A 72,089-nucleotide genomic window follows, 5' to 3' on the forward strand; every position below is an offset into this window, starting at 1 on the left:
GTATGCAACTTTCTGTACATCGGCTTCTGGGGGGCGTGGTCTATAGGCCATCATCGGAGACCAGTGACTTTGATGAATAACAGCAAATGAACATTCATTGAATCAGTGAAGACTCTACTCGAGTTTTAACTCTCTTTTCAGTTCTTTAGTTAGGAAACAAATGAACGTACTTGGATTGCTAACTTATTTTGGTAATATATCTTGCCTGCAAATTAGCTAATTGTGGATTTCTATTGCTCAGTACCACAAGAGGGGTAATTGTCATTTGGAAAATTAAATGTTCATTTTTCCATTTTGTTAAGTGAAAAGTTAAGAATTTCTCCTAATTTTGCCACCAGTATTTACATTTTAAACAATAAGAATGATTGGTTTCATAATAAATAATAACAATAGTAATCTTTTTGAATTGACACTATTTTTTATACAACTACTTGTTTCCTTTGCTAATGCTTGCCCTACATATTTAAAAAAAATATACCACCAATCAAAGCAAACACTTTAATTGACCTGTACGCTTTTTTGGGAAATAATGAGCAGATTCTGGTTTCAGTTTTTTAATGAATGAGTTGTTGCTGGTGGCATGTCAACATGTAATAATAGGGTATGGTAGAAATACTATATCTTCTGCGTTTCACTCCCAGATCGCCACTCCCTCTGCATCAGGACTTACTAAAAAGATGAAAATCATTTTCTAGAAGACCAAGGGCCTGATTCAAAAATCGTGTTTCATTGCGAAGCTCCTGTTGAAAAGCGCTTTGTGAATCAGGCCCATGCTTGTCCTAGAGCAGCACCACCATGCTGACCTGATATCCTTGCGTCTCCTTTCCTTCAGTGGACACAGCCACCCATCTATCTCCATGGGGACCACATTATTGGCTCATTTGGAACAGCACAAGTTAATGTTCCGATTCGCCATTCACAGTGGCATTAGTGACAGTGGAAATCCTTTTGCACTGTGTTTGTACTGGTTCTATTGCTCAAAGAGGAGGGGCAGTGTTATAGCAAGGTTGTGCTCGTGTTTTTTGTACTATGGCAATGTTTCCCCTAATGCTAATTGAACTTACACCAGTGCAACGTGTGCATATTAGCACCCCATTTGTGTATGTGATAAATGCATTGGTGCTAGCTGAGATGCATAGAAAAAAAGGACCTTGGGTGATTAGAGAGAAAAAGACAGAAACACATCTGTCTCTGAAATATTATCCCTGCATTTGTTTCAAGCATTTAGCAACACTGGACTCCTAACTTCTCTTGCAGCTATAAGTGGACAACGCTGTTAGCCTGATGCTTCCCACTGGCACCTAGGTGAAGAGTGCCCGAAAGACAACAGTAGTCTTTTGTGAGAAGAGGAGCACCCGTAGTCTGCTATCTACCCCAGGTGGCTTGATTGCTTGGTGGACAAAGGCACAACCTAATTTGACCACTAAGGAGACAAAGAGAAAAAGCATAAAGGTGACTCTACCAGCTTTGACTGAAATTTCCTCCTGCAGCACATTATTTTCTCTTGTGATGCAGCATTGTCATCAATGGTAACTCACTATTAGCCGCAAGGGGTGTGCTGTTTAATTAATACATTTATTTATTTATTTATTTATTTATTTACTTATTTATTTATTTATCATGCTAGTGTATTTGCGGGAAGTTTCTGACTGCACAATTACACGAGGTTGCAAGCTGCCCATGTTTTTTCTGACTACACTGTTAGCAACGTGTTGTGTCTTGCACTCTTCGTGTACAGGATAACATTTTCCACCGATTGGCATTGTGGCTAAAAATCATTACACACACACACACGTGGTTGAAATTCCCCAAATTATAATTTTTAGAGAATCAAAACTCCATATGCAAAGTTCATTGCGAGCAAAAGTACATTTAGCAGAGAATATGTGCATACTCACATTTTTTAGCTTTATTTACTATTAAAGTATATTTAGCGAAAAATAAAGCAGGCACATGCATATTTGCAACCCATTTGCGCATTTCCATCCCACCAAAAAAAATGTAAATAAAGTCAATCAAAAATAAACTGGTGAGTTCTTATTCATTTAATTATTAATTACATGTGTTTCAATATGAACACAATGCGATGATCAAAGAGCAGACCAAATGGTGCATTTATTAAGCATCATTCGCAGGGAAGTCATCAGAGAAGAAGAAGAGGTGTGAGTGGTACACATTATGCTGCCCTCGGGGCATGCCATGCCCCTTTCTCTGGTCCTAACTGGAAATGATTGGCTTGGGAGAAACTATTACAGCAAGTAGATTTGTGCGGGTATATTTCTTTCCACCAATTTTCTTGGTTTCACAGTCATAAGCTAGAGGAGTTTGATTTTTAGTTGCACCTGTTTGTAAAGGTTAAAACAAGCCAAATGTATTGTGCTATGACTCACATATGTGTACGTAAATGCATGAAAAAACATAATGCGTGGGCATCTAATGATGCCTGCGAAAAACATTCTACTTCATGAAGTTTGCCAAGTTGTGCAGTAAAGTTCAGAAAATGTGGACAGATTAAGTTCTGCATCTTCACAACGCTCGAATTACCACCAGCTCTGACGTGGGAGCGGGGGAGAGATAAAGAGATATCTCTTATATTTCACAACATTAAAATGCAGCAAGTGTAGTAAAGCAAATCCTGACTCTGACTCCTATCATAGCAGTATAAAGTCAGGAAACAAATCGTTTGAGCATGTAAAGATGACCATGCAACCTTAACTCTTTCTCAAGAATTCTGTGGGTCAGACCTTAAACATGGTCTCCTCGGTAATCGCTTGCTATATGACACTTCTCACTAGTAAACTCAATGCCTCACCCACTCACTCATTCACTCTTTAAATGTGTTGCCTATAAATGTGTAACATTTAGAACAGTGCCACAATCTGTACACGTGCTACAGTTTGTCCTATGGTAATATTAGACATCATCCATACTGTGATTACTGAATGACGTAATGGTATTCATATTTTGTCATCTCTAGGGATACATATCTTCTTGCTGCATACTTGCCAGATACACCTAATGTTAAAGGAAGACGAGCCGACCCAAAACAATTCCATTGTGGTTTTTCTACCTCGGTAGTCCAAAGTTGTGCTTCTGATGGCTTGGTTGTCATGCATGTCTTCTTCCTTCAGTTGTTGGTCCAGGGCTGCAGAGGCTGTGGGTTTGATTCATGGAAATGTGCACAGCAATCCCGTAAGGGACGTGCGCCGATAAGGACACTGTGCAGGCAATAACCCCGGGAAATCTGCGTGCGAACCTCGGTAAAACATGCATGCACCTCGATACACTGCTTATGCGCACCCTAATTTACATCGGAACCCTGATTGAGTATACGCACAGCGAAATCCGACATGCAACCCCACCAGCACGCTGCAAATGTAGTTACACCTGCCTTGAGGTGGCGGATCATATGAAGTACTTGATTGGTCATTGCCTAGCCGAGATGTTGCGCGATCGAATCTATGAATACGTCTCGTGCTGCTCAATTGTGGGCGTGCGAGGACTGCCTCCAGGCTGTCCCTCGGAGTGCCAACTTTTTCGCAATTTCTTCCACATTTTTTGACCATGCTCTGCTTGGAGTCTTGCGCAAGGCCTTCAACGGCTCGCACAGACATGCAGAGCCAGCGCAAACTCCACACAAGTCCTGGAAAAGTACAGCGCATTCTATTCCATGAATCGACAATGGACAAATTTGCGTGCAGTTCTGCACACAAGTACCTATTTTCCACAAAGATAATTCCATGAATCAGGCCGTATGTCTCCTCCTCTTAATGGTTGACCTGAATGAATATTACAGATGCTTCGGGTGGTACAGTGGTGATGCCCTACTCCTTCAGGTATTCACCTTTTCTGTGTCAACACTTAGAACAACAGTCACACATCTTTAGGGAAACACGCCCAGATCCACAGTCATCAGGGGCTGTGCAAACAGTGGCCCCACATTGATGGTGACACTTTCAGCCTGTGACTCACACTGCATCTTGGATGTACTTTCACTGTTGTGCAAATGTTGACCTCCTCCTCTGCAGAGAAGACTTACCTCTTTCTAGTAGGGTTTTTCCTGGTTAATGGTAGCAATGTGTTGCTAAACCTCATTGACATCCTTGGTCATCCTACTAGTGCTGGAAGGGACCACTGTCGACATTTCCAAGCACCAGATAAAATGCTTAAGCAAAGGTTCCCATCTTTCTTTAGATTTCCAAGACTGAAACAAGCGTGGAAATGTAAAATGGTATTTGCAGTGATGAGACGTGTCCCTTTTGCTCGCTAACTGCCTGTTACTTACGCCCAGTCGTTAACTGCCTGTAACCAGCGCCTAGACGACCCAGTGTTAAGTGCGCTCGACAAATGTAAAATAGAAACAAGGAATAAATAGATGTTCAAGAACCATCACTGAAAATATGCATTCTGCACCACTGTGGTTTAGGTAAATCACAGTTCTTTACCCAGGTGGTGTAGGTCAAATAGGTATACGTGAGTTAGGAATACGCTCAATACTAACATTTGCCTTGAGTGCCTGGATTCAGGTGCCTTGCTTACTCCCCCGCTACACAAAAGCCCACCTGTGAATTATGGGTCTTACAATAAATCAATGCCACTTTTCTTTTTTTTTTCTGCAAAAAATGTTTTATTTATTGTGCAGTTTACAAAACGAAACCTAGCACAAACAAACCCAATCATTACACACCTACTAAAATGCCATTTAACAACATTGTAAAATAAATAGATAATCCAAAATTCACCAATTCATCCATAATTCAGGTTTCAATACCTATTATTCTTACCAATCTATAATGTACAGTAGAATAAAATTGCCTAATCGCACTTAACATTTTAAATACTATTACATTGGTTCTAAGTAGAAATTGGTTAAGTGTTTTTCGTAACGCCCCTGTGGAATATTCATGCAAGCGCTCTCATAGCTTTGCCCCGGAAATAACACCTAACTTCATTGAATATGTTTCATCGCTAGGGCTTTCAGGCTAGAGCACCACATGATGATACGCATTAATGTGTCCTCTTCCATGTCCCAGAACCTACATCTCCTACTGACGTCATGTTGCTTGAGTTCTTCTATCAGGCGAGATCGGCATATTCAGTGTGGGGTAGATGCTGAAGGAAAGTGGACATAAGACACTGAGTGCAGTTGCCCCCCACCCCCCCCAATTTTTATTTGTATTTTTTTGGGGGATGACTTTTTACCTCTCAATGATGTGATGTCATTGCCGATGCCATGTGACTCAAGGGGGATCATTTTTTTTACATTATATGGCAGTGTAAATGCAAGGCGTGTTGTGTTTACTCTTTCATTTTGTAACAGATTTAAAGACACAGCACACTCCAGAACAGGACTCTTTCCACTGGTCCGGGATGTGGCGCACAATAAATATGCTTTTAAGTTCATTAATTTTGGATTCTGCTTTGAGAAGGCAGCCAACTCGTCTCACACCCCCCTTGACGAACACCCCGTGTCGCAAAGGTCCATGAACCAGGCCGTTGTGTAATAATGAAATATGTATTTATTTTCAAATTCAAATGTAAGTCAAACAGATTCAATATATGGCAGCAATCACCAGTGTGGTGATAATTTCATAGCAAAAGGATATGATACACTTAATGTAACTTTCCAACATCAAATACATCAATGCAAATCTGAATGTAAGTAAGATCACTTTTTGGTCATACTTTTTGGATAGCACCACTGTTATGCATTCCCCCTGCAACACTCCCCAAATCCTTGTTAACCAAGTTTTGTGTGGGTGGAGTGGAGTAGCAAGCAGTCAGATATAAGAGGCAAAAATAAGATGGGAAATCCGACCTACCACCCCTGAATGGGAGGCCAAAGCGAACTGAAAACCCTTGAAAAATTAGCAAAATAGTACTGGGAATTCACTGGATAGTTAGAGGTCAGTTTATATGTGCGGTCGAATGAATAAGACAGAAATTTGGGTGGCTGGGCCATTGAAGCAAGAAATCATACAGGCTACAAGGCAAGGTACTAAACAACATGAAGACAGGTGAGAAAATTGACATTGGGAAGGAAAGCATTGCAGCAGAATCACACGAGGCAGAATTGCAATTTCTTATTTTTCACGGGTTTAAAACAAGCAAACAGCTTAGAAAATGAGCTAAACAGTCAAAATCGGAAATGTTTTTTTCTGATGAGGTACAAAGGCACATAACAGGTATGAGACTGAAGTGAAAGGGTGACTTTTGATGGGGGACAGTATGGGATTCTTTATAGGAAAGGAAAATCAGATTTTAGAATGGAAACAATTTCACAGGGAAACTCGGTTTTGTTAGCAAAATGATTTGTTCTATTGAACTTGTATTTTAGTGGCTAATTTATTAAAGATAGATACTGCATGCAAGGAGGTTAATTTGCAACGTTAATCTATTCATGCTGCGTTCATCCATATGGGAAATTAATTCATTTATTCAAAATAGTACTAAGGACTTACAGAAAGGACTGAAATGATTTGAAAAGAATTATGCTAACACATGAAGACTAACACAGATTCTTCTAAGTACAGGATACACAAAGGTTTCTGACAATTTGGGAAGTTACTAGTGTTCTTATTGGATTTCTTATAGGATTGGACAGAATCCAAGGTAACAGAGCTGGGTATGCAATTTATTGTACTGAGAAGGGTGGAACTTACAAAATGCACTTGAGTTGGGTAGATTGGGCAGCTAACTGGGTCTCTGGACAGCGGGACAAGGATCTGGTCACTGTGCAGTAGCTGGGCTCTCTTTTAAGGGAACAGCGGGGCAACCGGGGTCTGGTCTCTGTGGACAGCGGGATGCATCAGGTCGGCGAAGACAGGTCTAGTGACTGGATTTGCCCAAAAGGATCTGCAGCCTTTCTTCCTTTCTCCCTGGATTATTGGGATTTTTGTAGGGCTTAGTTCTGGATAGGCGGTTCTGCCTGGATAGGAAGTTCTGGATAGGTGGTTCAGCTACCTCTGGTTCTGGCTCTTGAGTCTTGCAGGGTGAATTCTGAATGTTGAATCGCTGAAGGTCCGGATTTTTGAATGTCCTCAATCTCCCTATGCCTCCTTCTTATATAGGCAGGATGACATCGGAGGATGTTTTTCTATGTGGGCGGAAGTAACCTGGACATACCCCTAGGAGGGGATAGGTCCGGCTGTTCCTATCGCCACCTCCCTCCAAGCTGGTTGGACTGAAGGAAGTGACATCAATTTAAATGTGTGTGTTTTATGACATGTTTTGTTTCACCACAGTTACTTTTACCAAAATAAGTTATGGAAGAAAAACCCTTATATTCACATGTGGTCAGGTGGGAACATTATTTCATATGTGGTGGGAATGCCACAAAATAAAGGTGTATTGGTCCGAGGTTCTCAGCTGGATAAACAAAATAGTCGGAGTGGCACTCAGCTTGAACCCAATTCAAATGCTGTTGTGAGTCCCAATGGGGGACAGGGAAGATGATTGATTCCTGAGAATGTGGGAGGCTATGCTGAAGGTAGAAAAATTGGCAGTAGTCCAGAAGTGGAAGAGTTCTGCCATAGCCACTAAGGCAGAATGGATAAGCTAGTTGTGGGATATTTTCTTAATGGAGAAGCTTATGGATTTTGTCAGGAACTCAATCTCCAGCTTCCATTTGGACCAGGGTCTATTTCTGTTAAAATGGGGAAGCAAAAGCCAGTGGTATCGTTTGGTGTGGTAGACCTGCATGTGATAATTTAGGGGAAAGGCTCAGAGATCTCTTTGCTTGGTGACTGTATGCCCCCACCACAGGATGAAAGTCGAGAGTAGTGTAGTTTGAGGTGAGCCGGTCCAGGGCTTGACATGGTGGTATTGAGATTTGTTCATCCTCTGTTGGGTAGAGTTAACTCCATTGTCCAAGGGGTAAATGGCCATGAAGTGGGCTGAGCTTGGATAATCATAATGCAGTGTTTTTGTTTAAGGTTTAAGGAGTAGGAGGGGTGAAGGTGGGTAATAGGCAGGCTGACAATTTTCCTTTTCATAGTGAATGTTGAGAGGCTTGAATTCACACTTTGATGTAACATTTAATAAAAATGAAAGTTTTTTTTTTAAGTCTGTATAATTTCCCTTTATATTTGTACGGATCCTGTAGAATATTTGCTCTTAAAATCTGACCAAGTTAAGGCTGTTAAGATTGTGATTTTGCAACTACTACACTTTGACCTTCAAAGATAGAAACAATAATACTATGTGCAATGTAAGGGTGTATTGATGGGTGCTTAAAGGGTTTCATCGTGTGCACATTCCTTTACGGACTTCATTAAAGAACATCACAAAATGGGTACATCGATAACACAGACAAATGTACATTGATGATATCATAGGCACCTGGCCAGATGAAATACGTTAATTACAATGCTTAGTCCATACTCTGAATACTATCCATGCAAGAATTGAATTCTCTTTAGAAATTGATTGTGCAACAAAGCTTTACTAAACACATATTTCTAAAACAAACAAATTGGAATAATATGTTACATTATATATGTTTCTACCTCAAACCTCTCATAACAAATGTAGCTTCTTCACAAATGCTGAGGTTGCAAAGATTCGTTTTTGAAGATCAACAATTGTCCAAATTCAGCCTTCAAATTAAGTCAAAATGTATTGAAAGAGGACATTCAGAACGGTTGCTGGAAAATTAATTGGCTACAGTACTGTGCAACAGAACCTGGAGCGTCCAAGTACTGAATGGGATTACCACACTAAACGATTTCAGGCCCAAATAACCAGACAGACTCAAAGAATATGACCAAATACTAATTTATTATCAGTTCAATAAAGTAGGGAAACCTGGTGAACAAACAGACTGCAGCTCACACACTCTCAATGCATTTCAGTTACACAAACGTTTTTATACCTCAATATACGTCAGCTATGACATCACCCTATGTGGCTAATAGTAAAAACCTACTTGGTGGAGGAATTGGTTAAGGGAAACGTATACTTATAGTTTGTATATGTGTTAGTATCATCATTGGATGCCTCTTATCTGGTAAGTAGGCCTTGACCAACCTCTATATAAAATACAGATAATAGCATAACAACAGCAGTGGATAGGCTTCTGCAACCATTAAATAGACCCTCATTATTGATTGGCACTCTCCTAGCAACCTTGGACATTTCGCCTGTTAGCAGAACATAAGCTAAGAAACTCAGGTGAAAGGAAAAAACGTCAGACAACTGTCATCCTTAGCTAATTAGCCTACAATCTGTCATCACTTAGGCCCTAAGTCAAGGCTTCTTCTTTGTAGTTGACCTTGCTGACTGTTCTTTTCCTCTGAACTTTAAAGTGAGTGATTGTGCATTGCTATCTTCATCTGGAGCCTTATGAGTAGGCCTTGTTTTCTAGTCCTGAATCAGGTGTGAGGAGACCATGATTTCGTCCATGTTGCCCACCCATTTAATATTATTTGATTCAAATATATTGGATGCTATTACTCTCCTTGGCCTCTGGTGACTTGGTTGCTCTATTCTGCATGTGCTTTCTGCATCTTTAGTTGAACAATACTTGGCAGGTGAAATTGTTCACTGTTTTAATTAATCTAAGAAAAGTATGTCCTGCATATGTAACTTGTTATGTTACTTGGCAATTATATAGCGCCTTATGTATCATTGGTATGTCCTCAAAGGTACATATCCTCTTCAACTCCTTACGTTACTACATAACGATGACATCCATTTTCTCAACATGGCTGCTTTACCCATGTTCTATTTCCTGCTTTAGCAAGTGCCTACATTTTCTTATCTACCTTGCGTTTTTGTGTATATACATCTACTACATCTCTTGTTACATATCTTCTTAGTGTATATGAATTCCTTCAGATTCGCGTACATGTTTACTTTGTCACTTCGCTCACATCTTCATTCTTTAGATATTCATATGTTGGTTTCAGTGTGTCCTTGTGTCTTCTCATCATCATGACATCACTTCACATCTGTCAGACTTTACTTATAGTTCTTCAGTGTCCAGTGGTGTCTGCAGGATCATTTATACCACATCAGTTTGGGGATACATTTGATACGGTTGTCTGAGCGCATAACCTCTCTCATACCTCTGATGTGGTATTGGGATGATACCAGGTGTGAAACACAGTGTTTTCTTGTTCTTCCAGAATGAAAGAGGAGAGGGGTGGGCTTTATAAATGACATGTACATCTGCCTCTATACAGTACAGACCAACCAACTTTTGGAACTATTACTATTGCATCCCAAGAGAGAATGTAATGCTCACCTGTGATTCTGGGTATTGCAGGGTGCTGTGGTAATCCCCACCACTCCCCAAATCAATCCCAAATATTTTTCTGTATGATATGATATGATAGGTCCTTTACTACATACCTGTACACAAGTGTTTCTAGGCGTCACAAGACAAGGGAGGGAAGACCGAGGGAGGACAATACAAACGCTCTGACTAGGCCTTGTGTCATTCAGGTCGTGCAAGTGCAACAACGCAGTGATGTTGGATGGGAGAAGTGCCAGGGAGAGGGGCAGGGAAGTGCAAACCTGGCAGCATTGCTTTGAGTAAGTTCAGCCAGGGCAGCACGGCTCTGGGTAAGTGCATGGAGGCAGAGGATAGTAGGGTTACAGTTACAACTCCTGAGTGTGTGCTAGTCCTGGAGGCAGTGCAGTGGAGACTGATCATGGAGAAGCCTGGTACCCCATGAGATTCTGAGGGTAGCTAAGCAACTAGTCAGCAGATCAGACAGGTAGGTCATCAGGGGAGAGAGAGAGAAAGCAGAGAAGAAAAGGAATGGCTCAAGAGGGGTAGGTGTGGGAGGTGCAGGGTTTGCCAGTCTCCATCCTCCCCTTCTGTACTGTATGATTAACTATAGCACCCTACAAGAGAAGGTATGTGTCTGTGAGTCAGATATACTGCTTTCCCCTAACTGATTCCCATGAAGATCCTCCCTTACTTCCCCTGATGTGCATACCTTAGTGGGAGTTTGAGGATTCTTGAAGCTTTCTTGGACCAATAACGCCACTGAGCCCTACAACGTAGTCTGGCTAGCATTGCCCTCTACTGGCACATGGAGCTGGCAAAGTCTTTGTGAATGTGGATTTATGTATTTGGTCATGTTGGCTGGATTACTGTTTTCCTTTACAGGACACAGTCTGAATGGAATGTGTTTCGATTAATGGAATCAGGAAAGTCTATGGATCTTGATGATGATAACACAGGTCTATGGGTTGTGGTTTCTTCCATGATGGTTGCAGGGTCCTTACTTTGAAATCAGGTACGTCTGTTGTTCAGGGTTTGTTCCATGATGGAAGCAGAGGTTCTTACCATGGAATCAGTTAGGCCCATGTCGTGGGTCGGCCCAAAGGCAGATTAGCAGGGACTCACTGGTTCCTGAAGAAAGGCCAAAAAGGAACTGGAAAGTCCATGTCACTGTTCATGAGTGGTGCAGTGTTACCAACTAGAAATGCTAAGCATGTGCTTATTGGTGGGTGGGCATTATATAAAATGCTGGAAAACCAGTCCCTCGGGCTCCTAATCCCATGCGATCTCCAGGTCTCACAGGATTTCATGGCAAACTGGATTTTCTCTTTTCCTGTTGGGTTTGTATTGCTGGAGCGTGCACTGCTATGGTCCAGGTCCCTGATGTCCCAGCTTTGGTGGTGAACATTATTTTCTCTTTTACTGCTAGGCTTGTTGTGCTAGAGCGTGCTTTGAGCATACATGCTCTCCAATGCGCCCCCCTCCAACTCTTTACTGCTATTGTCCTAATATGAATGGTATGGTGTTTTGGTGCACTTGTGTGGTCATTGGTGCCTCTGTTGTGGGAGTTAAGGCCCTACTTTACACTTGGTGCCAATGCCTTGACAGAGCTCATTTACAAAAGTCGTTCTCTCTGTCCTGGTTCTTATACGTGTTCTTGATACATCGCTTAAAGCTGATTTAAAGTGTGTACCCTAGTAGTGGGCTCCCAAGAGCAGTCAGTCACCCTGTACCCTTTCCAGTACATTATGTAGTAGAGTACTCCCCTAACATAGTTTGAGTCATGTAAGGCATGCACCTCATATTCAAGTTATTTGTCTGCTAGTTCTGGCAGGGGCACCTCTTCTGAGTGGCACATGTGCAGATGTGCTGGTTGTTTTAGGGACATGGGAATGATAGGCTTTATACTGTAAAGAGAGGTCTAGTCATACTGCAGCAGCGCCAATCTAGGCCCTTATCATGTATGGGTCTAAATACCTTGAGAAGAAGTTACAAGTGTCTTTAAGGGGAAAGTTTCTTCAAGCTATCCACACTCTGTTCCTCATCTGATAACTGGGAATCGCTCTTCAGGACTGGTCTGCAAATCCTGATAAGTATTCCTGGCATTTTGAAGATTTTCTTTAGTTTGGACCCCTCTCTGTGGTGGTGTGTAAGGTCAGAACTTCAGCAATAGGATTGGCTACGGCTTGATCGCAAATGGAGGTATGTTGGTATCAGCTATGTAACAGTAAATGAGGACTATTGCCTATGAATGTGTGAGGGATTATGTTATAGCAATACACAAAGGCCCACAAGATTTGCAACCATTCTAGTTCGGTTTGAGATAAAAATGCACCATAATTACTGGTATAACTAGCTCAGTCTTCCCGTTGGCTTGTGGGTGATAGCTCACATAAATATATATAGCCTAAAGTCAATTTGGGCAGCTGAGCAACAAAGAGGCCAGAAGCGGGAGAGAACTTGACTGCCTTTCTCGGAAATAATCTTTGATGGGAAACCATGCAGTTGTACAATTTGATTTAGAAAGGTCTGCATGCAAATAGTAATGTTAGGCAGCCCTTTCAGTGGAGTGAAATTAGTCATTTTGGACAGATGGTCTACCACTACCAAGGTAATGTTATATCTGTTAAAGGGAGTAATTGTATAATAAAATCCATAGACAGTGTGTACCATGGCGACAGTGGAACTGGGAGAGGTTACAAGAGCCCTTGGGGCTTTTGATGTTGGTTTTTGCATTGCACACCGATGTAAAAAATTAACACATAGGGCCTCATTACGGGTCTGGCGGTAACCCTGCCGATGATACCGGCGGGTTGCCTCCAGACCTGTAAAAAATGACCGGCTCCTGACTTCCCGGTACAACCGGCTTTTCCAAGTCTGGTGGCTAGGAAGTCAGGCACCGGTAATTTTGTTAGTCCCCATTACCATGGAGTACCATAGGACTCCATGGGAATGGGGAGACAGGAGCACAGGCACCGATGACAACAGTGCCGGTGGTCCTGTGACAACTCTGTAAGCAGGTGCCGTCCCACCCGACAGGTCTAACCTTGTAGGGGGGACAGCACCCGCCTGAAAATTTGTACTGTGCCGGTCCGGAAACAATGGTGCTGGTAAGCCTACCAGCACCAATGTTTCCGGACCGGCACTATTGTAATGAGGCCCGCTGGGCCTCATTATAGGTCCGTTGGTAACCCTGCCGGTGATACCGGACGGTTGCTGACAGACCCGTAGAAAATTATCGGTGCCTGACTTCCCGGTGCCGCCGTGCTATTCCAAGTCTGGTGGCCGGGAAGTCAAGCACCGTTAATTATGTTAGTCCCCATTCCCATAGACACAAGAGCACCAGCAATGTTAACAACAGTGAGATCTCTGCGAGTGGGTGCCGTCCCACCTGACAGGCCTGACCCTGGTGGCAGGGTGGCACCTGCCCGCAGAATTGTAGTGTGCCGGTCCGGAAACATCAGTGCCGATAGGCTTACTCCCACTGCTGTTTCTGGACCGGCACTATTGTAATGAGGCCCATTGTGTATGAAGTCCTTGGTCAAAGTGGGCCATCAATACTCTTGTTGAACCCATCTTTTTTTGCAGCAGCAGTGTTCCCAGTGACTTGTTGTAGTTCAACATAATCCAACTCTGGAGTGCAGCTCTGTTTTTTTATTCAAGATCTTAGTCCTTCAGGTGTGAAATGGTGGCTGATTTTGTTGTCTAAAACCAATAAAGCACCTTGTGTACTTCCCTCTATGCCACCCACTACTTTGTTCATCGGCTTCATGTGAGGTGGTATTGGGGTGGCATGCAGTTGTTCCTCTTCTTCCTTACTCCGATCAATCCTGGAAAGTGCATCAGCTTTTCCTTTAAAGATTCATGGGTGATAGGTGATGATAACATCTAAATCTGAGGAAAATAATATACTACGCAGTTGGTGTACTGAAAGAGTTTGTGCTGATTTCAAAAACTCTAGGTTCATATGGTCAGTGAAAACCGTGATAGTGTTTTGGCCCCTATTCGGTGGTGTCTCCAATGCTTGAACATTGCCTTGATGGCCAAAAACTCTATATTTGTGTTGGGATAATTGAGCTCTGGGGGAGTTCATTTCCTGGACTAGGAAGCTACAAGTGTGGGTTTCATTCTCAGGATGATTTTGTTGTGAAAACATGGCTCCAATTGCAACATAGGACACATTTGTTTCTACTACAAACGATTGCTCTGGGTTAGGGTGCATCAGAACGGGGACAGAATTGAAGTGAGATTTCTGAGTGGTAAGACTTGTTCTGATTCTGGACTCCAAATATTTTGTTGTTATGAAGGAAGGAAGAGATTGGGTGAACCATTTTGGAGAATCTCGAAGTCAAGCACCTATAAAAATATCTGGAGCTCAGGAGGCTCTGTCCTGTTATAACCAAGGTTAGACACGGCTACTGTAGTATGGTTTCCACTTTCTGGTTGCCCGTGTAAATTCCTTTCAGTCCCCAGTGAAATAGACAAATACAATTCTCCTTAGGAAAATGTGTGTCTTCAACAAGATAATTAAACATGTTGATGTAGGCCGCAGATCTGGGGCTCCTTGCTACAGTGACAACAGCTCGTGATCCGATGTTTGGACTTCGGTTTTGTGGTCAAACACTTTTTTGAGTTACCCCCTGATAGCCCCAGAAATCCCTTATTATGAGGTTTTCTCTTCCAGTTGGCTTCATTCCCTCTAGTTGGGACATCACAAGGCAACACCCTGGTCTGTACAGGAAGTAAAACTTACATTTATTCATGAAAATTGCATATTTTTAGGGATCACACAAAAACAATTCTGGCAGAGCTAACCAGATGGGGGAAGATGCAAAACATGAATTGGGGCTGCAGGCTGACTATCCAGCTGGGGAGCACCCAAGAAGGGCTTCTTGAAGGCATCACAAGCTCTCCTGGCAATGATGTTTATGTTGCCTGAACCTCGATTACTATTGCACCAAGCCGTTGGTTCTTTCCCTGGTTACCCTAACTCCCTCTGCAACACATTAATTTCTGACCTTGCTGCATGCACCTCAGTCTTGAGTTCCCCTAAGAACCTATCTAATAGGTCCAAGTCTGATTGGTGCATGGTGACCAAGCAAGAAGATTTTAAGGACTTGCTGTTCTGTGTCTTGTTGGCCACTGGACATCCCCACCACTACCGGACTGATCCTCAATGTGCTGCTGTATGCCTCAAAGGGAGTTCCGCCTGATAGGTGTAGGGTTGTGCCATTCTCCTGCTCCCCTCTGAAGAACTCTGTAACTTCCTGCTGATGTGCATACCTTAGTGGGAGTTGGAGGATGCTTGAACCTTGCGAAGACCAGTTAGTACACTGAGTCCGATAATGTAGTCTGGATATAATTGGCTTCTTCTGGCACATGGAGCTGGTAAACTCTTTTTGAAGTGATTTATGTCATTGGTATTGGTGGCTTGATTCTGCTGCCCTTCTTTTGTTTGCCTTTACAGGTCACAATTTGAAAGGAATCCAGAGATTCTATATGATAATAGTGATCCGATGAAGGATATTTTGGAATCAGGTAAGTCTGTGGTTTGTGGTTTATTCCATGATGGTAACATAGTCCTTATCTTGGAATCAGGTTAGTTCATGTTCTGTGGTTTGTCCTGTGATGGTAGCAGAGGTCCTGACCTTGAAATCAGGTAGTTTGGCGGTTTCTGCTTCAACCAAAAGGCAGAATAGCAGGAAATCCTGGATTCTTGAAGAGGGGGGTTGCAGTGGAACATGTAAGTCCAGAGAGCTGATTCCGTGCAGTGCAGCATTACTATCTGGGAACGCTAAGCACGTGATCATTGTTTATATAGCGCTGCCGGCTAGGTGACACCCAAGGTTCCTAATCCCACAAAATCACCAAGTTTTGCTGGATTACCAGCTCTCTCCATCAACACTAATAATTCTGACCCAAACACTCTAGTTGAGACCTTCAACAATACCATGTACAAGGACTTGGACACCATCACCCCAGTCAAACTACGTAAAAGCAAACAAAAGTCCCACCTCAATACGTGGTTCACACCTCACCTCAAAGAACTACGGATTTAAAAAAGGAAGCTCCAGGCCATCTGGAGACACTCACCAATGGTTGAGAACAAAACATTACTTTCTAACCTTGCCAATAAATATAAGAAAGAAATAATCCAAACGAAAAGGAATACATTCAATGATAGAATCATTAAGACCAACTCCAATTCACCATCCTTCGGGAAATGGAAAATCCTATTGCACCTACAGATAATGTCCAGAAAGACAAACAATGGTGTAATTGCATCCAAAATGCCTTATCAAACAAAATAGTGACTCTGCAGACAAAAATAGCGAACAATAAAGCATCCCTGCGCTCCACAGAGACGCACACTACCCCATTGGCAGATACACCAAGTATCAACAAACCTTTCAGGTTCACTAATATTTCCATATTGGAAACAGAAGCGGTTATATTATCCCTGAAACCGTCCAACTGCCAGGGTGATAGTTGCCCTGCACAAATAATCAAGGACGCAGCTAGAGACCTAGCATCCTTTATCTCCAAGCTAATTAATGCTTCCTTTAATTCTATTACTGTCCCTATGAACCTTAAAGAGTCCTGGGTGCTACCACTCCTTAAGAAACAGACTCTAGATCCGGCTATCCCCACCAACTATAGACCCATTACCATGGTCCCATTCCTCCTCAAAGTCATCGATAGAGTAGCCTACCTCCAATTCCAAAATTACTTGGAGGCGAACCAACTACTAGGTTCTCGTCAATCTGGATTCAGCGCACAACATGGCACTGAAACAGCTTTAATTTTCCTCAATACACAAATCGACGAGTTGAAGGATAAAGGTAAAACAGCTATGCTTCTTCTCCTTGACCTATCGGCAGCCTTTGACCTGGTGGACCATGCAGTGTTATGCAAACACCTAGCGTCAGCTGCCCATTTCTCGAGTGAAGCTATAGCCTGGGTACAATCCTTCCTAGCTAATCATACGATGAGAGTATTCTCCCCCTCAGCCTCTGCAGACCCAATACAAATTACCTGTGATGTCCCACAAGGCTCATGTGTCTCATCGGCAATGTATAACATTTTTACTAAGCCACGCTTTGACAAACTTGACAGGCTGGGTGTCACATATACAAACCATGCTGACGACACCCAGATCCGCATACCCCTTTCGGGCAACTTTGTCAAAGACACGGCTCTGGTAAATAAGTTATACCTCATCATTCAGGCATGGATGGCCTCACACAGCCTCTGCCTAAATAACTGAGATCCTGATTTTGGGCTCTGACTCCAACCTCAAGAAAGTCAGCCCCAGCTACACTGCCTTTAACATTGATGCAGATGTTATCAAAGTAGTAACTGAGGTAAAAAACATTAGGTTTTTACCTTGACTCCACATTATTTCTCAAAAAACAAGTCAGTTCCATGGCTTCTTCTACAGCTTATACCTGTAAACTGATTAGGGCCTGCAGACCCTATTTATCCAAAACTAACTGTATTACGCTAGCCAATGCACTAATAATGTCCAAACTTGTTTATTGTAATGCCATATATGCAGACACTAACAAAAATATCATAAACAAAATGCAAATACTGCAAAATAATGCCCTAAGAGCAGCTCTGAACATACCCCTTAGAGAGCATATTTCTAATATCAGGAAAGACCACCACTGGCTTAAAATTAGCAATAGAATACTCCTTAAAATGGTATCCCTTCCCTTCAAATGACTCAACAATGCTGTGCCTCCCTATATCTCTGCCAGACTGACCAGAAGAACCTCTACTCACCACACTAGGGCCTACAACCATCTTTGCCTAGAAATTCCAAGATTTAGACTGTCTAAAGCTGGAGGAGCTAGCTTCCCAGTCAAAGCTGCTCTTGCCTGGAATGCACTACCCACTGCCTTGAGAAAGGATCAGCCCTACTCTAGATTTAGACGCAAACGTCTGATCTGGCTCCGTACTAAGGATACCTCATTAACCTCCACCTTCCACTGAACACCACCCTTGATTCTATGTTTATAATAATCTGTTATATAATTACCCTGTATTCTAGACTATCTACCTTCTTTCTCTTTCTATGTATATTTGTATATGTATATACATGTAATGTATGTATTGTAGTAACCATTTGCTGTAACTAAGCTTTAAATATTCTTGTAACTGTTGCGCCCTGCTACCTGAGGGTTTGGTGCACATTATTAAATAAACAAACAACCAACCAAACAAACAAAGAACTGGATTTCCTCTTTTCTTGCTGGGTTTGTTGTGCTGGAGCTTGTGGTGATGGTCTGCACTTTCCAATGGGCCTCCCTCCAACTCTGCACTGTTATGGTCCAGGGCCCTGATGTCCTGGCTTTGGTGGCAAACTGGATTTCCTCATTTCCTGCTGGTTTTGTTATGAAGGAGTGTGCAGTGAGAGTCAGCACATTGCTATAGGCTTCCCTCCAACCCTGCACTGCTGTAGCTCAGTGCCCTGAAGTTCCAGTCCCATGGGGGTCCCCTAATGTGTGTGTTGTGGCGGTTGTGCATGCTTCTGTGGCCATTGGTGCATGTTTTGTGTGAAGTTAAGGCTCTTCTGTTCTCTCAGGTTGCCCATATCATGACAGAGAACCACCTTAATTAGATTTAATTTCCAAATATGCATATCAAAGTAATTAAATACTTAACATGTCTCTACACAGTTGGAACATTATTAAAGCCAACAGCAATGTATCAAGATGGTTTCCTTGACAACGTATATTTTCACTTATTTGAGAAGTTGTAATCTTCATGATTACTGGTCCATGCAGACAATTGTGTCAAGGACAACTAAACCCCTGTTTACACATGGAGAAGGGCACATATCCCTGTCTGCATTCACAGAATTGCAGCACTGCCATTAAAGAAGATGCTGTCAACTATCACCACAGGTATAAACAAATCAAGTTAAAGGTTTTTGTGATCCATATGACCAGTAATGTGACATATCACATTAGTCGTTCTTAATGTATGGCTATTAGGTCTTGATTTATGTGGCTTTTCCACAAATGTGTTTGAGTATTGTAGAGACATGTCTTCAACTTTGGATTGGAGTTCACAAGCGCATCAGTCCCATTGAAGGGACTGTTCTCTTTTTCCCACTCTGTGGGACCCGTCATTGGTACAGTTCTCCTTTAGATTTTGAATTTAATTCACATTTGTGTCATTATTTTACAGTGATTTTCTCATTTTTCTTCTTTTTTTAGTTTTTGTTTTTCATTTATCACGGCATCGTTATCTGACTTTGAAGTTCACATTTACTGATATGTGTTCTGCCCTTTTCTTAGCCTCACATTTTCAATATGCGATGAGTAATTGTATTTTTTTTTAAATATTTTTATATTTAACCATACATATAGGTATTTGTGGGTTTATTACTTTCCTGGCTAGATTCATTTTTTTAACATATATTTTGTATAATTTATGTTGGCAATATACCATTTTTTGTAGTAATTGCTTACACAGTCTTTTTTACTGTTTTCATGTCCAACATATCCTTTTGACGCTCTATATAGTTAATAGTCTTGTGTCTATATTCACTGTCCCATAGTCTTTTTTTCTTACTGTTCTCAATCTTTTTTCCGTCTTTTACATAGTCTTTTTTCATATCCATTGACCACGTGACATCATCTAAATTGGAGTTTGGGTTAGTGCTCAGCATTTTCCACTTGTGCATGCTTTTGGAAACTCTGCCAGTCATCTTCGTTGAGCATTATAGAAGCAGGGAGTTGATTTCTATCCAAATAAATGTATTTCTGCATGCTGATTTCTGCTGGTGTTCTTTTTTCATGACATGCTAACGGGTAGTTATTCAGACATTTTTTTTCTGTTTTCTTTAAGGTTCATTGCTCCTTAAGCCGTTTACATGACCGAAACATGTTGAGCATTATTGGAATTGCCGTTAATTTGAATCACATCATTTATGGATCCACAGTTGATCATTATAAACAGCATTTAAATGTTTGAATTTTAAAAAGTATTTGAATTGTAGTGAATGCGTTTGGGCTAGAGTGAGTGCCCCACCTCCCTGGGTCCTAGTTTGGAGCCAGCTATTATCATCTCTCTCCCCCATGGACAGCCATTGGATTTCATCTGTTTTTGATAGGGAGGTCCACACAGGTGACGTGTGGACCCTTTTGCTTTGAGATTTCTCCTACCATGTGCGGGGTACCTGGATGTTCTCCTTTATCACGTTTGCTTTAATCTTTATATCCTCTCTAAATTGATTCAGGACGCTAATATCCCTTTGGAGATGATACACAGTTCCACATTTACATTTCTATTGTCCACCAGCAGTTGGCTCATTGGGGCATTGTCATGATGCCATAAAAACCTGGATGACAGGCACAATGTCTACAGCTGAATCAGGGCAAACAGAATGTATCTTCCTAGGTTAAAACAGAATTACTTATAGCAGCCCCTCATTGTAAGCCATCCCTTTCCTCCTTTCCAACAGCTGGCCCAGCATTCTTCCAGTGTGGAAGCTCTGCATTCTATTGGAAACATTCATGTCCCTTTCTCCTCTGCATCCAAAATAAAAAGTATTATTTTTTGTTTCAACTCAAGCAACTCCAACTCATTCTTCAATTTGGTTCCATGTCATTTCATTGCGGGATGTTTTTTCCGCAGGGTTATTTACTGCAATTTTTTTGTAACGAAAAAAACCATCAAATTTTTATGGGTGGGTGGCTGGGCCGGGGGGGTTCCCCCCCCCCCCTACCCACCCATTTTCTAAAAAATTCGATGGGTTATTTCTCAAAATAATTTCCGGTAAAAAAACCAGCGAAAAAACCTCCCGCGATGAAAGGACGTTGTACAACCCAAATAACCTAGAGCTGTTAGGGAAAGGGGTTCACAGAAATACCATTCTTAATAACTTAACTTTGTATGCAAGTCTCTTAAAGTCCTCACTACCCCAACACCATACATCGCAAAATGTAGACATCATAGTGATGTGTGGCCTTTCAGAAGTGTAATCACATCTCTACATCCAACACCTCTCATTACTGGATATATATCCACAACAGTATCTTCCCTAATGTACTGTATTTAATAATCTAATGCCTTTAGGGCACCACTCATTTGTACATTTAAAATCATTCTGACTTCCCACTCACCAGATTTCTTAGATCTGTCAACACCAAACTCCTGGTCACCCCCAAGTTTAAATGCTCCACATGTGGGGGTGAAGGCAATTATCTGCCTTGTGCCCTGGACACCCTTCCTCTTAACATTAGGCTAGAACCCAACACTTGCCCCTTGAATCGCTTCAAAAAAACAATTTCTTTCATTGTCAATGATCAGGATCTGGCTAGCACCTCTGTCTTTGGCCAGCACCAAGAAGGAATGTACTTCATGGTGTGTACTATATCAATGATTAGACTCACTCATTCACTCATCTCTGTAACGCTCACCTGATTCCCGTAGAGGCGCCGGTCTTGACTGGGCGTATACCGTATCTTCAAAGGTGATGTGTAACACACGGCTGGCTCTTTGGGCTGGACCTCTGTGCACTGTATGTTTGACTCGAAGGGTAAGATGTCTGCAGATAGAAAATATGGGATTAATGAACTGGGTTATTGAATGTCTCTCTCTTCTTCCCTTTCTCTTCTCCTGTAGAATCCCGAAGGTTAACGCTCTCATCTTAGGAAAGTGAACGCCGTGCTCTCCATCTGCCTCAGGGCAGGGTGCTGTAACCAGTTTCTTCACTGGATAAGGGGAGCAGGCCTCTTGACTTCAGAGGACTGCTGTCCGTCGTTTACTGCACGAACGGTAAGTTTCGAGTAATGTCTTTAAAGTCTTTAGTAATGATGTCTCTTGTTTTGCAGGGTTCCGGCGATGGTGGATGACGGGCTGAAGTGAGTTGAAGATGGAGCCCGTGTGATGAATAGAAGCGCCTGGAAGCACGTAAGAAGGCGCTTGTTGCCTGCTTCACGATGCGCTCTAACTGTCTTTTTATTTTGCAGGTACAAGTTCGGAGCGGCTGCAGAGTGCTGGAATACCCACTGGGTTAGATGTGGAAAGGAGTAATGGCACGTGAGTATTAAAGTTCCCCAATGTCTTTAAACGCACTTGTTTTGTCTTTCAGATGCGGGATGCAGCGCCGAAGGCCTCCGGAGCGTGCGAAGAGTTGGTAAGCTTTTGTCTTTCAGATGCCGGAATGCAGTGTGAAGACCTCCGGAGCGCACGAAGAGTAGGTAAGCCTTTGTCTTTCAGAATGCAGCGCGAGGCGTTGGTGACAGCCGATGGCCCAGGTAAGTGAAGAGCTGTCACTGAAGACCGTAATGCTAACCTGTTCTTTCTTGTCTTTATAGGTGTTGCTGAAGACTGGATTCAGGATGGTAAGCCTTTTTCCTTAGGCCCAGGATCAGAAGACACGATGAGCGTTCTGCTGCAGAGGATGCAGAATAACGCAAAGCAAGATTCATCCATCGGGTGTGGTTTAAATAGCCTCCTGTAGTGCTTAGGTGTCTCCTTCCACAGCCACGCCTACGTAAGAAAAGAGTTCCTGCTTTCCAGAAGAGTTCCAGTGTTCTGAACCTAGGGAGTGGCTCCTGCCCCACCCAACAGGAAAAGTAGTTCCAAACAGAAGAGGATTAGAGGCTCAACTGGCAGGCAAGTAAGCAGCATGGTCTGCTGCAGGTAAGTCCACCCAAGCATTATGAGCCCGGCGCTTCCAGCGCTGGGACTGGGCATATTTATGAGCCTGGTGCCACTGGCGCCAGGACTGGGTCCAAAAGGTCCCAATTGGGACTGGTTGGCACTCGGAACCTGGGTTATGAATCTGCTTCCAAGGGAGTTGGGAAAACCCTGACCTTTTGGAAGCAGAGATCATGACAGTACCCCCCCTCAAGGCCCCTCCCAAACCGGGCTTCTCCGGGGGTTTTGGCTTGTCAGGAAATGTTCGGTGAAATCTTTTGATTAGGCGAGGAGCGTGGACATATTCAGCAGGTTCAAAGGATCTCTCTTGGGGGCCGTAGCCTTTCCAGTCAATTAGGTAAAATAGTTTAGATTTGGAGATCTTGGAGTCCAGAATGCTTTTGACTTCATACTCGAGTTCCCCATCAACTAGGATAGGTTTTGGAGATTTAGTTAGTCGGGTTTGAGGTTGCACGGGTTTTAATAGAGAGACGTGGAAGACTGGATGTATCTTCATGTGCGGGGGCAAGTCCAACTTGACCGCTACTGGGTTTACTATGGTAGTGATGGAATAGGGACCAAGGTATCTTGGGTTGAATGTGCGTGGCCCTTTTAGAGGTAGATATTTGGTGGATAACCAGACTTGATCCCCTACTCGATATTGAGGGGCTTCCTTCCGATGTTGATCTGCTCCTTTCTTGTATTGTTCTTTAGCCCTTTGAAGGTGAGAAACAGCTTTCTTAAAGCCTTGGGTGATTGTAGAATGCAAGTAGTCTACTGCTGGTGTTTCAAGATCTTGGAGGGGATCCAACTCCGAGGTTCGAGGGTGACTGCCGTACAAAAGAAAAAACAGGGTTTTCCCAGTTCCCGAATGGACAGAGTTATTGTAGGCATATTCGGCTATCCAAAGGATGTCTTTCCAAGTTTTTTCAGTTTGTTGCAGCATGCAGCGTAAATACTGTTCCAGAGTTTGATTGGTCCTCTCGGTTTGTCCGTCGGTCTGAGGGTGGTGACTGGTCGATAGTCTCACATCAATTTGAGCCGACCGACAGCAACTTCGCCAAAAATGAGAAATAAATTGACTACCTCGATCCGAAATTAGAACCGAAGGAAAACCGTGCAGTCGGACGATGTTTTCGAGAAATTCTCGGGCCAGAGTTGCTGCTGTTGGCAAGCCTTTGAGCGGAATGAAATGTGCCATCTTGGAGAATAAGTCCACGATTACTAGAATCGTATTGTATCCGGAGCATGGAGGTAGATCGGTGATGAAGTCCATAGAAAGCGTATGCCAAGGGCGAGGTGGGATGTCAATAGGGCGTAAGAGGCCTGCTGGTCTTTCCTTTTGACTCTTGTTTTGGGCGCATACTCCACAGGACATTATAAAGTCTCTGATATCTTTTTTCCAAGACGGCCACCAGAAGTAGCGCTTGATCTTTTCTGAGGTCATGGCTATACCGGGATGTCCTTCCATTAAAGAATCGTGATAACAAGAGATTACTTCTTTCTGTAAATCTGTGCTGGGTAGGTATAATCGTTCTTGGAAATACAATAAGTTGTCCTTTACTGCAAAGTCCTTTCCTTGCAGATGCCAATTCTGTATGTCTGCTGGAGTTACAAGTTGCCTGGCTTTATCCTTAGCTTCCTCTATGGATTGTGTGGCGATTACACCCAGAATTCTTTGTTCGGGAATGATTGGTACAGGTTTAGGGTTGATCAAGTGTTCTTCCAATCCCATCCGAGAAAGGGCATCAGCTTTACCGTTTTTTGTACCAGGTCGATAGGTAATTATGAAGTCAAACTCGGCAAAGAATAATGCCCAACGGAGTTGTCTAGAGGATTGGGCTTTTGCGGTTTTCAAATATTGCAGGTTTCGGTGATCCGTAATCACAGTAACGGTGTGTCGGGCCCCCAGCAGATAATGCCGCCAAGCCTTAAAGGCAGACTTGATAGCCAGAAGTTCCTTGTCAGTAATCGTGTAATTGATTTCAGGAGGCAAGAATTTGCGGGACCAAAATGCCACGGGATGCAACTGATTGGTTACCGGGTCCTTTTGTGATAGAACTGCCCCCATGGCAAGGCTTGAAGCATCAGTTTCCACGATGTAGGGGAGTTCGGGGCGAGGGTGTTTTAAGATTGGTGCAGAGATAAATTTAGTCTTCAAATCCTGGAAAGCTTGTTCCGCCTCGGTAGACCATTCAAAACGTTTGTTTTTCTTTAACAAGGCAGTGATGGGCTGGACTATTCGAGAGAATTCGGGGATAAACCTGCGGTAAAAGTTAGCGAAGCCTAACATGCTTTGCACACCTTTTACGGAGGATGGTGATGGCCATTTGAGAACTGCATCGACCTTCTTTGAATCCATACGCACTCCGCCAGGTGATAATATGAATCCCAAGAATTCAACTTCAGTCACGTTGAAAACACATTTTTCCAATTTAGCGAAAAGTTTGTGTTGACGCAATCTTTCGAGGACCATTTTCACGTGTTTCCGATGTTCAGATTCCGATGAAGAATAAACGAGGATGTCGTCAATGTAAACAACAACACACACATCTATGAGCTCTCTGAGGACATCGTTCATAAAATATTGAAAGGCGGCCGGGACATTGCAAAGTCCGAAGGGCATGACCTGATATTCAAATAGCCCATACTTGGTGCGGAAGGCCGTCTTCCATTCATCGCCCTCTTTTACTCGTACCAAGTGGTAAGCTCCTCTAAAATCCAGCTTTGTATATATGCATGCTTTTCTGACTTGGTCCAGGAGTTCAGGGATCAAAGGTAACGGATATCTATTCTTAACGGTGATCTGGTTCAGGGAGCAATAATCTATACAAGTTCTAAGGTCTCCTTCCTTTTTTGGAACGAAAAACAAAGCTGAAGAAGCAGGGGACTTGGAAGGACGAATAAACCCATTTGCCAGGTATTGATCCAGGTATTGTCGAAGGTGAAGGTTCTCAGGCTCGGTGAGGGCATAAATTCTACTACAAGGAGGAGTAGATCCAGGTATCAGGTCTATCTGGCAGTCATAAGACCTATGAGGAGGTAGAGAGTTAGCCTGATCCTTCCGGAAAACATCTTGGTATTTTAGGTATTCGGGAGGTAACTGGGGATTCTCTGAAGAAATTGCTGCCAGTGCAACACCAGGTGGAGGGTGACAAGTAGAGACACATTCTGGAAACTGGACCGTTCTTGCTCGCCAATCGATCAGAGGATTGTGTTTCTCTAACCAAGGTATTCCTAGAATAATCTGAAACTGAGGGGCCTTGATCACATCGAACACGATCTTCTCATGGTGTCCATCTTGACTTATTAGCGTCACTTCTTGAGTGGTATGCGTTACTGGCCCGGAGGCTATCTCCGTACCATCCACCGTAGTAATGACTTCCTTTACAGCCTTGGGACAAAGAGTTAGATTCATCCTCAAAACCATTTCATGATCCACATAATTGCCGATGGCACCGCTGTCGACGTAAGCTTCAATTGCATGTAATCGATCCGGATTATCAGGGCTAATGAGGACCATAGGTATCACGAAATGCGAGGTCACGGAACTGGTTTTCACGCTCGGCAAGAGGACCTCTATTCTTGTCGGGCGAGGTCGTTTCCCTGCTCAGAGTTTGTAACTTTGGTAACTGCAGCCCCTACTGCCTTCTTAGCAGGTTTCACCGGACAGTCTCGAAGAAAGTGCCCTGAGTTTCCGCAATAGAGGCATAATTGCAACTGTTTTCTCCTTTGTCGCTCCTTTTGTGTTAGAGGACCTTTCAGACCCCCTATTTGCATGGGTTCCCCAGAGTCTACTCCTTTGGAAGGAGTTGGCGGTTTGGAAAATACTCGAGCATCAAACTTGGAACGATCGGCCTTCCTGTTCTGCAGTCTGTGATCTATTTGAACGACTAAGTCTATATAGTCCGAACAATCTTGTGGGGGATTCACTGCTTGGGCTAACACATCTTTGAGCTCTCCACGTAGACCTCTATAAAACAGTGTAATCCTTTTGTCCTCAGGCCATTGAGTTTCCACTATCAGTCTGTTGAAAGACGCAATTTAAGCCAAAAGGTCTTGATTACCTTGTCGCAACGAAAGAAGCTCATTGTCCAAGGCCTGCCCCTGTGAATGTCTTGCGAACAGTTTTTCCATACTGAGCTGAAAAGCTTGAAAATCATGGAGGACCGGATCATCTTGATTTACTAGAGGGATCGACCAGTCTGCCGCATTGCCACTAAGGTACGAAAGCACGAAAGCTACTTTAGCTTGATCAGTTGGAAAGGCTGCTGGCCGGCATAAGAAATGCAACCGGCACTGATTGATAAATACTGCAAACCTCTTTGGGTCACCAGAAAATCGTTCGGGCGGAGCCAGAGGTACATTCCCAGGTAGGTTGATCTGCACTGGATTCATAGAGGATGTAGAAGGAAGATTTCCCCCAGATGCGGGTAACGGGGTCTGTCCGGCTTGTGACTGTAGCAATTGTCTAGCGAGATCATCTGTTCGCTCCTTGGAAATAATCAGTTCCCTTCTTAGAGCGTTCGTTTCCTGACGGGCTGCATGCACTTCTGCCCTTAGTTCCCCAAGTAACTGGGCTAGTTGGTCGGTATCCGAGGTTTCCATAGCGCCTGGACGGGAGTTTTGTGGTAGGCTTTGCGTACTGTAACGCTCACCTGATTCCCGTAGAGGCGCCGGTCTTGACTGGGCGTATACCGTATCTTCAAAGGTGATGTGTAACACACGGCTGGCTCTTTGGGCTGGAACTCTGTGCACTGTATGTTTGACTCAAAGGGTAAGATGTCTGCAGATAGAAAATATGGGATTAATGAACTGGGTTATTGAATGTCTCTTTCTTCTTCCCTTTCTCTTCTCCTGTAGAACCCCGAAGGTTAACGCTCTCACCTTAGGTAAGTGAACGCTGTGCTCTCCATCTGCCTCAGGGCAGGGTGCTGTAACCAGTTTCTTCACTGGATAAGGGGAGCAGGCCTCTTGACTTCAGAGGACTGCTGTCCGTCGTTTACTGCACAAACGGTAAGTTTCGAGTAATTCTAATGTCTTTAAAGTCTTTAGTAATGATGTCTCTTGTTTTGCAGGGTTCCGGCGATGGTGGATGACGGGCTGAAGTGAGTTGAAGATGGAGCCCGTGTGATGAATAGAAGCGCCTGGAAGCACGTAAGTAAGCGCTTGTTGCCTGCTTCACGATGCGCTCTAACTGTCTTTTTATTTTGCAGGTACAAGTTCGGAGCGGCTGCAGGGTGCCGGAATACCCACTGGGTTAGATGTGGAAAGGAGTAATGGCACGTGAGTATTAAAGTTCCCCAATGTCTTTAAACGCACTTGTTTTGTCTTTCAGATGCGGGATGCAGCACCGAAGGCCTCCGGAGCGTGCGAAGAGTTGGTAAGCTTTTGTCTTTCAGATGCCGGAATGCAGTGTGAAGACCTCCGGAGCGCACGAAGAGTAGGTAAGCCTTTGTCTTTCAGAATGCAGCGCGAGGCGTTGGTGACAGCCGATGGCCCAGGTAAGTGAAGAGCTGTCACTGAAGACCGTAATGCTAACCTGTTCTTTCTTGTCTTTATAGGTGTTGCTGAAGACTGGATTCAGGATGGTAAGCCTTTTTCCTTAGGCCCAGGATCAGAAGACACGATGAGCGTTCTGCTGCAGAGGATGCAGAATAACGCAAAGCAAGATTCATCCATCGGGTGTGGTTTAAATAGCCTCCTGTAGTGCTTAGGTGTCTCCTTCCACAGCCACGCCTAGGTAAGAAAAGAGTTCCTGCTTTCCAGAAGAGTTCCAGTGTTCTGAACCTAGGGAGTGGCTCCTGCCCCACCCATCAGGAAAAGTAGTTCCAAACAGAAGAGGATTAGAGGCTCAACTGGTAGGCAAGTAAGCAGCATGGTCTGCTGCAGGTAAGTCCACCCAAGCATTATGAGCCCGGCGCTTCCAGCGCTGGGACTGGGCATATTTATGAGCCTGGTGCCACTGGAGCCAGGACTGGGTCCAAAAGGTCCCAATTGGGACTGGTTGGCACTCGGAACCTGGGTTATGAATCTGCTTCCAAGGGAGTTGGGAAAACCCTGACCTTTTGGAAGCAGAGATCATGACAATCTCTCTCTCCGCTCATACACCACTAAACCTCCAACTACAGGTAAATTGTGGGGAGCCTGGTGTGAGATGGTGTAGCTTTAGCAAGCAAAATCTACTTTTTGCCAATTCCTCTTTTCTTGGAAGTGACATGCATTAGTGAAATCATTTTAGTGCACCTGTTCAGAGCATGGATGCATGTAAGGTAACACTGTATTCCTCATGGCAGAGAATGTACAGAATCAGCGAATATCTTTCCAATATAATTTTGCTCAGAGATTTATTGATTTTGTCATTTTTATAATGAGGTTGTAAGTGTGAACTGATACTTTATTGGTAACACGTTGTGTGTGGGAAACGGAGAAAGAGAGCATGACTAAAAAAGGTTCCTCAAATTTTGTAAAATGTTCCAAAAATAGAACATTAAAAGACCATGTTAGCTTGATGCACTGCCCTGTAGTGACGTTTGTAAAGAGAATAGTAACCCAAAACCCAAACGGTAAAAATACTCAAAAAGACCAAATAATTACTGCACCTCTTTGCAAGGGAAAACAAGGTTTTTTACATGCAAATGTTCTCAGATAGTCCTGTAGACACAGAGCTCATCAGGCCCAAAGACGTTACATGCTATATAGCAGAAAATGCATATTTCCATACATAGGTTACCAAGTCATCCCACCACCCTCATTAGCTAACACCTGTAGAACATGCTAATATTCCCCATAGTCCGTGGACAGATTGGCCAAACCTTATTTAAACCCATTGCCCTAAACATGTGGCCCACTTCATTGCCACTATTAAATCCAGGTATGGGTTTGGCTCATAAATGTACTGACACATTGATAAATCGTGACTGTCACATGATGTGCACCACTCCGTTTCAAACTCATTCAAAGTAAAGTGGCACAAGGCCAACTCTGCTTTGAAAAGAACATAGCCCTTTCCATTATACCAGATGCTGCAGAGCACACAAAATGCACCCCGACCTTGTACTACATGTATTGGCATCACCCCTGCTCCTCCTCTCCCAAATAATGGAATGTTACAGACATTGCTCCTCCCCTTATTGCCTTTATAACCGAGGTGCCCTGTAATGACATGACCAGGGCACCACTGCCGAGTCTGAATTTCAGGGATTGATTTGCTTTGGTTGTGTGTCTACTTGTAACTGAAATGGGAGGACCACCCCTGCAGTGAGGACAGCAGTGCTCTAAATCGTTGCCAGGCATATTGGCATCACAAAGCCCCATGGCCTATTCTCATGAATTTGTCCTTGACAGGACACATCTCTACCTGTCCTCCTTAACATCCTGTTCCCACCAAGTTGGGTCTCGCAGCTGGATAAAATTTGCTTTTATCTGTGCACTGCAGGTGCCTTTGACCTCTGCTTCTCTCATGTGGAACAGAAAAGGGATTTAGCTTGGGGCTGAGCAAAACAGAGCCACAGCTCCAAAACAAGGCCTACATTCTATTCTCTTCATTGTGAACTAGGTGTTAAAATTCTATGAGGTGGCACTCCTGCCACGTTAACTCGCTGGCCTTTTTCCTTGCACCTCACTAAAGATCATAGCATTGTATACAATTGCTAAACACATGGCCTACACACTGCCTCATCTATACCTCAGCAACTGCAACATTGATACATTTATTGCTCCTTTTGTGTTGCTATATGTGGATATGTAATATGTGTCAAAACTAACTACAAGTGATACATGCGCCTTCTGCGATGCCAAACACGCTCTGCTCACACTATTGTACACAAGAATAGGTTTTTCTCAGCCTGCACCTTTTTGTCTGAGACGCTGTAAGTGCATCCTAACACATTAAACTTTGAAAATAGAAATGTTATCTGACACAATTATTGAAAACAATAAGTGATCCTGTCAATGTATCTTCCCTCCACATTTTAGGTTAGACATAACCTGGATTTAAGTCATATTGTGTATGGGGATGACTGGTGTAGGGTGTGTGAAAAGTTTGTGCTGTATTTTATAGGATTCTTGTTTTGATGTCAGATCAATGGTGTGTCCTGAGAACAATCCCACCACCCAGAACATTCACAGCCAAATGCTCAATACCTTGGTGTGCATAATTGTTTTCATTTTAAAGGTTTGCTTTTCCACCACCATCATTCCCCGCAAAATGTTAGTGGCTTATAAATATTGAGTACAAATGACTGACCTCTTATGTTGCTAGACACTTGTAAAGTATTATGGGACGCTATCAATGTAATATTGTATGTATTGAATGTATGTAATGATGAGAGCATGGTGATTCGAAAAGAAACATTTAAAGAGGTCCAAACAGTCACCAGGGCACCCCTGCACTTGTGTCTCTTACAGAACAAATTGTATAATGTAGAATGACCAGGTTGTTGATAGCAACATGTGAAACACAAGGCAGAGACATTGCAGATGAACAATAGAAGGATAGGAGAGGAGCGGGTTCAAATTGATATGATATGATATGATATTATAGGGCATTTATAACGCGCCTATACACAAGTGTTTCAAGGCGCAACGAGGCAAGGGAGGGGGAACAGAGGGAAGACAAACAATGATCCTACTAGGGCATGTGTCATTCAGATTGTGCAAGTGCATGGGAAGGGGAAGGAGGAGAAGTGGGGAGGGGAGAGGAGGGGTCAGTGCAATACATGGGATGAGAAAATAAATAAACAATATGTAAAAGTACAGCCAACAGGTGAGAAGTGCAAGGGTAAGTGCAGACGTCAGGTGTTAAGTGCTGTGGATGGGACTGTAGGGATACAGAAAACAGTCCCCTAGTGTGGGGGTTGCCAGGAAGGCAGTGCAGGAGTGTGACTGCTGGGGGAGGGGACCTGGACCCGAGATCAGAGGGTTGCCAGGTAACCAGTGCAGTTTTAGTGTCAGCCAGGAAGTCAGCAAGGGAGAGGAGGAGAAAAAGAAGATGCAAAGAAAAAGATTTTGAGGTGCTTCCGGAACCGAAGATGATTCTCCTCAAGTTTCATGGGGGCAGCGAGGCTGTTCCAGAGGGAGGCCCCAGCCGAAGAAAGAGATCTACCACCAGCTAGTTGCTTGGAGAAGCGACTGACCCTGAGGGAATTTGAGGCAAATGAGATAAGAGCTTGAGAAGGATGGTACTTAGGAAGAGAGAGTTGAAGATATTGAGGCCCCAGAAGGCCTTGTGGACGATGCAGAGGGTTTTGAACTTAATCCTCACAGTCACTGGGAGCCAGTGCAGAGATTTCAGTCCTGGAGAGTTGTGACCCCTAGGCTTGAGGCCAAGGACAAGTCTCACAGTCCTGTTCTGGATAAGTTGCAGGGGACGGAGAGTAGAAGCAGGGAGATTTAGGAAGAGGATGTTGAAATAGTCCAGCCTAGAGAGAACCAGAGCTCTGGAGACAGTGAGCTTCTGGGGGAAGGAGAGGAATGGAAGAATACCTCTAAGGAGGTGCAGTTTGAGGGAGAATGAATAATTTGCCTGTATCGAGTGAGAGCAGCTTCCCTGTGAATGGCACTTTGGGACAGCCTTGAATGCAAGGATATTGGTGGTGTTTTTAATGACAGTGGGGGACGTTCCAATAATGGCAGAATGGAAGCAAGAGGGTGCACAGCTTGCATGAGGTATGGAAATATTGAGATTAGTGCAAGAAATGATTGTGCTGGGTCGGGTGTTGATAGAGTTAGCCAGGTGAGTGTGGGGGAATTGACAGTGTAAAGATTTGAAAAATCGTAGGAAAAAGTTGTAGAGAGACACGTTATGCATGAAGAGCCATGAGGCATGGAGGTGGTTAGGAGAGGTGGGAGAAAAGAAGTAATGATAGGATAAAACAAGGAAGGCTGAGGTGGGTGCAGTACTGAAATTGAGAATTGAGTCAGGGGGAGAAAACATGAAGAGGGGAAAACCAAAGATGAAGCTTGAGCAGTAGGTGAGTCAGATGGGCATTTTTAGTGGATGGTAGGTGCTAAAATGGTGGATCTTTCAGTGGGGGCAGGAGGCACGGGTGCCGAATTGGTGAGCCAAGCAATCGGTTTGCCTTGAACACAGGCTTCGATTGTTAGATTTAGCCTGAGTTTAGAGCAGCCTGATTGGCTCATGCACCCGCCAAAGGTGCTAATATATGTTAACGTTTGGAGAAAAGGGGAAGTGCAGACCTTAGTGAGTTGGGGAGTGTGTAAATATCTTTCAGATATGTACAAGTTAATGCTTGTGTTGGTAGCATTAGAGGTGAGTGGATTTTTGGATCTTCAAATCACTTCCAAGAGTGGCCCAAGGCAATACATAGGTGACCTGGTGTGGAATTTTCACCAGAATATTTCTTCTACACTATGTCACACCTTTATACACTTGTGTACAGGCGCGTTATGAATGCCACATCATATCATATATTCAAGAGCATAATTAATTGTTATCCCAAAAATAATATCCATCTTCCAGGACCTCCTCAGTCCTGACCAAATTCATTTGGTTTCTGAATTCACTTACTCTTGGGTGTAGGCCTCCTGGCAAAAATATTGGAATAAGAGATGAGAGAAGCATGTCTTCTCTATGTTAACAATATAGCAAATATCTGACAGCGTAAGCATATAGTGACTTCCTGCTGAAGCCAGGAAAACAATTGCTCAGCAGATATAAGCTCGTGTGCCTAAACATTCCTTTATACTATTCTGGATATTGTGTTATTATGTTAAATACTTATCCTCAGTCATCAGCTGTACTCCTCATCTTCATACCAGAGTCAAGCTGGTATGGCCATAATACTGCACGTGGGAGCCAATCAAGGGGCACAGAAGCCCAGATGTATGTGCTGGTGAAATCCCAAATGATGTGCTACCTAACTGATAACGCAGCAGCAGGGTTCTCCACCAGAGTCTTGCTCCAATAACTTGGCTTCCCCATGCACCCCACATCCACATGCTCACCATACTCCTGGCCATCACCCATCCACAACACCCACATTGTGTTTAGTTATATACAATTTTCCTTTTTCTTCTTTGTCTTCCTGGTACAATTCGGCTACTCTGCTGTCAGAACATTGTCAAAGATGGAAATGGAAAAGAGTTATCTTTTTTAGCCCCATTTTCATCTTTTGAGGCCGCCATCATTTGGGCATTCATTTTTATTTACAAAATAACACTAGCTCTTAAGCGTGTTTTCATTAAATTGTTTGTCATTAGAATTGTATCACTTGCCACAGTATGTGCTTCCGAGCCATGTCCTTTCTTAGTGTTGTAATTATTTACAATTTCGTGACAAAATGGTGTTCATATTTTTTTGACTTCGCAATAAGGGGTGGCTGAGTGGGCAGGCCAGAGATTTTAAATTGTGAGATTGCACGCATATTACCTCAGCAATCACGTTCACCCCCGTGAGTTATTTATAGAGCTAACCAAAGTTAATCATTAATGCATTGATGCATCTGAATTCGATCAATGAGAACCATGGCAGGCCTAGAAAATATTGACCTCAATACGTAGTCTCTTATAGCTAGCTCCCAGTGGCTTTCTTAACGTCCATGCTTTTGACGTTATTCCAGGTGCCACCAGCCCCCAAATCCCACTTGTCCACCCAGCCACCCATACCCAAACTTGCAACTCCGGGAATAGGGCAGGATGGGATAGAGCTGAGCGCAGGACGGCATTGAGCAGAACAAGAAATGTTTGCCAAAGACATGTGACCTCTCACATTCATGTGTCACACTCTAGTCACATGTTCAGCACAATCTCCAAGCAGGGCCTCTGTCCTGCTTCCCTTCTACTCAACTTTGGGGTACGATAATGAGCGCGAGGGTGCAGAGGACAGTGATTAATCTGTCCCGAAAACTCCGAAGCAGACCCAGGGCAAGACGCCGGTGGAGGAACCCCCTGGGGCCTGGAAGGAGATTTAACCCATTGCACACTAATGCTTTGTTTTGATCCGCTCCAATCCATCTACACACCAATTATAAAGGGGGGAACGAAGACCAGGCGCGCACGCAATCATGCAGCCTACAGCCTTGACGTCTTTTTAATACACATTGTAGCGTAGTTTATTTGACCAAATCTGCGACTATAAACAGCCAGAAGGATCTGGTTTATTTTTATTGATGTGAGGCTGTTGGTCTTAAAGCTGTCGGGGAGTATTTGGGTGAGGCTCAACACGCCTTCCTCCGTGACTTGCAAGTTCCATCGGATCACCTCGTGGCCGCCTCATTTGCATTCTCGCTGCAGCAAATCAAGTCTGCGTCAGCCAGAAGCCAGGCTGCTGGCTGGGCTGTGCATCGTCGATGAAAGTGTCTACAATTATCGATACTGAGTTTAATGGAGAACTTTTATATAAACACAGGATCTGAAGTCGGTGTCAGTTTCAGCATACAGACCGCTGAAATGCCAGAGACTGACTTAACATATACAAAATGCAGGATTTTAAATCAGATGAAGGCCGACATCGGCCATGCCTAAAAATTAACTCTGAATATGCTAATGGGACACGTCCAGCTTGGTTTCAATGTTTACTCTTTGATTTCTCTTTTATCCAGAAAAGTGACCTGCATGACTAGGCAACACCTGTGTCTGCCCTTCTACCACTTACTCGGCTATAAGAATTCTGATTGTGAGCTCCAAGCCACGTGTAAACTTGCATAATTTGAGTCAATATCAAGTAGCACCTGCCTTTTTCTGCATGTGAATGGCGCCTGCCTCGTCTACTCATTGCCTCTCTGCTGAAGAATGCTCTGTAAATGCAGCTTCATTCTGCCCATAACTGGAGCCTTCTGGCAAGAATTGTTTTGGTAGGTCATACCATCTCGGCAAGTTCTATGGAGATTGACGCTGGGCAGATTTGCACCCACCTTCTATGCTGCACATTTTTGTTGAGGGGATCGTTAGAATCCACTCCATTGCTGAAAGCGTTGGGTGATTGGTCCAGCCCCTAACCTTCCTCCAACTCGATGATGTCTTCCAATGGCAATGCCACCAGCAAGATGATGTGCAGCGGCTGCACCAAGATGTTGGGTCTAAAGAAAGTAAACATACCACATGCTAATGGCATGGGTCTTCGAAAATAGGATGAACACAACACCCTGTCCCCCCCATGCAGTATATGTTATTTTGTTATGTTACAGGGGTTTACATGGAATTACCAAATCTGACCATTTACATTTGGTCGTTTGGTCATTTTGACCTAATTATAGGTCTTACTTTTGACTGTATTTCTTTTTGACCTTATTACTTGAACATGAGGAGAGGGGGTTGCAGGGTTGTCACCTGCTCCTCTGTTAAAGTATCTGCGGCCTTGCACGGTTGCTGGGGTGGCCCCGCATCCTTAACGATGGAGGTGGGGGACACAATTTGCTCGGGTAAAAATGGGGGCCCGAGCAATTTTAATGCGGGCAATCTGCCTGCGAACAAAACGTTCGCTGGCAGCTCGTATACATCCATTTACACCATGTCCTGCTGACATTTGCATGGTTGCCAGACACTCTTATAAATCGGATATAGGGTGGAGTTGCTTTCATTAGTGCAGGAAGAACAAATGCAAGACACCTTTGCTTTTGGGTTGATGAAGCAGACCGGAAGGACCCTGTCATCTGCTTGCAAGGATGTTTCTAGGATTTTATTTCTCAAAGGCATAGAGGAATGTGTGTCTAGGGAGAAGCCTTGTGTGCCCGAGGTGCTGAGGTGCATTGCCCAGGAATGGGACTTTGAAGTTGATTCTTGAGGTCTAGCACACTGTTGTTTGATTGCTGTTGTGCAGACTTTTCAATTGCCTTGTGTGAGTGACTTAATTGTTTGCCCTATAATATGTTTGAGCCTGAGCTTGTGAATATGTATTACTGCAGGGAGTAAAGGGAAGATCCCAGTTTGCAACATGGAGCAGGCATCCAGTGTGGCCATGATAGGGACTCTGTGGGGGCAGCTTTTGAGAAACCCTCAATAGTGTTGCCTTTTGGAAGAGTACTTGTGAGGATATATCTTGAGGTACCTTGGTGTGAGCTTGAATCTCTGGATGTGGACAGAATGCTGCATCTAGTCTTTGATGAGCGCGTGGGAGCTCGGGGAGGGGTAGAAGGCATAGGGAACAGCAATGTGTTCCAAGTAGACAGTCAGTGAGCAGAATTGTCAGAAAATGTATAGAGTCCAGATTACAGAAATGGCAGTAACGCAGGGGAGTTGCTACTAACGACATGGTCAGGGTGCGATTTCTAGGAGCCAGTCAGGCTGATTACACTGGGTATTCAGGAGCAAAAACATAATATGGCACTAGTTGCATTGTGCAGTAGGTGCTCAAATTAAAGTGGGACACCCGCCTACAAAAACCAGAGAGGCTTCAAATACCGTTTGTTATATGAATTATATCATAATCCTAGATTTCAGAATGCTTCTTTTATCAGGGTGCTTATTTCTAATTATTGTCATAAGAAGAAACATAATTTTGAAAGTTTTGAAATCAGTAAAAGTACTGTTGTTTCTTATTTGCCATTAAAGTTATTTAAAGGTAACAAACATTATTCAAATTGGTTTCATAAGGCTCAAACAGAGAGAGTTGTTTAAAATGCAGGCACAATGTTTGCCATTGCGAGTAAACTCGGCAAGATGGGGAAAACATGCAAGCCTACTAATAAGTGTTTGTGCAATGACATAAGTTATGATGGTTTCGTGCACTTTTGCATTGACGTGACCTTATTGTACAGTAATTACGGAAACGTTTTGAAACTGATTTTTAAACAGTGGGGCATACGATCCTTTAAGGTACTGCATTGATCTCCATTTAGAGATTGGTTGTGGCAACAGATTGGCTCTTGGCAAACATTGTGGACTCAGTTGACCAAGGGCTTCCCAGAGCTGCTATGTGAGAGGTGTACGCCTACATGCTTGAAAGCAGGTGTGTCAAACGTTGCAGGCTATGTTATGCAGTTCATGAAACATGCACGTCTACCCTATATGTAACTATTTCACTGGAGTGGAGCCTCAAGTATATAACCGATTGAGCTGCCTGAGCGAGTTCAATGCACCATAATATAAGTCTGTGTTTCGTTTAAATAAATACACGGATAAATAGATAGATAGATAAATAAATAAATAAATACATAAATAAATAAATAAATAAATAAATAAATAAATAAATACAAACTGTGGAATACTGTTCACCATGACTTCATGTCGGCAGAAATGCTCAATTGGTGTGACAAAAAAGGAGCATAAATAATAAAATGTGCTCAGTGTTCTCTACTGCAAAGATAATGGCGGTGAAGATCGATTCTTGTTCTTAGATGATTGAGGCGCTTGCTATGGTTCGACCCTGGTTCTAAGGGTCGAACCATAACAAGCACCTCAATCAACTAAGAGAGTAGTAGGACAGTGCTCTGACTTCAGTTCCCCAATACTGTGGGGTTTGACACGCATCTGAACACGTGTCTGTTTGAAAACATTGTGCTTGTGTGTGTCGTGGCAAAGGCATGCGTGTGCAGGCACTTCAGGCCTGTTGAATGTTGGGTGACAGGTAGTGTATTGGAGATGAATTGGGCCAACATACTGGTGAGATGTGTTGGTGAGAGCGTAATTTTAGCTGACGAAAAAGAGCAATATGTATAAATGGTATTCTCTAGTAAAGCATCGATTTTACCTAATGCAAATATTTTTATGTGCGTTGAGGTTCAAAGGAATATTGCTAAGTCTGCACAGAAGTTGAAAGGGAAAATAAAAGTGCGAGAGGGGGGCAGGTTAACAATGAATTTGTCATAGAGGCCAAGTTAAGCAGTTCGAGGCACAATGCATAAAAGTAGAGGGTCCCAGTGGTGCAATTGTATGTGCTATATGGGATCCTTTTGAACTTTTACCCTGAAATACATCTCTCCTACCTCTGGCTAGCATGCAACATCCCCAGAGTTTTGATGAGGAGATGCATGCAGGCTAAAACCTGGCAGCAGCTCGGAGCTGGAGTGGGTCTTTTTGCTCAGAGCTGTGGGGGCAGAGGAGAACAATGAAGTCCAGACCACATACTGCTATTGAAGATGCGGACCCCCACTGGACCTATAGTAGGAATCCAGCAAGCAATCGTTTTCCACAGACTGTGTGGTCACTACCAAACAGATCTAATTGAAGGCCTCATTAACCCTAAAATAATTATACTTTTCAATAAACAAACTTTACATTTGTAGCACACAAGCACCAGGAAAATCCACCTTGAATACACTGCTTAGACTTCTCACCTCGTCAAAACACCCCAACGTCCACCCCCACTCACACACACAAACAACACACAGATGCATACACAAAACACACACACACACACGCATATACTCACCAGAGATCCCTCACAGCACACACACAGCCATGGAAATAATTGTAGACAGCACATGCAGGTACATGAAACACCCACCCCATACCTAACATATGTACACCATGGACATCACCCATTTGACATATGCACAACACATCAAATAAAAGAAAATGCACATTAAACACACACATCATGGAACATGACTAAACCAATACAATAAAACATGTAATATGCACAACATAGATGCACCTGATACACATGCCATGCACAAAAACATAAACCCTCACCCTAGATATAGACACATAAATAATGAATGCATATCCTAATGGAATTTGCACCATGTACACCACACACAACAAACCATACATTCACCAAAAGGGTTTGGTAAATGATTGGGAGTAACCAGCAAATGATGGCCTTTACAGGTTATTTGATTAGAAAACGCTGCATAGGATGTGGTAAATCAATACCTACAATATGGTGTGAGCACTTTGCCATCTCGTGTTATATTTATGTTTATTTTATTTGATTGTTCTTTTATAACACACCTAATACCATATCTGAGTTTGGTTTCTAAGCACTAAGGGATTCGAACCTCTGTTGCTCTGTGTGGTCTTCCTTCTAAGACCAGCGTTGGCCCTGTGCTATCCTCTGTTAACTAGTACCAGGACTGGAATACTTTGGTGCTTGAATGTCAGGCTTTTCTATATGTTGGAAATATATGGTCTTATAATGGAAACATCATCCATAATATGAAGACACAAATTATCTGCCAGTGTGTCTCATTCTCCTTCCTCACTCCATAGTTATGCTGCTCTACAAGTATAACACAAAGTTTAAGACACGGCCATGTAATTGTACTGTGTGCCTTCTAAATATTGAACACGTTTGAGAAACATCCCACAGACCTCGCCAAGGTCCTTGCTTCACTCGTGCCTGCCTAGGCTCGGGCTGGCAAGCTGTTACCACCAATGTACGGCCCCCGACACGGTGGTGATAGCTACATTATAATCAGTAACATGGATTTGAGTGTATACACTATTTTTAAAAACGTGAGTAAAATACACGAACATTTTAAAACAAGAAAACGTGTCCAACTAAACATTTCCCGCCAGAAAAGGGCTTTTATTGCAGTGATTCCAAATGAGTACTCCCACCCCCCAAATCCAGATGTTCGAACAGAGGCTGTTGTAGGATCCCTGATAACTGTATCTCTGAAATCTGCCCTTTCATCACCTTTCAAACCATTCACACCACTCACAAACAACTTCTCTTGGGAAAACAACTTGAACACACACAATTCCCTTTTGCCCCCTCTGGATTTAAAACCAAATATTTCTTGCACTCAAAGGCAAATCAAAAGAGACAATGGGCCTCATTACGAGTCCAGCGCTAGCTGTGCCGGTAAACCCGGCAGGCTGCCGCCAGACAGTAGGGATTTACCGGCTCCGGACTTGCCGGAATTACCGGGGCATTACAGCCCCAGTGATCCAGTAAATCTGGAGCCAGCATTCTGTACATCCCCATTCCCGGACTCCACGGGAATGGTGAAGTGGAAAGACTGGCACCATGTTATAATGGTGCCAGTGTTTCCGCTTCCATCTATGGCCGTGTGGCGTTATACCCGCCAGGTCAGTTCTGTGAAGCACCACACATCCACAGAACTCGTAGTTAGCCAGTCCGGAAAATGGTGCCGGCATGGTTTTACTGGCACCATTATATCCGGACCAGCTAACTTGCAATGAGGCCCAACGTACTAATAGAGCAGACTACAGCATTATGGAAATTACCAATGTAGTCCTCTAAATCAGGCAGAGGTATGTAGAAACTGCACGTTTTCAGGGGACCACTGGCTGGGAGGCACTGGCTGATGAATGTGTCCACTTGAGGTTTGTGTATATGCTTCACAGCAAACAGAGTGAGTGACCAAGCATAGCAAAGGAGCCCCAAACAAGCAAGAGAGCATCCTTTTGTTCTCCCCGAGATTTATTTTGTAATTAATGGTATTTTGCAGACAATGTTTTGTGAAAAAGTGTGCATAAAGCCATACAATGTGCAGTTGGTTCTGTAAGGTAATCCATGAAAAATCCATTAGATGCCAGGTCATCACAGACATGTAAAGGTTCAAATTTCAATCCTGTAATACATTTCTTTTTTTTAAGTGAATAGGCAGGTGACTTCAGCAAAGAGGATAATGCTGCAAGATTTCACTTTACATATAGTTATGCTGTTGTACGTCACCATCCAAGCCTTGATGGACTCAAACACCCTAGTACTCAATAAGGACAAAACAGAGCTTGTCATTGAGGCACTGGTCCACGGCTGAAGAAATCGGACTCTGCTTATGAAAGCTTTAATATCGCAGGTAGCAAGATCAATGTGACTAGATGTGTCAAGGACTTGGGTGTACACATGGATGCAGAATTGACCATGAAGGTCCAGGTGGCCCATATATGACTGTGTTGTGGCTATGTATTCAAGCTCTTAAATCAAATAAGGCCCAACATCTCCTTTAACAACAGATCGCTCCTGGCTACATCCCTAGTAAATTCGAGACTTGATTGTTGCAATAGCCTCCTAATTGGGACATCTCAGGCTAATCTCCAAGCCCTTCAAACCACCCAAAAGAGTGCTGTTTGAGCAGTCTTTGTCCTCTCCAAACATGGCCATATAACAAACCGCAGACGGTCCCTGCACTGGCTTCCTGTTTGGCATAGGATTTCAAACAAGCTCTTAGCATCCTCCTTTAAATGCTGGACCTCCACTGTACCCCAATATCTCCTGGACCGCGTGACCATACATTCTTCAACTTGGCATTTGCGCTCTAACAACAGCTATAAACTCAAGCAACCGTGGTTCAGGCTGGGCAAATATGGAGGAACCAGTTTCGATGTGCAAGCCCCTAAATAATGGAATGCACACCCGTTAACGCTGAGAGCCTTTCTGTGAAAAAAGAAATAAAATATCGAGGCTGAGTACCCGAACATGGGTTACAAAGGAACATACAAAGTACTTTATTCTCTACTGAATTCAATTACAAAAAACAGTGCAAAATCAGATAGCTAACGGCACTCAGTACAACACAATGAACTCCAGCGTGGTTCAGTGTGTTCAGTGAGAGACGCTGTACATTAGAATGCATTCGCTTTTTATACATTTTGTGGGCACCATATCCAGCCCCACTTCGGGTTAATATTTTACTTTATACATCACCAATTCTAAGGTTCGTGCCGAGTCTCAAATAACCGCATATATCTGGTTTGCCTTTAATACATGTAACAACAAGCGTATGCATTAACTGTGTATTCTAAAGTTTCGCATGAAGGTCTTCTTAAACATAAATACAATGTAGTAAGACAGATGTTCTTCGTTCAGTATGCAAATACATTATCTCAATATATGCTCGTGGATTAGTTTCATCCCACGAGTGATCCCTTTACACATAGGTCAACAAAGGACAAGGTCTCAGTTCATGACCTCAACAAGTGGCCTGCAGGCAAATTACACATTAGCTATGTACAGAGGTCAAGACGGCCATGTTGTATTTTGCAATGACATTTTCCACCATTTTAGCTCACAGGGTGACTTTTCCACTACGATTCCTAAAATGGCGGTTTGACCTAAAATGGCGGCCTACATAGATTAAAGGTCAGGACTTGCAACACAGATTTCTCTCGCAAGCGACTTTCGAGCAGCTTGGCGAAGGCCAATATTAAATATATTTATTACAATAGGAGGCACAATATACTTTTTATTCCGACAAACCCTCCTTTTGGCCTATCCCAAGTGCTAAAAACTATTTTGGATCTCCTTGCAAATAACTCCATGCATCATTGTCCATGCACCCTGAATCACTATCAGAAATATCTATTGCCATTAGGTCTTTTGCTAAAATATCCTTCAATATGTATTCTTTGGCAGTCTTATCTGGGGCATATATTTTATGTCCTAACAAACCTATCGCTTGTGCGCAACATCCCCCTAGTATCGAACACATACCAGGCAGACACTGAATACAGCAACAAAGAAACAACAGAATTCCCAAAATAATTAATAAGACCGAAAGTACCTTCCAACCCCAAGATTGCAAGAAGTCCCAGAACCAAGCGCTTAGATCCCAGTTTCCCTTGGGAACATGCACTTCAGAACTAAGGACGTACAGATTTTGTATTGCCTTGAAGACAGTTGTGGAGGAATCTGGTACAAAAACACAGCAAGTGGACCCCACTAAATTGCATACTCCACCACGCTCAGCTAGAATGACATCTAATGCCATTCGATTTTGAAGTGCTACTAAAATTATCGCCTTTTGTTCTAACGTCATATTATAGAGTATGTCCGTGGTCCGGTTGATGGTTCTCTCCAGTACTCTCGCTAGTTTTCTAATATCTTCTGAATTCGCTATCTGCCCCCAAAATGGCACAATTGATTTTGCTATATCTCCCAAGACTTGTGCTGGGGTGTCACCATTCTCGTCCCGCCGTGGACGAGCCTTCGAAACTTCTTTTGTACTAGCTATAAACACCCAGGTCACAGGATCCCTAAATAACAGGTTCCCTGCCAATCCCTGGGCAACCATGGGAATGCTACATTACCGCAAACAAAATAGACAGGTTCACCTACATACAAAGGTCTGTCTTCCCCAGTCAAATTTGCAACTTTGGCACAACCTTAAAAATCTCCCATTGACCGAGTACCATTCCTCTGTATGCAGAAAGAAACTGAATCAGATTGGAAAGGACAAGACAGTTTATCAGACGGCCTAATAGAAGCAACATTTGGTTTACTCCTATTTGCAAAAAGGGAGCATCCCAGGGGAGTCAAAACACGTTTCTCAAAACTATTCAAATTGGTGCCGTCAAAGTTCCTGAGACGCTATCATTCCATCAGCCAAAGAACAGTGCTCTAAGAGAAGCATAGCAGGCAGTTGTCAACGGTAAAGGATGAATATAGCAACCTAGCCCCTTATCCCCATGTTGCGGTAAATGCGTACAGACCCAGTAATTGGATTTATTAAAAATGGTATGTGTAGCATTCATGATAAGTAGTAGTGTGTTATTATGGTACCTTTGTCTGTGGTGGGAATCCCGAGGGGATCAAGTGTGCAAATGTACAAAGGGAGTAGGAACAATGGGTGCATTTTTAGCAGGCTACAAAAGTTCTAAGGAATGAGTTTCCTCAAGGTACCATAATCCTAAGGCAGCGACTATAAGAAACCCAAATATCATTACAAAAATACAGCAATACGTTTTTGGGGCCCAGGCATTTTGTCTATTGTCCCAGTTGGTCACCCCATTATTTACAAGTCCAATATGAGCGGCGGTGGTAGCAGGCATTGCAGTCTTCAGATGGAAACCCCAATGTTCGTTGCTGGCGACCCCCCGGTCGCGCAATTTCTTAGTCCTTCCACAACCCTAGCCGACAGAATCCCCTTTCTCAAATTTGGGCAAAAGCAAGCCCTCAATGACTCTTTTCCTTCCTTGAATGCACAGCCGAACCGTGCCGTATGTCTATCAGATGCACAGCAGAACCGCGCCATATGTCTATTTTCTGGAACATAAGGGTACCTGGCTGTTCCTGGTACTGATTGATCAGGAAACAATGTGTTGGGAAGCAACGTGTCAGAGGCAAGTGAGGAGGCTGAATTTGAAACAGCCGTTTCCAAGTGCAAAATTTGCGGAGAGTGTGGAGACAAAATGGCAGCTTCCCCAAGCCTCCTGGGCTTAGAGATAATCTCCGACACACTCTCAGTGCTGCTTACTGCTTTGGGATCATCAGTTGCAGTATCAGCAAGGGGTTCTGCTTCTTCTGTAGCGTGTGGCACAGGGTGAGGAAGTTTCTTGATGTGTGACGCGTGGATCCAGTTCTTTCGCCCAGCTACCCGCACCGCTGTCTGGGTGACCAACAGGACCTGGAATGGCCGCCAGCAGTCGTATGCCGTGGCCTTGGCCCTTGTATCGCACAGGTAAGGCCTCTCGTACCTGGTGGTAAATCAAATACAGGTTTTTAGTCAATTGGCTACAATAATCTGAAAGTAGTACATTTTCAACATTCTTCAAATTTCGACATTTTGGAAGATTCCAGATATTGGCAGGTCTCCCCATTACCACCTCAAATGGAGAGAGCCCAGTCTTAGTTTAAGGGGTTGTACGCATGGCTACTAACACGATCGGTAAGGCGTCCAGCCATTTTAATTTGGTGCCGACACACGTCTTAGCGAGCTTGTTCTTGATGATACCGTTGTGTCTTTCTACTAGTCCGGTGCTTTGAGGATGTCTGGCCGAATGGAACCGTTTGTCAATTCGTAGCGCTGTACATATCTGTAGGATTACAGCGGCGACAAAATGTGGACCATTGTCCGACCAGATAACTCTCAGCAAACCGAACCATGGAAAGTACTCCTTTAACATGGTTTTTGCAGTGGTCATAGCTGTAGCATCTTTAACAGGGAAAGCCTCAACCCACTTACTAAAGGCACAACTGACCACAAGGACATATTTTAGATTGTTGCATCGTTCCATTTCAATAAAATCAATGTGGATTACTTCGAATGGGACAGAGGGTGGCCCAAAACTTCCCCTTGGGGTTGCTGTCCCCTTTCCCACATTATGTTGTAGGCAAATCATACAGTTCTGGACATGATGCTGAGCAATTTTTGAAATGTTGTCGTTTACCCAAACTTTTTCTAACATTTTCGTCATCTGCTGGGCATACACATGCGCAGGACCGTGTGCCATTACAACCGTCATCATCACATAAGCATCAGGAAGTAGCCATTTTCCATCAACCGTGTCCACCCAACACCCATCATCATCAAGTTTTCCCAAGCCCTCAGCCCACCTTTTGGATTCTTCTAATGTGGCATTGGCTTGGATATCCCGTACAGACCCAACGCTCTCATCCATTACATAGGCATTTTCAGTCTCCCTTGAAACATGTATGTCCGTAAAGAGATCAGTGGCAGTTTGTCTAGCTATTTGATCAGCGAAAGCATTCCTTTTTCCAATATTATCTACAATCATTCGATGTGCTGCACATTTTACAACTGCTCACTGAGTAGGGAGCGCAAGTGCTGAGAGTAGTTGCACTATTAGGGAGCCATGTTGAATCTTGGTGCCGACCAAAGTCTCCCAAAGTTGTGAACCACCCCAAAGGCATACTGACTATCAGTATATATATTTACTGCAAGCCCTTCGGGAAGTTCACAAGTTCGGGTTAATGCTATAATCTCTGCGGCCTGCACAGAATTATGCGTAATTCTCTTAGTTTCCACAACCGTGCTCAATGTAGTGATTGCATAAGCGGCTGTGGATGTACCATCCGGAAGTTTAAAGCAGGAGCCGTCACAAAACAGCTCTCCTTGCGGATTATCCAAAGGGGTATCTTTCAAATCAATCCTGCCCTTTGTTTCTTGTTCGGTCGTATACAAACAATCATGTGATTCTTTATCGCCGCAAGTAGTATCTTGCGGAAAAGGTAGAAGTTCAGCCGGATTAAGGACACAACACCTCTTAATTTGAATGTGAGGGGCAAACAAGATCAATTCATATCTCGTCAACCGTGCGGAAGTGAGGTGTTGCGTTTGAGTCTGGTTCAATAGAACATCTACAGAGTGAGGCACCATCAGGGTCAGATCATTGCCTAGGACCATTCCCTCATTCTGTTTTACAGACGCGCCAGCAGCAGCGACAGCCCGCAAACATCTAGGCAAAGCGCATGCTACAGGATCGAGGGCAGAGGAATAGTAACCGCACGGCCTATTCTTCCCACCATGCTCCTGCGTTAATACAGCCAAAGCACATCCATCAAATTCATATCAAACAATACAAAGGCCTTTTCATAGTTTGGTGTGCCCAAAACTGGTGCAGAACATAATGCTGTCTTAAGCAAGTCAAGCGATTGCTGGTGTTCCGAGGTCCATGGCAACGGCGAAGAAATGCCCTTCTTCGTCAAGGCCAGCATCGGTTTTATTACTAGTGAAAAATGTGGGATCCACAACCCACAGTAAGAAGCCATACCTATCGAGGCCCTAACTCCCTTCTGCGAATTTGGGACAGACATGCCAGAAATGTGTTTTATTCTTTCAGGTGTCAATCTTCTTCCCTCCTTTGACAGGAGATAGCCTAAATAGGTGACCTCCTGACAACAATATTGAAATTTTTTAAGCGAAGCTTTGTGAACATGCTTAGCTAGATGAATAAGTAATAACACAGTGCCCTCCTTACAGGCACTCTCAGAGTCAGCAGCCAGAAGCAAATCGTCAACGTACTGAAGCAAAGTACAGGTAGAGGGAAATTCAAGGGTATCAAGTTGTTCTTTCAAAGCCCTACTATAAATACTAGGACTCTCGGTGTACCCTTGAGGTGCACGAGTAAATGTAAACAAGCGTCCCCCTAAGGTGAACGCGAACAAATATCTACTATCCTTGTGTATAGGAATACTAAAAAATGCATTCTTTAAGTCCACACCACTAAAGTAAGTAGCTGTAGCTGGAATCATTGTTAGGATCGTCGTCACATCAGGCACAATTGGAAATTGTGGTGCCACAACTTTATTAATGACACGTGAATCAATTACAAAACGGAATGGAATTACATTATCGCCTTTCTTGTACATGGGTAAAATCGGACTATTACACAAACTTCCTGAAATTTCTTCAATCACACCACGATGCACAAAATCGGAAACAATACATTTCAAAGCTCGCTCGCCCTCAACCGAAATCTTATACTGGGGAATGCGTGGCAGCTGAATTCCATGTTTCAAAACTATCTTAACAGGCTCAATCTGTAAAACACTGACATCATTGTCGTCGACAGCCCACAAGTTCTCTGGTACATCAATGAATTCTGGAGGCAAAGGTCTAGTCAAAAATTGCGAGGCAGAAGATTGCTGTGTTGAAATCGTCAAGCACACTCCATCAGAAGAACAATAAATCACTGCATTTAATTATTTTAACAAATTCAACCCCAGCAAGTTCTCTCCGCAATCCGAAGTCAACAGAAAAGGACACTGGTCCATAAAGGGACCCAAAGAAATAGATACCGGCATAGAAACCGGACAAACAACTGTTGTACCGGAAAACCCTACAGAAACATTGGTTTGCCCTGACAGTGGAATGTTTGGAACCCGTGAATGATCAATGGAACACTTCTGTGCTCCAGTGTCTATCAAAAACTGATGTTTCCTATTTCCCACCATCATTTCAACGTAGGGACCTTTCTGATTGACAGGAATAGGTGTAGGTTCCAAACCCTGCTTCGGGCAATCCTAACGAAACATAATATTATCAAAAGGAAGCTCTTCAGATAAATTTGCAACGGAAGGATAATCAAATATACTCCTAGTGTCCGCACTCGGAGTCTGATTGTCCTGTGAAAAAGGTTGTTGAGGGTCCTGTGTAAACTGACCTCTACCAGGGCCCCCTACCACCGGGCGACCTCTGGATCGCCTACCCATATTACCAAATGTATTATTTGACCTTTGTTGAAGGACGGGGCATTGTGCTTGCCAATGACCCTCTCGACGACAATAAGTACACTGATTAATATTCACAGAACCCAAGGGCACATTCCCCTGTGGGACATACTGACCTCTAACCTGAGAGTTACCCCCTCTGGGGCCCCTAACAATTTGCTGCAATAGCACCTTAGTTTTTAAATCACCTTTCTGTTTTTCAATCCTATCTTTTTCATTATTGACACGGTTCTCATAGTACTGAGCCATGTTCAGTACTACTGATTGTGATTTCGCCTGCCAAGTGCTCTAGGAAGACATAATCTGTGACTGGATGTCAGGCAGTAATCCACGTACAAATTTGTCCACAAATAATCTTTTCCCAGACTATGTGCCTAAGTCTTGTCTACTGAAATCCGAGAATACCTGTTCGAACCCATTAAAGAACTTGGTAGCACCTTCAGACTTTCCTTGGACACAGGCCGTAAGCTTGTCCCAAATGATTCTCTTTTCATGAATTATGGTTTTTAATTTAGCAATGATTCTATCAGGCAGAGTTAGTATCACCTGTTGTGGTCTTTCGCCAGCTGGCCTTTCCCCATCGAGTCTAGTTATATTCTCCCATGCATCTTCCAACCCGGGTACATCGTCAATAGTTCTAACTTGTTTCCATAAATCTACAGGCAGGAGTACAGGAAACAACAAATCAATGTCACCTAAGGTGAACACTGAGGATTGCAAAACAGATTCCATCTCTTTATAAAATCCTGTCGGATTTTTCCTAATATCAGGAATAGACAGTCTAATGGTGTTCACTTCCTGTCGTGAAAACGGGACGTGAACAAACTGTGATACATAACGTGCAGGAATGTTCACAGCGACTATATTATTTAAAGCATCGGCCGCAACCTCAACCTTCAGGACAAATGTCGGAGGAACCTCTCTCATAGGCAACTGAGATGTAGGCAACTCCGAACGCTTACTAAGCAACAGAGCCAAGTCGAGCGCTAAAGAAGTGTCAAGTGAAAAAACTCTCTTATAAATGTTCAATAACTCTGTGGGACAACTAATCTTCCTTTTTACACATTCATCCTTCAGGTACTCTACCATTACAGGTATCACTTTCCTCTGCATTTCCAACGTATATTGACTATATGTGTCATATACCTCAACTGGAGTTATCGATATGTCTGAAATCCATCTAATCGCATCTTTCTTACAAATTCGTATTTCCTCCGATATCGGTTTACGACACGAAAGGAACCGTTTCTGTACATACATATTTCCCTCTTCATCATCCTCATTCTGTATCCTTTCTAACTCCTTTCTATACCCAAATAACCTCTCGACATGCTCATTTACCTTCTCCACAGTGTCTCTGGAAAGTGCCAAAGTATTTAGATCCCTTAACCCTTGTGGAACATCCGCATTATTTAATCTTCCCCACATTATACATAACTGAATCCCTAAACCTTCAATGAAAACATTTTTCTCAGGAAAATTATCCGTATTAAAAAGTGTGGAAAAAACGCTAGCTTGATCATCCTTCTCCATACAATGCTTAGCCCATGCAATTAACTCGTTTCTTCTCCGGTGGTACAATACTGTGAGTGACAACCTTTGACCCTGCACCACGATCGATTACAAGCGGCTCAGAACCACTTGGAAGAGAGTGAGCAGGCAAATTCGATGGAGGTGCTATAACTGGTGCAATAAAAAGAGGCAGAGGAGCAGGTGGAGGGACAAAAACCGGGGGAGTAAGAACAACAGGTTGAGTAGGAAGAGCAGGAATAACAGCAGGAAGAAGTACAGCAGCGGGAAGAGGAACATATGGAGGTGGCGCAGAGGCACCAGGCCTTCGTTCATTTAATATTTTATCAATAAACTCATCAGAAACATGAAGATCTTTGGAAGGATAGATTTTCTGAATACCAAGTGAGAAAACCCTTTCCATATTTTTAGCCGACTCAGACTGTTTATCCTGGTCATATAACAACGCTTTTTCGGCATTCGTTTTATGACAGCGCGCATGTTTCTCTCCACTGTTAAGCTGTTGTAACGCTTGTTTTTTCCAATTCTGCAAAACATCAAAGGCTGCAGGTCTAGCCTTTTTCTTTAACAAGACTGACTCCAAATATTCAATGTGAGGGATCTCAAAACTACCACTGATTGGCCACTGAAGTTCGGAGGCATGTCTGGTTTGTCTGTGCCAAATATCATTAAATACTATACTTCCAATGCCATGCTTACAGTACATAGTACATGCCGGTGACCCCTCCTGTGGTGCCGGATGGCTAAATTCCAATGATTGTCTATCACTGCAGAATAATGCCCTAAAGCAGGTAGACAATTTCCCAGGTATATCTCAAATTCTTGGTGTTATCTTTTCAATAATTGTGTCTGCAGATACAATGTGCCAAAATTCAAATTGTCAAGGTTGAATTAAGAATCGTGTCACGACTCACCTGACCAAACCTAAGAAGGACCGATCGGTACTTCTAAGAATCTTACCTAACTAATCTTACCTTGTGTATGGTGATTTTGGCATATCTGCCCGCCTCGATAAGTGGACCCTCGTCAAAATGCTGTCTCAGACCACAGGCTAATCGTCCAGGGATCGGGTCGTGCAGCACTGCTGAGGTGTCGTGTCTCATCCAGGGGCCCCTTCCATTTGTCACACCGTCCGATCCCGGTCCGATAGCGTGTGTCAACCTTCAACAATCCGGCATCAATCTTGAGGGTCCCTATTCGGGCGCCAACTGTGAAAACAGAAATAAAATATCGAGGCTGAGTACCCCAAAAGGAAATACACGGAACACGGGTTACAAAGGAACATACAAAGTACTTTATTCTCTACTGAATTCAATTACAAAAAACAGTGCAAAATCAGATAGCTGTCGATCCTCAAGACAACACAACGAACTCCAGCGTGGTTCAGTGTGTTCAGTGAGAGACGCTGTACATTAGAATGCATTCGCTTTTTATACATTTTGTGGGCACCATATCCAGCCCCACTTCGGGTTAATATTTTACTTTATACATCACCAATTCTAGGGTTCGTGCCGAGTCTCAAATAAACGCATATAACTGGTTTGCCTTTAATACATGTAGCAACAAGCGTATGCATTAACTGTGGATTCTAAATTTTCGTATGCAGGTCTTCTTAAGCATAAATACAATGTAGTAAGACATATGTTCTTCGTTCAGTATGCAAACACATTATCTCAATATATGCTCGTGGATTAGTTTCATCCAACGAGTGATCCCTTTACACATAGGTCAACGAAGGATGAGGTCTCAGTTCATGACCTCAACAAGTGGCCTGCAGGCAAATTACACATTAGCTATGTACAGAGGTCAAGACGGCCATGTTGTATTTTGCAATGACATCGTACACCATTTTAGATCACAGGGCGACTTTTCCACTACGAATCCTAAAATGTCGGTTTGACCTAAAATGGCAGCCTACATAGATTAAAGGACAGGACCTTGCAACACAGATTTCTCTCCCAAGCGACTTTCGAGTAGCTTAGCTTTGGCCAATACTAAATATATTTATTACAATAGGAGGCACAATATACTTTTTATTCCGACATTTCAATCCCTGGCAGAATTTTAGAGAGCGGTGAAAACCCACTTGTTTAACCTCAACCCAGGTTAATGTGAATTGCATCACTGGTAACTGTACCGCAAAAAATATGGGAACAACAGACAAGGAAATGAGTATAAACAAAAGAGTTTATTCGATTCAAGCAGACCCAGGTTCCACACAACAATAGCTGTGTAGAAGTGACCAATTTACAATCATGTCTTTTATGCACCCCCGTTTACATGAGTTCTGCTGCAAGTGCTATGTCATAGATGTCATAGATGGTTTAGAGCTCCCTGCTATGTATACGGTTTTCTGTTAAAAAATATATTCAGTAGTGATTTCATGCTCGTACGTTCTAACTTTCTGACCTTACAAGACAACAGGCTGGTCTCACTGAAAGGAGGCATTCCTACCAATATCTTTTGTTTTTATGACTGAGGGGTACTCTGCAGCTGCATGTTTTACAGTTTCTTTATGATAACCTTTTCCACCACAAACAGAACAGAACAGAACAGAACATCTCCTGTGTTCTAAATTATTCTTATTATGAGTATGTGCATTTGTGAGACCCACGCAATTGGCAGCTGCAGACGAGAATATCTTATTGTGCTTGGTCCGGACTGTGCAAGATCCAAGGCTGTATAAACAATTAGCTCATTTCTTAGCAACAACTTTTCTATGTGGCCCATCACTTCTATGCAGCAAACAAATTTCTTTCAGCACTAAATAGATTTGCAAGATGGAGTGAGTGAATGAAACAAAAATGGAGGAGCTTAAGGGTAACCTGAATAAATGCGTGTTCACATCCCTCAGTCCCTCGCCCCCACTGACCGACTGACCCATTGACTCTGCTTTATCTGTCCTGTTAGTCTCTTTATTGCTGAATGTGAGCCCTGAGGCCAATAACTATTTTCCAATTTCAAAGTTAAAAGAGGTCTCTTTCCATACATAATTTCTGAATTTCACCACTGCACGTAAAAAGGAAAGCAAAAACCAGGCAACTAGCGGGGTGTAAGGTTCAAGCATATAAAACAGTCCTGGTAAACATTGGTTAAAATTCATAGGTCCAAGAACAGGTAATAAAAAACAGCATTGTTTCATGTATAATGGAAAATAAATACAAATGAAGCAAGTCTTATTTTCCAACTGTTCAAAATAAGCAATTTCTTTTTCTCTCATTGCTCTATTTGGAGGTTACATCCTTTAACCAGTGTATATTAAAGCATGCTCTTGTGTTAACAAATCTGTCGTGTTTGTATTTAGACCATAAAAGATAGCTGGAAATTTGGCCTGACATCAAAAATGATATGCCTTCTACTAGAGGGTTTAACTACTTATTTTTCCTCTCTGGTAATTACACGTTTGCTGATCAAACCTTCCTTAATGCATTTAGATCATTGTGTAGTGATAGCAGCGGTGTCTCAAAAGTTAAGAGTTAAGAGAGTTTGAACATGCAGAAGCCATGGTAGTTTCAAATAATTACGCTCAGAGCTTAACATTTGGTTCAAAATGCATTTTGGCAATGCTGCTTGTTCATTTTCCCAGAACGTCAGCCAAAGAAAAATCAGTTAGAACTGTAAAGCGTCTTCTAAAAAAGGCATGTTTAACTCCATATGTGTAGGATAGTTGGGTGCTGATTGAGGAAGACGCAGCATCTTTTTCAAAAAACTGTTTTCCAGTGTTCCTAGTGTACTAAAGTCTCTGAATCTCCAAATTCCGGCACTGTATCTAGACAACGCTTTAGTTTTAACATTGTATATCTACAGTAAAATCCTGAACGGGTTGGATCTTATATCTTTTCTAAAAAGGGGCAATACCAACTAGAGACTGCCTCATAATACGTCCTGATTTTTCGATATGATTATCACCTTTAAAATTTGATGAGAAGGTGCCATGCAAGTAGTCATGAGATTGGACCACCGGTAGCTTCCTGCCGTGTGTGCAAAATGGGGTGCTTCTATGGTTACCATGTGTCCCGTCTAGATAGGAAATAATTGTGGCTGATTTCCGTACATTTAAGGTTAAATCAATCTTTTGCACACACTGTGTTCACGTTGATCAGGTGCTGTAAAAACCTGGGTGTCCTTGTTAACCAAATAGTGTCATCTGCCTATGCAAGGACCAATAAGGGTTTATGGCCAATATGAGGATTGTCAACCCTACACATATTTAGTGTATCCAATACACCATTGATATAGAAAGGAAAAAATAGAGGAGCTAATACACATCCCTGCCTCAACATCCTTTCACAGGGAAACAGGGAGTGCAATGTCCTTTGCTATTCAGATGGCCACAGTCTTCATTTTCATAATGCAATTTGTCTGCAAGAGCTAGTCCACTGGACAAGTCAAAGTCCTCAGCACCTGCCATTACTTCAATCTATTTACATGATCAAAGGAAGTGCTGAGGTCCATGAATGTCAGGTAAATAATTTACTTTTTCATGAGTACACAGTTTGTTACATTGAGATACAAGTTTATAGGCTGTTTGCTAGTTTCCAGTCCTTCTTTAAAACCAAATCAAATATCACTAAGAATATTATCCTAGTCACACCATTCCTAGAGGTGTTGCAAAACAAGTCTCCAGAAAATGTAAAATTGGGCGTCAGGCAACAATATCGGTCTATATATCATATCGGAGGTTGTCTGTTCCCTGCACCTGGATTTAAATGGCTCAGCGGCCCTGCTCCCACTGCAGAGTAGGTGATGGGGATGTCAGGAAATGGTCACAGCAAAGGTACCTGGGTGCACTATCTTTTGGCATGGAGCATTATGAAATGGGCATCTGATTTGCAGGCCGCCCTTGCAGAAACAGAATTACTCACATCATTTTATTTCTAAAAGTGTAATATATGACCCTTGCAGATGGCATTCTGTCACAGGTGGATGTAGAAAAGGAGGTGCTGCAAATGTTCAGGAGGAGGCACAGATGCAGCATTGTAGGAGGTGGATGTGGTGGAGCAGTCAGGTGGAGACTAAGGTGTCTCTGGGGGTACAGGTCGTAACATTGGGAAAACATTCTGAGTATGTTGGGTCTATTGGGGAAAAGGTTCAGGGTTCAGCCCTACCAGTCACATTACCCTGGATATGGGACTGCTTCCCCATACAAATGGGAACGATAATACTGGCAAAGGAGCACATTGAGGACTGCAATCTTTGGAAAATAACAGAAGGTGAGGTACAGGAAAATTCATGAACATTTTGCATTAAGAAATACAATAGGATATAACGTGATTAGGTGATGTCTAACAGGGGTAGGGCCAGAATGCTGCAAACTGAACAGTATTTAATAATATGCAGGATGCATCTGTCAGCTCCTCTGGGAATGCACAACGCCACCCACAAATTGTCATTACAGCACAACGGAAAGTGAAATAATTCCACTAGGTCTATGCAGCTAAATAGAAGTTGGATGCCCTGAATGGAATGAGAGTTTGGGGTTTTGGTGGTGGGAAGATGCAAATGCAAATGGTACAGAATTACTTTTGAATAGACACTTAGTCCTCCCCAGTGCGGTGCCTACCTTCACTAGACAGTCTGTGATAGGCTTTCCCCTTATAGAAGACGGTATCACAGTGTCTCCTATTGTGTTGCTCTCAAATGTTGTTGCGAATGATAGACCATGACTTCCCAATACTGATCAAGGCACTATACATTTGAAGGAAGCAAACGTAAATGCCCCTTTTAAGTATATTTCAAATGCCAAATCTCACAAATTGGTATCAAATGTGTTGGCAGTGCACATTTATTTATTTATATTTTTTTAAACAGGAATGTACAACTTTTTTCGGATACAACCAATGAGTGAAAAAGTATAAGAGAGAATGACGTCATGCTTGGCCACTTACAGGTGCCATTGTTGCAGCAATTCCAATTAGCCCTGGTCTGCAACCATATTTAGCCTCGAGTCCTTAAACGATGGGTCTGCCAGCCAGCCTTAGATTCAATTGTCTGAATATTAATTCTTTGACATTTAGCCGGCAGAATGATAAATGGTAAAAGTCAAGATCTCACGTGTCCACTCTGCTCGAATTTTCCTAAAACAGTTTGTATACATTTGTTTATGTTTGTTAGCAAAGCAACACAATTAGAATACACTTTTATATTCCTTTTCTAGGATTGTGGGACTGTTTTACAAAAAAGTGCAAAATCAACGCTAATTAAGCACAGGCAAGAACATTGCATGTACCAAATGAATAGCATTGGGAGCTGATTAATGGAATTAAAAGCATGCAGAAACATGCAGCACAAAGGAAAATGAGTACCGCTCGGAATGCCCACAACATGCTCCCATGGCAAACAGAACATAGTGTAGTCGAACAACCTTTGCTCCGGACCCTTGGTAAAAAGTAATCAAGGCTTACTTACCAGCAATCATCATTACATCCACTCCTGTCCTGTGAAAGATGAGTCCTCGCCCCAGTAACACCACTAATCTGTGCCCCAGCCCCCTACATTAAGGCAGCAACCACAAGTCCACCCTCGTCCCAGGACCCCCACTAACCTGCGACCCAGCCTCCTACATTAAGGCAGTGTCCACTAGTCTGCCCTCATGCCAGTAGCCCCACTAACATGCACCCCAGCCTCCTGCATTAAGGCAGCACCCACAAGTCAACCCACATCCCAGGACCTCCACTAACCTGCGCCTAAGCCCCCTTTATTAAGGCAGCACCCACAAGTCTGCACTCATCCCAGTACCCCACTAACCTGCGCCCCAGCCCTCTACATTAGGGCAGCACCTACATGTTTTCCAACATCCCAGTACCCCCACTAATCTGCTTTGCATCCTGAACAACCATGGCCCTGTTCACTGTCCAGAACTAACCTACCTTAACTCCTCTAGCCTCTGTCTCCCATGAAGTGCACCTAGCAGACATCCTCCTCCAACATGATCTCTTGGAAGTAGTGGTGGTGAATCCAGAGCAGTCACCTCTTTCATGGCTTCCCCTAGGAGCACACACAGCTTCACAACAACAGGCAGTCATGCTGTCACTGCAACTACACCTTGGTTCCATTATTTTCAGGTGGCATTGTCCACATGTGAGGTGTGTAGCCCAGCGAATCAGAGTGAGACCACATCCCTTCAAGTCATCCCCAATGTCAAGAAGCTATACCTGTTTAGGAAGTGTGAGCACATCCATATGGACAAGCAAGTACCAAAGGGATACCTAAAGAGCTGTGGTAGCACAAAGAAACTCAAGGTACAAGAAAATGAAACCTTGAGAAGTTGATTGGCTGGGTTGAATGAGCTGCCAACAGATACCCAAAACCTCCCTGCTGTGTGGAACATATGAGCACACACTTAAATTAATGACTACCCATCCTCAACAAGGGACACAACGCATCATGAAATATATCTCGAAATGACTCTCCACATCGCTAGCATCATACACTCAATCCAAAACATACTTAACCAACATTGATACACTGGCAAAAAACATGCAATGCGCCAGCACAAAGAATGTGAAACACACATGGCCATATGGGCAAGTCAAGATAAGAAATATCACCATGTCTACCTCATACAGCCCCCATCATGACCTAACACCCATCAACACATGTACATAGGAAGAGCCATGCCAACCGCATCATACTTGGTTGAAACACCTGTGCACAATATGTCCATTTATGACCAACATGCATGTACTGCAATGCATGGAAGTAGCCAAACAACAGATGTGTATGACAAAGAGGTGAAGCATGTTCAACTCCAAACATGTCATCACCCCACATCTACCATTGTCAACATACAGTCATTGGACATGAAGGCCTCACAGTAAACGTCACACTCACATGAAGCAAGCACACATGTCCCACAGCAAATAGGCCAGTATAAAAATGACCCACAGAGTGAGGCCAAACGCACCTGACAGCCATAGGACATATTTAGTTGGATATCATGTTCTGTCACGCCACTTACTGGGAGACCGGGGTTTTCTGTTCCTGTTCCCCTTGTTCCCTCCTGGCGGATCTACCCACGCTTTCGCGCCTGGGGATCCGCCGCCCGGAGGGTGCCTGGAGTCCGTGTTGACACGTCTCTGCGCATGCGCAGACGATCGCGTTCACGTCTCCGCGCATGCGCAGTAGACTGGGCCATTGGCACTTTGAAGGCTTGCCTTCCAAGCCTTGTTTCGGGTCCGCCAGCGCCCGGAAACGAGACGGCTTGCGTCTCAAGCCTCTCGGGTGCTGGCGACCCATAAAAGGAGCGCTGATCTGGAGCGAGCCGCGTCTCACGCGGTTTGTTCCTGATCGTGTTGCTCGCTCCGCTCGGTCCTCCGAGCCCTGTCCTGTTCCCGGCCCTGTTACTCTTCACCTGTTCTCCAGTTCGCTGCCCTACTCTCCAGTCCCTCCTGGTCTCTCCTTCTTCCCTGAAAGTCCTCCTCACGACCTGCCTGCTTTCCTGCCTGTTGGGTCTTCAGTCTCTGGGTTGGCTTCCCCTGACCAGTTTAGGTTCCTATGGTGGTTCCTTCCTGTTAGTGGCCAGTTCCTTCGCCTGGATTGGTTCCATATCCTCCTGTCTGCCTCATCTTCTCTGTGCAGTACCACCTCCTCCTGGACCCTGGTGGGGTGCCTCAGTCCGGTCTGTCTTCTCCTCACCTGTTACCAGCGTCAACCATCCTCTCGCCTGCTGCCTGAATCAGTCTTCTCCTCACCTGTTGCCTGCATCTACTATCCCCTTCCTGCTGGCAGCATCTGCTATTTCAACGCCCGTCAGTCTGCATCAGCTATCTCCTCACTTGTATTGGATCTTCAGTTTCTCTTCAAATCAATTCATCGGCTGCATGGACTTGTTTCTTCAACTTCACTTCTCCTTGTGATCATCTTCAAGCGGAGAACTACTGTCCTTACACCTCTCCTGCCTGTACGTGCACCATTCCGACGTCTAGAAGAAAGGAGAGAGCGAACTGTGATGTTGGGAGTTGGTCCATCTTCCACCCAGTACCCTTTTTGGGTGGAGGAAATGCTGGTACCCCGTGTCATAAGCTCATCTGAAAACAACAGTCAGTCTGGCTGCAACTTCAAGGTCTTCAACTAAACCAACAGGTACGCTGCATGCTCGTGATACTCACCTTAACATGTTCAAACAAAATGAGTACATGGAGAAAGAAGCACAAAAGCACGCATACACCAGAAAGCAAAGACATGCTGCACATGGAACAAATAGGTCAAAGTGTGCTTTTGAACAATAAAATATAAATGTATTGAAGCAAATCTATGTACAATGATGGTAACAGAACAATTGTCTGTGAATAAATACATTTAAAAAAGAAACCTAGTGAACTATATACATGAGTCTGAGGGCTAGTCCATGCCTCAATCAAGGCCGATACTCCCTCCACATCCACCTTCTGCAGCGGGGCCTTCATTGTTTCCCAGAGGGCTTGGGAGGGCCTCCCTCATCCGAGACTCAGTCTCGTTGGCTGCCCTGCAAGAATGCTCCTGGATGGCAGCCTGTGTCTGTGCCAGCCTCTCCTCAACCTCAACTCTGGCCCTGGCAACTGCTGCCTTATGTGTGTGCTACCTCTCTTGGTCCTGCTGCTTCACGAATGCCACCTAATGAAATACCAGTGCCTGCAAGCACCCTCGTGTCTCCTTCCTCACTTGCACCATGTGTGCAGTGCCTTTCCTCCACCTGCTTGCAATGCCTTCAACCATGTGCCTTCTCAGCGACATCTCCTGCTGCCTGGCAATATGTCTGCAGCACAGGTACTCCCTCAGACTGGATTAAAGTCTGTGTCAGGGAAGGACAACACCTGCACTGCCATCAAGTGCCTGCTGTTCCTCCACAGCCTGTTCCTCTCTATGTTCCTGGGCAGGCATAGTGAGCACCTCATTTTCCACAGTACAGACTCCCACCTCCACCAAGGACATAGACACATGGCCAATGGCAGAACAGGGCAGGACAGGGGAAAAGGAGGCCATGGTGGTAGCTGGCATGGAGGCCTCAGTTGAGGTTGACTGGGATACAGATGAGGAAGAGCCCTGTCCATAGTGGCCACTGGAAAGCAGGGCCAGTTGTCAGCTGGTACAGGAGACGGCCAAACAGCCCATGATGCTCTAAAAGTAGCTTATTCGTTGCTTGCCCAGCATCATGCATAGCCATCTGCTGCCTCAAGCCACCCATCAGCAGTGGCAGCACTGCATCTCGGATGGCCACATCAGCCCGGGGTACAGGCTCTGTCCAGTTGGAGGCATCGGTGAAGATGGGAAGTGCTGAAGAAGATGGCCCTCGGACAGGAGGTTGTGCTAACCCCTCCACAGTGGATTGCACAGCCTCCTGTCTCAGGGCCAGGTTTGCAGCATACACATCTCCCCCGCTGCCCCACTGTGGGAAAGCCTGACATGTTCTCCTACTGGTACTCCTCCTCCATCAACCCAGACACTTCCAATGAGGTCTCCATGGCTTGGGGATCATTTGTGATAACATATCCACCACCAGCCTGTCCCTCTGCTACTGAAGTGCCCACCACCACCATTAAATCTTGGACCTCCTCCTAAGCAGCCTAGCCATCGGAATGGGACTCTCTCCCAGGCAAATCACCCCCAGAGGAGGTGGATACAAATGGGTGTACCTGGGGTCTGCTCTTGCATCTGGAGGCCGTGTTCCTGGGATGTAGCTCAACAGCACAGCTTTTACACCCTTCACCATTTGCTACAACTGTGGACAAGGGAAAAAAGAACATATGGATCAATCCTAAGTACCAATGCATGGATTTCCTCCCCATGTGCATCAGTAGCATGCTGTCAGTAACAGTAGACAAAAAACTGTCTCACACACACAGCGGCCTACCCTCGGAAATGTGAAAGATTATAGTCTCAAAACTGAAGGCAAAAGGACAAACCACAATGATGAGACATGCACATTTTAACATAGCACCATAGTGTCTGGCCACATACCCACGACAACAACTCTGTACACATCACAATCATAATGAAACAGTGGGCCTCATTACAACCCTGCCGGTCCGGAAACAATGTTGTTTCCTGGTCGGCTGATGCAGTCCTGCAGGGGAGAGGTGCACCACCCGCCTGTCACCACCCGCCTGCAGGCGTACATGGAGACACCGGCTCTTAGACGGAAGCAGTGTTTTCATGGTTCCCATCCCCATTGGGTCCTATGAATTACCGGGTCACCGGGGTATTAATGCCCTGGTGATTCCGGCAATCACGGAGGTAGGATGGTATTACTGGTCCGGCGGCAGCCTGCCGTTTTTTTCCGGCACTGCTACCGCCAGACTCGTAATGAGGCCCAGTGTCTCAAGTGCATCCCACAGGCAGGGCCATGGAAAGGGCAACCGGCTGCATGTATTAGTTTTACCATAGCCAAATCTCCACAAGCCACATCTACCAACATATACCCCTGATAGTTGAACATGAAAGCATGCAACAGGTTCATGCACTCATTGCTGAGAATAAAGCAGCAATGCTCTTGCTCCCAACAGAAACAAAATTAATGATGGCATACCCTGTATACCCCCTCAGCCAGTGGACTGGTGGGTCCCAATGTAGATAGAAAAATGAAAGAAATTGCCATGACCACACATCCATACACATGTGTCAGTCGAGGCTGCTGAGTGGAAATGATGTAATTATCATGCACAATGGAACAACCCATAGAGCAGCACACATGAATGTACTTCACATGCCCCAACCAACTCTCTCTGGCAACTGTTCCTGTCAGAGGCCTTGCTGTCAGCATCTCACAGTGCATGCATACAAGTATAGTTTGTCACCAGAAGCTGAATGAGCTCATGCCTACACCTGTCCACACCACATATGTGTGCCATTACATAATTACAGAGTCTGCATGGGGCTGCATGCCATTAAAGGATTGTGCAACATGCATGAAGTTGAAAGCACTAACTTGATCAAGTCATGCAAACCCATGAAGGACATACCAAATCTGTGGACATGTATACCCTGTGAGTACTCACAAGGAACCTGGATACATAACTGCAGGTCAAGGACCTGGGCATGTAGCCCTGAGCTGATGCTCTCAGGGATCCGGAGGTGACGGTGTGACCGCCAATGACAGCCTGCATGGTCCACCTCTACGGATGCACCTGCCTCAATTGCCGCCTGTGCATGGCTCCGTATTCTTAGCTTATCCCACAATTTCTTTGCATGGTCCACTGTGCGGACTGCCAACCCCTCTGCATTGATGGCAGCCGTGATGTCCACCAAGATCTGCTGGCGGCCCCACGTTCCAAGCTACTTCAGCGGAGCAAAGAAGGCATCATCATTGGTCAGGACCTGATTATCCAGGATGTCAACTTCTCCAGCTGAGAAGTTGACAGCCCTCAGCCTCACCTTTGGGGTGATGATCAATGTTCTGGACATGGCGCACCTGAGGCTGGTGGGGGGCAGCTGACTGTGTGTGTTGCAGAGCTGTGGTGTTTGTATCGAGGTGTTGAAGTCCTAATACAGCAGATAAGGTGGTCACAGAGACTGACAGGAGGGCCATTGAAGAACAAGCTAAGTAAGAATACCAGGCACTCCAAGGCAGTGAAAGTGGTCTACAGATAGTGACACACTACCAGGCAGCAGGTGATGCTGAGTTAAGGCGGCAAATTAAGCTGGAGGAGGCAAGCTAAGGCACAAGGCATGAGCTACAACAAGGCACAGGTGTCTTCACTCTGAACACAAGGCAGCAGTTACAAACAGAGGAAATGCCCTATGTGCGTAATTTCCCTGCCACAGACAGCACACTTATGGTCGTAAAGCTGTACATGACGTGCCATCCTTTGCATATGCAGAGGCAGAGATATTTAGGGGGTGAAATGCAGACTTCCTGGCATGCAGGGAGGCAGTGATATGTAAGGGATACAATGTGGATTTCTTGACATGAGCAGGGATAGCGATGGTGGATATATTTAGGGGATATAATGCACATTTTGTATGGGAATTTGCGGGTACCTTGCCATGACAGCTGCTTGGACCATGAGTGGGAGGTCTCTGCGGAGAGGACGAGGACAGGGAAGAGGGCAGATGAAGGGTCCACCTGCTAAATATAACCTGCTAAACATAGTGCTGAGCCTATAGGTGGCAGTACAACACAAACGCCCACCATGTTCAAGAGGGGTCAGTCTGCAGAGCAGGAACATACAGCACACCAAGAAGAGGGATAGGTGAAAGAGAAAGGTCCACCAAGTAAGAGGCGGTAACAATCCTCACTGATTACATCAACGAACACCAGGTCGACCTCTACCCATGGACTGGCAGTACCCTTCCATGCTTTCATCTACACATGATAGGCTATCAAATGTGGCACAGTTGGTTGGGGTCCTCCTCATCCATCCATGAATACTACAGTAATGCATCCAAGATCAGTTCCATTACATGATGTGCATCCGGGATGCTTGAATTCTCTTTGCAGTTGACATTGATCTTGCAGCACAGATTACTGTATACAGAATTATTTATCAACACCAATACACCTATATGTGACAATGGCCTGCAAGATATAGTTCCTTGGCCACACTCACAGTGTCATGCTTGTGGATAGTGCATTGTGCACAAACATTTTGACTCACATGAATTAACAATAAGCAGTGGAAATGTCAGAGTCATCCATTCTCATCCTAGGCACCCACCAAAGGCTTAACTAACTCTATTCTGCGTTTAACTCGTTTGTCATTGATGGCAACATCAGCAAAGTCACTAAGGATAGAAAAACTCTAGGCATTTACATCGACTCCACCCTTTCTCTCTCTAGGCAAACCAATGCAGTATCGTCCTCAGCAGTTTACACATGCAAGCTCATTACAGCCTGCTGCCCCTTCTTATCTCCAATCAACTGCACCACATTAGCTAGGACCCTGGTTATGTCTAAAATTGATAATTGCAACGCCCTCTATCTTGGCACTAACCAAAGGAACCTCATCAAATTACAGACTGTTCAGAACAATGCTATCAGAGCTGCTCTAAATATCCCCAGGAGTCATCACATCTCTGACACTAGAAAGGCTATCAGTCTCACAACGAGTATCCCTAAAAACACTTGCTCTTATGCACAAATGCATTGCGAACCAAGAACCTAGCTACCTCGCCAAGAGATTCATTATCCATACCTCTAACAGACCCCTCAGAAGTGCCCATTCCAATTGCCTATCCATACCCCATTTCAACCTGCATCGATCAGGGGGGACCAGATTCCCTGTTATGGCAGCTAAACTTTGGAATTCACTACCAAACCCCCTCAGAGCTGAACCATCCTCCCCTGTGTTCAAAAGGCAAGCAAAAGCTTGGTTGTCTGCCGCAACTACCTGTTGATTTAGACTGATTACTCACCCACCTCCCTACACTAACCATCTTTGACCTGCTGCACACCTGCAAATTCTGATGCGTATTTAATCGTAACTGCTTATCCTTGCTTATTTGACCCACCGTCTCTTTATAATCTGTAAATCCCTCCATGTACATTAACTGTAACTACTTACTATGTCTGTATGTAATTCTGTAAATGTGTAAATGCTTCCCTGTATAGTAACTGTTTCTGATGACTATGCCTGTATCCCAAATTATGCGCCCGGATGCCCTTGGGCCAGGTGTGCTTTATAAATAATTAAATACAAATACAAATACAAAAATACAAATTCACTGGCCCTGGCCTCCAGTGGACATGGATGAGTGATAATGTCAGTGAGAAGTCACATGAGGTTATGCAGACAAAATTTGCAGTGGTTGGAAAAAGATGTTTGAGTGATGTTCATCCAACATTTGGATTATCAATTATTCGGTGGTCATGCAAGTGCACACTTGCCATATTGATGTTGCACCCCCCCTCACACATGGTTGAGATGAATGTGAGCGTGGATAATCACAAATCTGGCATTGGCCAATGTAGCGAAGGGGGTGATGGTAATTGTGGCAACACAAATGTCACCATGCGGGTTTGGTCAAGAGGAGACAACTAGATACTTCCAGATGTTTCAAGGAGGCATGGTTGAAATAGAGAAGGGGCTCAGCAATCCAGCACGGACCTCCAGCCATCTACTGTTAAACCGTCCACTCTCATACATGTATGTATGAATGTATGGTCACTTACTGTTTCAATCCATGGCTTGATGAAGGGCCTACAAAACAACAACATGATTTCACAGAGCATTGAATTTTAGTCACCTGTGCCCTTCACACTTCAGAGCACCCAGTTTCAATGTGTAATGTGTGTGTGTCTGGCCCTGTTGTGTCTGTACGCATTAGAATTCACATATGCATGTTCAACCAGGTAAGTAAGCCTCTGAAAATGGCTGTCTGAGTCAGTGCAGGTGAGGACGCAGCAGATGAAGGCGAGGAGGAGGAGTAGGAGGAGGGACAACCATCCACCAGTGCAACCTGGGGTGCTTTGCCTGGTGAGCATCCCCTCACATTGCAGGCCAGACTCTTCTATTGAAAATGCTGAATTTGATGTACAGGGCATTTGAGGGACATGGTGGAGGGTACATCACTGAGAAGTCCGGAGGCCATGACATTCCTTGAGTTCCTTTAGGCTACTGAGTTGGAGTAGGAGAGCCGGGAGACCCTGGGCCTGGCAGTGTGATGCCCTGTGTCAATGGTGGCTTCAGTGTCTGCAAGATTACCTTTGCCCATCATGGGGGAAACAGCGGAGGCTGGTGTCACCTGGAGGGTTGTAAACTGCCAGCCAATGACAGTGCATTCTCTGAGACCGGGCCGGGCTTCGGCATCTCAGCTTGCATGTGGTGGACATGTGACTGCCAGATACTTAGAGTGGGAAGAAGAGTTGCTGCCTGGCAGAAAATGTCATCTCCCCAAATGCAGCACACACTGCTGACCTCTGCCCATTGTGGACAAGACCTGATGTTTGACTCAAAGGAATCCCAACCTCAATACATGGATTCCCTGAGTTAATGCCTGCATCCAAAGATGTTGGCCTTAAGGGAATCCCACTGTCAAGACACTGATTCCTTGAGGCAATCTCTGCATGATGAAATGTTTGCCACAAGGGACATCCTCTGCCAAGAGATGGATTCCTTGAGACAATCTCTCAACATGCAGTTGGAGACGACAAGGGCCAGCATGTATAATGACTCTTTGGCCACTCATGATATCCATCATCAGGAACTTTTAGCTATCGGGGGCCTTGTGCATGCATCCCTCTCACAAGAGGCCATGGTCAATGAGGACCAGGCTTTGGCATTGCATGTTCAGAGGGTACATCCCAGGATCCACCACAGGATGGGGGTTCCAACCACGTAGGTGATGCTATTGGCCATGTCCCCACACACCCCTATCCTCTTGCCACGACTACCCCTTCTTCACACACTCCATGTGTTGATAGTGAGGGGTGTGTAACCTTGCATCTTTTATTCATGTCTGTGTATCCTGTGAGTGGCTAGATAGCTTTATGGGAGATTTGGTGTGTATCTTCATTATGGGACAAAAGACATACTGAGCGTATCAGCAATATGAATGACGCAAGGGGGTGGGGTGGTTGGGCAGCTGTTGATTTTCCCCATTGCAGGTGAACATACATGCCAGTGGTGAGTGTTGGTGAGCAGGTCCTGGTACAATGGTGCCAAGAGATCCAGCTTCAAGATGGCTGTCAGGTGATACTTTTTTTTTACACTTGATGCATGCGAATCAGGGGAACACATGTAATGGAGCCATCATGCCAGGGACTGGCTTTTCAATATCAGATACTCTGGGCATGTGACATTGATAATTGTATTCCTACTTGACATGAGTTTGGACGTGGGTTGTGCCCTGCATGTGAAGGATATCAATGAGGTGGCAGTGTACTTTTAATGTTAGGGGGCACACAGAGTTTGGACATCCAAGATGCACATTTTCAGGGCATTTATATGGGCAAGCTGGATTAGCCCGATTGCATAATTGAAGGCCATCAGGGATATGGATTTACTGTGTGTGATCCACAGGGGTTGTTATTCATGTTACATAGGTTTGTACTGTCTGGTTGCATGTGTCCTGTCCCTGTGGCCTTTGGCCTGCTAAAGGAATAGGTGGTGCCTATGGATGATGGTAGAAGCCCTCTTGCACCTCTACTGCTATGCCACTAAGTGTGGCAATATCATGCAGGACACAACACACCACACTGATTTTACATACTACAGGGAGTGCTTATAGCAATATGCCACCTGATTAGACAAGGGAGCAGAATCTTGATTTAAGCACTTTGAATTTGCTCTCAACTATGCCCCTTGTGGCTATGTGTGCTGTGTTGTAGTGCACCTCACCTGCAGTGGCTGCATTCCCAGTGGGTGTCCACAGGAATGGGGACAGAGAGGAGGCAGTGTTCCCTGTGAAGGAGTGACTGGTTATTTATTGCATGTATTGTCATTTATTGTGTTTCTGCGGGTCTTGTCACTGCTTGTGTGTGCTTGATAGTTGCTACTCACTCATGAGTCAGCTGTTTCCAAAGGTTCCCGGTGGGGGAATGACGTACGATGTAGCTATCATGTGTGCATCCTAGGTAATTGGCATGATGTGTCCCTTGGCATCAAAGACCACCTGCACATTGATGGGAAGCCAATGTTTCCTGTTGAGATAAATGTGCTTTGTGTCTCAAGGAGGTTGCAATGCTACATGGGTGCAGTTAATGGCTCACAGTACCAGGGGTAAGTGTGCAAATGCATAGAATTCCTGGCCCACTCTCTGTATTGTCTGCAGTGTATGTGACATGTGAATGTGCTGATGCACATGTGCAAGGATGCAGTGCAAGATCTGGTGGAGGCACCTTGATTGTGTGGGCTATGATATGCCACCCACAATGGCTGTGGCATGCTGGAATGATCCTATGGCCAGGAAGTGTAAGGCCGATAGCATTTTGACCAGAGTTGGCACAACCTTTGAGCACATGGTGGGTGACACCAGGTCATTCTGCCACTCCATAACCAGGTCTCGTATGACCTGGGGAGGGAATCAGTATCTTCCATGCACCTCCTCATCTGCATCCCAAATAATGCTTGTGGATGGAATATTTTGGCCCTACTCCTTCTCCTCCTGCTCCTTCCATGTGGTAATACCTGTGCTAGCAATGCAGGATCCTGCATTGTGACAATCGTATTTTGATTGGGGTAGAATTGCACATATTTAAGTTTCTCTATGGTCTTGCTCCACCATATCTTTCTTCTCTAATCTCTTGTTACTCTCCTGCTCGCTCTCTTCATTCTGAAACCCTCTTCTTACTGTTCCTCAAGCTCCTTGTGCCTCATCACAATTTAGCTCTTTTTCTCTTTTGGCCCCCATAAATGGGAACTCTCTTCACTCTCTTTGAGCTCTATATCTTTCTTTTCTCTTTTCAAGACATGTCTTAAAACCTATCTCCTTACTCAGTAATCTGTTGGCTTTTATCTATTTGCTCATGATAGTTGTGCTGATTGTTGCTTTGATCAGTGCTTAGGCATTAAGCGCTATAGAAATATCATAAAAATATAGCAAAAAATATGTGCAAGCTTTCATTACACGTTCTGCTTTGCAATGGGTAACAGGAGGTGGTAAGATTACGAGATGATCATTCTCCTTTGGAGTCTAAACGACTGGGCAATAGCTTTTGTGAATAGGGTTTATTTGCGCTTGATGGGGCGTGATTGTTGTTTGAACGGTGCCTCCCTTCCCCACACCTGTGTTCTTCTTCAATTTCCTCTTTTAACCAGGATATTGCATGTTCTGGCCCTTTTCGATTCTTTGCACTGGCCTGTACCGCTCCTCTTGCACAACAATATCACGCAGAGTGCAAAGTGGGAAGGGCCAGAGCAAAGTCAGATCTGTGAATCGGAAATTAGTTTTTAGCTAAATATTTTGTAAATGAGGACCTGTGTGTCTGCAAACAATGGCGGCTAGCTTTTATTTATCTGCTCTGGGCCAACTCTTCAACTACATCTTGGTCTCTTTGTCAATTTTTGTGAAAAGCAGATTACAAAGTCAATTATGTAAAGGACTTTCTAAAAATCTTTAATTCAGCACCAAGGGTGGACAGGCTGAGCCAAGTATACTCCTCAGAGGTATCTCTGGACACCTTGCAGCCTAGGCTTAAATGGACAGAGGACAAGAAGGATGAATTACTGCGAAAGGCAGTATTATCATGTCCATGTGAACTTGAGAATCTGCTGTCAGGGAAGACAACGAGTGTAAACATACTGGAGGAGTTTGGAAGGATGCTGACTCCTCGGCGGTCACAGGTGTTCTCTTGTGAACTAGGCAAACAAGGAGGGAAGAGAAGTGGGGGTGGTTTGACTCTAATTGCACAAGAACTAGGAAAAACCTTTTACTTTCCTTGGGCAGCATTGCAATTACCAAAACGGCCATTATAGGGGCTAGATCCCACCATAAGAAAACTCTGGCAAACAGAAAACAAGCAATTGAGGAAGGAGCATGGGAAGCCTGGGTGGTAGCTGGAAGGAACAATGATTCCAAACTATTCTGGGAGATTGCCCAGCAGGGCCCATACTATAAATATAATATGACCACCCTGGTTAATAATGTCTCGGACATGGCCTGAGTGGACAATTTTTCAACCTGTTACAGTGTAGGGTATATGACTGACGTAGAAGGATCAGCATCTACAGGCAGTATGGGATGTAGTGATGGGATGAACACTGGGGCAATCATTGTTTTCTCAGTGGACGAAATCAAGAAGGCCATCTGCCGCCAGCACTATAACCGAGCTCCAGGCCCGGACAATGTCCTGGCTGATTTATTCGTTATGGCTCCGGATCTGTGGGCACCCATATTAACTCAAGGGTTCAAGGCAATATGCGTGGGTGGGCTGATGCTTCCCTTTTGGTTTGTCGCAGTTATTCAGCCTTTTACAAAAAGCGTTCTCAGGGTTCCCCTGCCTCATACAGACCTATATCTATCTTGGACTTCCTGTTTAAAATATTAGGTTGTGCCATTATGGCCTGATTGCAGGATTGGGTTGTGAGTGATTGAATCCGTTCCCCGGTCCAGGTAGGTTTTAGGCAGGGCTGGATACAGCTGAGCAGGTACTCAACCTTTACCTGGTAATGGTGCACTCCTTTTATTTGAAGCAAGAGACTATTTATTTGACATTCATGGACCTGAGCACAGCATTTGACAAAGTGAACCGTACTAAGCTGTGGGACATGCTCAGATCCATGAATTGCACAGAGCCCCTGGTAAACCTCCTAGCTAGGCTCCATGGCCCCATGCAAGCATGTGTTAGGAGTGGCGTTAATGGGCATTGTACAGGTTCCTTCTCAGTTGAACTGGGGGTTTGTCAGGGATGTGTGTTGGCACGCCTGCTCTTCTGCTTATGCATTAATGGTCTCCGCAATCACCTCCTAAAGGCTTCTCCTGATGTCTCAAAAATGAGTGGTTGTTTCCTACCAGTTTTAGTGTATGCAGAGGACTGTCCTGATGGCCCGCACACCAAGCGCCTTACAGGCACTCATTTCAGAGTATGCCATTTTTATGGAGGGTCTGGATCTGGTAGTAAATGCAGCCAAGTCAGCAGTGATGATCTGTTGGAAGGGGTGTAGGGGGATTAACTTTAGGACTATGCATTGTAGGAATAGTCTTATCGCTAGAGTCTATTCTTTTGATTACTTGAGGGTTAGATTTTCCGCAAATGTTTGTGCTATGGCCCAAATATCTAAGCAGGCATTGCAGTTTAAGCAGGCCTTGTGTGGGGTGTCCAGGGCCATGCCATTGTTTAAAGCCAAACCTGCTGCATAAGGGGAAAGCAGCATCAGTGGCTAGATTTGGGATGGATCGGTGGGGTCACTCAAATGCTGGTGCGTTCCAGATCTGCAGAACCAATGTTTCAAGAACTTGCTGTGGCTTCCTGCCTAAGCTGCAAACTTTGGAGTGCACACCAGTAGGGGATACAATCTCCCTACAACCAGTATTACATTGGCTCAGGTTATGGAGTAGCAGGAAAGCTTCACTAAAGCAGAAACTGATTATCTTTCTGCTAGACAAGGACCCGGGGGACAAGATTCCATGGCTGCTTCATATCAAGAAACAGCTGATGGGGTCAACATTATGCACTTGTACCCTCTTAGCATTATACTATCCCAGAGAGAGATACATCGATGGACGGTATGCCTGTATGAATCTGTGAGACTGGATAGAGAAAGGTCAAAAACCATGGAACCAAAGAATAATGGCCTGATGACCATAATGTCTCTGGGTGTTCAGCGCTATTTGCTCTGGGCAGAATTCCCTGCTAATCATGTCCTCATATCTAGAGCAAAGTTTAACTGCGTCCACCTAAGGACTGTGGGCGGAGAATCTTGTCTGGTATGTGATGCTCCATACGAGGACCTAGCACACCTGATTTTCTTTTGCCCAGTTTACGCACTAGCCAGAAGACAGCTTATACAACCTTTATTGCAGGAACAGGGATTTTTACAATATCGACCGGCGCTAATGTATTTGCTGTGGGTGGAGTCTCCACGTTTGGGCTGGTCCTTACTCTCATATCTGAAAACAGCACTACACCTAAGGAAACATTTGTTGAGTATAATGCCTTGAAGTGATTTCACACACACCAGTTAATGAATTGAATGTGTAATCCTTTTTAAGCTGCTATTCTTTGCTATGATTTTTTACAAATGCATGTCTTATTGAGTTTTAAACATCAGATATCTTTGTACTTTTCATTGTGTTTATGGATTGTCTACACGCATATTCGAAATAAACATGATGACAATTTTATATTTTAGACATCCATTTGTATCTATTTGTGATTTTTTATGCATGTGTAAATGTTACTTTCATGGCATTACTATCCTGAATAAGAATATAGGCTAACCTAACTTGAACATATTTGCACGAACCTTGGAAGATTTTAACATTGGATCAATCGGACAAAGTTCGGATGATTTGCTTCTAAAATGA

This window comes from Ambystoma mexicanum, chromosome 8 (assembly GCF_040938575.1).
Source record: "Ambystoma mexicanum isolate Mex_15411 chromosome 8, UKY_AmexF1_1, whole genome shotgun sequence".
In the NCBI taxonomy this organism is placed as follows: domain Eukaryota; kingdom Metazoa; phylum Chordata; class Amphibia; order Caudata; family Ambystomatidae; genus Ambystoma; species Ambystoma mexicanum.